The following is a 72,089-nucleotide window of genomic DNA, read 5'->3' as shown; positions in this document are numbered from 1 at the left end:
ATCCTCATCCCAAAAGGGGTCCTCCTCATCAATTTTACTGTCTTTTCCCAAAAAACAGATTTCAGGATTTTTTTTATCTGATGTGCGTTTTGAGGGTTTTGAAGATTTGGGTAATTGAGAAGCCATTTTTTTTGTGAACCTTGGAAGAAAATAATGGACTTTTACAATGTGGGTTGATTTTGAAATTCAATTTTGCTGAAGCATAGTTGAAGAAAATGAGAAGTGAACTGAAGATTTTTGAATTCTGAAAAAGAAGCAACAAATTACAGATTAGATGGAAAAATTTGAAAGGAAAATTAGATCTGCTCTGAGTGAACCAACGGGATGGTGTGGAGCCAATATTTTTGTTTTTGGCTCATTTTGCTAAAACTCTTTTTAGTACTCTATAGCTGATATAGCAAGAGTCTAGACGGAGAAGTAATGGGTTTGGGTAAAAATATTAGAAGTAATGTGTTATTTTTAGTAAATTAATCAGAGGCGATGGACGATGGTGTAGGGCGGTGGACGATGATGATAGTGGCGGAGAAGAAGAAGAGGAAGTAGTGGTTTGATGAAGAAGAAGATTAGCTATTAAAGAAAATACATGACAATATTTAATTGATATCATTTTTACATTAAGATTTAAAGGAAAAGTAAATTTATTTATACACATGACGCCTATGTGGACTGATAAGGAGTCCTAGTCATACCTTCATCCATCAAAGAGAAATTTTAACAAGTATGTTAATGGAAGGGACGAATTTGACCCTTAACTCTAACGGAGGGCAAATTTAACCTATAAGTCATACTTGCAAGGTAAATTTGACCTTGTCCCAACTCCTTTTGTCAAGATTCTTGGCAATTTTTATTGTTTTGTAGCTTTTCTATTAATACTATATGGGGTCGTTCGGTAGGTAGCCAAAATTATCCCGAGATTATAATCCCGGGACTAATTTATCCCATCTGTTGGGATTATATTATACCATATAAAAGATGGTATAAAATAATCCCAGTATAAGTGGTATAAGAAGGGATATCCCATCTCTTGGGATGAAATGCATTTTATACCTTGTTTGGTACAAGGTATAAATTTATCCGGGGATAAATTTATACCTTCTACCAAACATGGTACAAAACATTAGTGCTGGGATATCCCAGCTTATACCATGCACCAAATGACTCCTATAGGTATTGGGTATATGTGTTGTGTTGCACGTATATCTTATTCTAATTATTATCCTATTTGTATCCACAAATAACAACTAACCAAATATATGCTCTAAAGAAATATGTACATGTCAAATACAAATTAAAATTAAAGTGTATAAAAGGTGTAAGTTCTTGTAAATGATAAAACACTAATATATGCTATTGTTGGTGCATTTTCTTACCTCTTCCATCATCTAGACACACTACTAGAAATAAAGAGTTTTTCCACTAATACTCAGTGGGAAATTTGTACTACAAAATATGATTTCTCCACCTCATTTCCACCGAATCAACTCATTGGGAAAATGCATGGTGGGAAATAGGTTTTCATTGAAATACTGAAAAACTTTTTATTTTTTCCATGTAAAAACACTTTTATTTAGGTTTTCCCACCGACATTCAGTGGGAAATAGCCACGGAACATTTTTCAGTGAAAAATCAGTAAGAAAATAGAATTTTTTTTAGTAGTGACAGTATAGACAATCCTCATCGATGGATAATTATACATAAGGACCAGGGGTGTATCCAATGAATAAGATATGGGTTCATTTGTACTCATAATTGTCTTAATTGAACTCATCTTTGGCTTAATTGGATTATGTATTTGTGTTAAAAAGTTCATTAAATATGTTTAAATATAATAGACTCTGAATTTAGTAAATTGATGGAGGTGGTAGAATTACGAATCTGAATTCATAAAGTTCAAATCTTAGATCCACCTCATACGAGGGTTGAAACACACCCTTGGCCTTGATCGAAGCCAACTAAATCAGTTATTTAAGTAACAATAATCAATTATTCATCCAGCCAACTATGTGTTATGATTTTTTTTTTTTTTTTTTTTGGAGAGAGATGCAAATTACAAGGTAAAAATATGAATGAAAACTATCTCATATAAATTTTATTTATCATAAACCTTTATATAGACACATAAATAAAGTAGTAGGTTCTCCTCCTACAGCTAAGCATTTGACTCTTACTAAAATTAAAAAACTGAATATTCTACTAAATCAACTATTAGACTCCTCCTATAATTAAACAACAAATTATTCTAGAAAATTGTGGCAGTAATAGATGCAAAATCCAACACTCCTCCTTGCTTTTGTTGCTGCAGTCTAAAAACGTAGGTTCTCCTCACTTTCTTCTTCTATTAATAGTTCTTGTGAACTATTTTGAGTTTCTTTGAACTTGAACACTTTTGTAACATGCCATGTTTATTTGCAATTTCCACATATTGCGTTAGATCTCTACCGGCAAAAAATTTCTAAGTGTGTTTTCTTTTTGCAGTATTTGCAGGAAGGATAATCGATTTTTCCTTTTTGATGCTTTGCATAAAAAATACCTTTAATAACTTTATCCTATGTGAAAGCTCTTCTTTGCTCTTTTGCTTGAAGATCACTTATTAATTCTGCAAGAGAGATCCTTAGACTCTTCTAGAGCGGAGATTTTGGACTCAAATCTCTCTGGATAGTCACAAGACGTTTTTTCAACTATTTTATTATCGTTAAAATCCTCGCTAACTAACCTGATTCTGTTAACAATTAAAGAGATCATGTCAGAATAGTTATTGATGACCTCACCCTCTTGCATTCTAAGAGATTCAAAATCTCTTTTTAAATTCAAGATATGATTTTGTCTGCTCGTTCACTTCCTTGATACTCCTTTTCGAGTTTTTCCCAAGCTTTTGTTGTCTTACATGCAATGATTTTAGAGAAGATAAAATTTGTAATTGAATTTTGAATTACAATTTTGGCTTGGCCTTTTTTGTTTTCTCTTCTGAATGAGTTTTGATTTGGGCATGAGTAGGATTTTCAGGGAGTAATTATATGGGTTTTTCTTCCATTACAACTTTCCACAGATCATATGCTTCAAGATAAGATTTCATTTTCACTGCCCAAATTTGATAATTTTCACCAGTGAATATTTGTGGAGCAACTAAAGAGAGACACATTGCTTTCCATGGTTGAAACAATAGAGTTAAAAAGTAATATGGATTGAAAATTGGTATTGGTTGAAAATAGTCCTGAATGTTAAAAATAAGAACGAGTTAAAACTGGTTGAAAATATGTATGGGTTAAAACTTAAAAGTGGTCGAAAGTTCTTTAATGAATGCACAGACCCACAAAGATCATTGAAGGTTCTGATACATTGTTATGATTTTTTTTTTTTGGAGAGAGATGCAAACAACAAGGTAGAAAATATAAATGAAAACTGTCTCATATAAATTTTATTAATCATAAACCTTTATATAGGCACATAAATAAAGCAGTAGACTCCTGCTACAACTATAGTATTAGACTCTTAATAAATTGAATGAGTATTCTAATAAATCAACTATTAGACTTCTGTTTGAGTCAAAAATCGTACTTTGCCCAAATAGTTAAATTCGTATTAAAATTTAAATAAAGTTAACCACAGCTGGTAGTAATTTAATAAAGATGATTTAATTCGTACAAGCTAAATAATATGAATAGATGAATAATTGAATTAAATAATAAAAGGTGAAAGAAACTTATGATGTTTTGTGATGAAATGTAACCAAATCTCCTTTAATAGTGAACTTCTGGGAATATGATAGTGTGATAATGAAAGTAAGAACAATGAGAAAAAGTATAAATAAGAATCGTCTATTTTTCAATGAGTCTCCCCCTAAGAAGGGATCTCCTCCTAAGAAAAAGTTTATGGGTGACGCCATTGCCGCTGATGTTGCTTCCAGGCCCTCATCTTCACCAACTTCTGATGTTGGTGATGATGAAACTGACATGGTGATTCTCCCTTCTGTTGATAGCATGATCCCTAAGAATCCTTCTCATGCTACTGATTTGAAGATTGTTCTTCCAAAAGGTGACGATTGTGATGTTTCAAAATTAGAAGGGGAAAGGATGGCCTTAGTTTCTTTAATTACTTCTCATGTCACCGAGAATTCTCTCGATTCTATTCGCGAGAAGTGCCACTGGACCGATCGTGATCTCACCATTATAGTTCCCGGAGGGGATATGTCCGCAAATACTCATCTTCCCGGATACTCTGTGGTGTACATCTATCCTTTAACTATTGGTTTTACTCTGCCTCTTTCGCCGTGATAGATGAATTTTGTCGTCGTTTGGAAATTTAGGTGGCACAAATTACTCCCGTGGTTTGGCGATTGTTTCAACTACTTGAGCATGTTGCTCATCTTGCCGGAGTAAATATTACCCTTGATTATATTCTATACCTGAACTCGATCCATTTTATCCGAGGTACTATAATTTTGTTTGGAGCTCGGGGATCAAGTAAGTTCTTTGAGGATACCGAGGACGGTCATGATCGGCGTTGGTTTGATGAATTTGTATTTATCCCTACTGCTCAATTGGTGAGCGAAGATGCTAGCACCTTCTCGGAGAAGCGGAACGCGAGAGGTGCTATTATTTTTCTTAATTTCCTTCATTCCTATTTTTCTCATTCTTCTCATCTTAACCTTCTTCTTTGTTCAACAGCTTTTAACCCTGTATTGGATAAACCTTCAAATATGAGGGAGTTTACTGAAGCCGTGATTCGAGCGTCGGCGAGTGTTCGGACTTTGGGGGGTGTATGCCGTTTCCAAGGGTATTCGTACCCTTAAAGACATGAAGCCAGACGGATCCTCCACGAAGGGCAGAGGTAAAGATATCGAAAAATTGCATTGCTTTGTAATGGTGAAAGAGTTTATCTTACATCCATTTTATTTCTCTCAGGCCCTTCGAAAAAGGTGAAACATGTGGCGAAGAAACAACTGACCCTTCCGAGTGACAAAGGGTCGACATTAGAAAAGATATGATGTCTTCCCAGTAAGAGATCTAATTCCGAAGTTAAGGGTCCCAAGGCTGTTAACAAGCCTGCCTTGAAGAAAAAGAGGTTGAGAAAACAATTTCTTGCTGAATCATCTGATGTTATTGCCAAGAAAACAGGAGGTATGCAAAGTGACTTCAGGCTAATTGATGAGAGTACTGATTCCGAAGAAGATTCCTTTTTAACGTTACATCGTAAAAGGCGGGTTCAGTTTCCAACTTCTTCTGACATTGTTGTCGTTTCAGATGAGTCTCTAGTGAAGGATATGGAGACATTAGCGACTGTTACTGAGAGCCATCATGAAGGTGATATTGTGATTCCCGAAGCGGGTATCACCGATAACATTACTTCTAGAGTTGTCGATGAAACTGAGATCAGTCATCCCGGTAGTGTTGGTGAAACTGAAGTTGAAATTCCTTCTCACGAAGCTGCTGTCGCCAATGTTGAGAACTTGGCCAATACCGAAACCACTGATGCTAATGTTGTTGACATTCCTACTGGTACTTCTGCTTCTCTTTTTCAAAGACAAGGAACAAGTACCCCTACTATTCCTTATAATACTGCTCAACCTGTTTCCCTCTTCACCGTAGCCGACAAAGGGAACACTGTTTGGAAGGAAGGCAACCTTTTGCATGGGGTTAATCGCCGCAACTATATGGATGAAGTCTTTTGTTCCCCTCACCGTTAATCGTAATCGTTCATTTGAGTTATCGGATGAACATAACCTTTTGGCCAACCCTCACATGATGAGCTGTTTTGCTCATAATTATACTGGTCCCAAGGAGAATATGATCTTGAAAGACATGGCTACTTACCAAATGGGCATGGTTTCCCTCGGGATCATGATTCAGGTACACGTTTTCTTTTCCCTTCTTCTCCTTTCTTCTTACTTCCCTTCGTTGTATATCCTGACATCTATTAATTATGATATAGGCTCAAACATACTTATGTGGAAGTCTTGAGCGTTCCAAAGGCGAGGCCAAACTCATTCAGAAACTTCACAAAGAGAATGTCGCACTCACTCAGGAAGTGAAAATCTTGAAGGCGGAACGAACTTCTTCCGTCGAAAAGTTGGATAGGGTCAAATCCGAAATTGTGAGGCATCGGGTTGATGAAAAAAATGTGTGGAAGCAAAATTGCTAACCTTGAAAAGGAAAAAGCCGGAACTATTCGTATCGCCAAACAGGAAGAGTTGGCCATCGGCGATCTGAAGCAAAAGTTAGTGGAGTCGAATCAATTAAAAGTTGATTTCCAAAAGAAATTTTGGGCTCAAAATGCTAAATTCAATAAGCTTGAATACGACTTCAATGATTTGAAATTGAAGAGTGTCAAGGACTCCGGAGAGCTTGCCCAGGATTTGATTGATCTAAATCAAAGCAGGCATGACATTCAAGCTCTCCAAAAAGACTATACGGATAAAGATCGTGAACTCAAAAGAAGAATGTCATGTTGGAGGAAAGCAGCAAAACGTTCTAGGAGATTTTGAATCGTGCTAAGGAATTACATGAATTCGCAAAGCAACTCTGGAGTCGAAAAAACAAGTACAAACAAAAAATTGAAGATTTGGAGAAGAGTTTTGAGGATGAAAAGCAAAAAATTCTCAGTTGGGCTGTTATCAAAGCTCGATATGAATTTTTGAAGAATTTCAACCCTTCCTCTTTTGACTATGCTCAGGCTCTCGCCATTTCCGAGCAAAACATGAAAGAAGCCAATGAAATCCTCGGATATGATGCAGATGATGAATCCATAGCGGAGGAGGAATCGGCTGAAGAAGAAGTTGACGTTAGCATCTCAGATGAAGTAGATATGTTATCTGGAGATGCAGCTAATCCTGCCCCTGAGGATGCCATAATCAGGGAGGATCCAGATGTTAATTCCAATGTTGGGGATGTTCCCGAGGGTACTTCTGAGAAAACTGTCAAAGATGTCCCCCTTCTTTCTTCTTTGACTGTTTCTTCTCCTCATGCTTAACTGTTTGTACTTTGTGTCTTTCTCTTGTAAGGATTTGTTTTTATGAATAAAATTTCTTTCATTCATGTTTTGCCTTCATTATAAACAATCTCGTGAAAGATTCCTTCAATTAAAACCTTTCCGGATGATCAATCCGATTAAGAATTTTAACATCAGAATTCTTGTAAGCAGACTTGTAATTTGATGTTGTCTTTTCGGAAAGTTTGCTAAGTTTCCCGAGTAACTCAAATGACTTATCGGGATATGACAAAGCCATCTAAATATGTAATTGAGAGGTACTATTCAAAGATGACTTTGAATTTCCATACAAACAAGAAATCTTAATTATTTAGATTTCAACATAAATAAGAAATCTCAACTGATGGATTTCTTCGTCAACAAGAAATCTGAGTTAGCGGACTTCCACACAAACAAGAAATCTTAGTTTGAAATACTAAGACTAGAATATAAGATGTTGTAAACAAACTTACTTGTCAAATTCCACCATTGTTAACCTGAAAATGTCACTAACGGTATCGGAATATTTATCATGTGTACATGACCGGCATTACAAATTTAACTTATATGATATGCACTGCTACTGTGCATATATGATCGGAATCGCGGATACATCATTGGTACAATCGGAATCGGTGCTATGTGTATATGATCGGAATCATGAATATACTATATAAGCTTATAAAACACAAAGATGACGTAATAATCAATCTCATTGTAATATGATTACAAGTTTACAAATCGAGCCCGGAGGCCTTTTCCATACATTTTTGGAGTGACAGTTCCTATTGTCAGTCCCTAGTGATAGTCCCCTATTGTTTTGTTGTGAAGTATGAAGAACTAAGCAATGATGCTCGTAATTCATTCCTGTACATCCTGCTTACTGCCTCGTTAAAAACCTCCCCAGTAAAGCCCAAACAGGATAAAACCTAGGTAAGGAAAAAAGAGCACAGCTCGTCGAATGCAACTAGACGTTAGGAATAGAAGAGCTTTAAATTTCTTATGTTGTAGTTGTTGGAGACAACCTTCCCGTCCAAAGTTTCCAAGTGAAATTATCCTTTTCCCGCATCAGCTTTAACTCTATAGGGTCCTTCCCAGTTTGCTCCTAGTTTTCCCTAATTCGGGATCTTGGTGGCTGGAGTAACCATTCGCATGACCAAATCCCCCAGTTTAATTTGACGCAACCTGGTCTTATTGTTATAATACCTTTCCACCTGCTGTTTCCGTGTCGTTAATTTGATCAGAGCCAATTCTCGGTGTTCTTCCAGCAATTCAAGTCCATCGTTCATTGCTTCCATATTCTTTGTTTCTGTAGCATGTGCATATCTTATGCTTGGCTCCATTACTTCAATTGGCACCAATGCCTCTGCCCCATAGAACAATGAGAAAAGTGTTTCTCTGGTACTAGTCTTGTGTGTAACTCGATAAGACCAAAGAACCTCAGGGAGGACATCAGACCAACTTTCTTTTGTACTTCCAATTCGTCTTTTCAATAATTTGAGTATTGTCTTGTTTGTTGATTCTGCCTGTCCGTTGCCGGACGGATGATATGGCGAAGATGTTATCCTCTTGATCCCGAGATTTTGGAGAAAATTTGCTATCTCCGCTCCAAAAAATTGCTTCCCGTTATCGCAGCTTATTTCCTTAGGGATTTCGAACCGACATATTATGTCTTTCCGGAGGAAGTTAATAACTTGTTCTTGTCCAATTTTTGTGTATGCCCCTGCTTCAACCCATTTAGAAAAATAATCAATTGCAAACAGTAAAAACTTAACTTTACAAGTGGCTTGTGGGAATGGTCCCATGATGTCGAGTCCCCATTTCATGAATGGTCATTGGGTAATGACAGAATCGAGAGGCTCTGCGGGTTAATGTATCACAGATGCATATGTTTGGCACTCTTTGCATCGCCGTATAAAGTTTTATAAATCTTTGCCCATTGTGTTCTAATAATACCCGGCAGGCAATAAAATCGGGGTAATGATCTCCCACTTGAATGGTTTCCATAATATCCACTATGCACTTGCTGCATGGCAGGTTCTGTGTCCGTTGGACCTAAACACTTGGCGATCGGTCCTCCAAATGTCCTTCTATATAGCTCCCCGTATACCAAGCAATATCTAGCTGCTTTTACTCATAGTTTTCGTGCTTCCTTTTTATCTGCGGGCAGAGTCTCATGTTGCAAATAATCAAGTATCTCACTTCTCCAATCGTGTGTCGATCCCATTGGACGCATTTCAACTTCGCAACCAATTGGATGAACAAATGGATCACACTTCTATTTCCTGGCTCCGCGGGATCAACAGCTGATGCCAATTTTGCTAAGCCATCAGCCTCAACATTGCTTTCCCGTGGAATCTGCTCCAGTCCCTTGTCTTTGAATTATGCAAAAAGGTCTGATATCTGCGTTTGATATTTCTGCATTCGCGGTTCCTTTATACTGAAAGTTCCATTCACTTGATTAACCACCAACTGCGAATCACAATGTACTTTGATGCTTTCTGCTCCATATTCCAAAGCAAGTTTCAAACCTGCAATAACAGCGTCATACTCGGCTTCATTGTTAGTAATTTTCGGGCATTTAATGGCTTGACAGACAATTTCCCCGCTAGGGACTTTAAGTATTAAGCCTAGTCTCGACCCACATTCATTAGATGCCCCATCTGTATATAGGGTCCATACCTTGGAGGATGACCTTGAAGTTGCGATGGCTTCTTTTTCTGCCTCCAAAGTTAATTTTGAACTAAAATCTACTACAAAATTGGCAAGAACTTGCGATTTTATAGCATTTTTAGGTTGATAAGTTATATCAAATTCACTAAGTTCAATTGCCCATTTAGCCAATCTGCCTGATAATTCCGGCCTGTGGAGAATGCTCCGCAGAGGGAATGTTGTTATCACGACAATTGGATGACTTTGAAAATAATGTCTTAATTTTCTAGCAGCATGTATTAAAGCTAACGCCAATTTTTCTAGGAGCGGATATCTTGTTTCGGCATCTAGAAGTGTTTTACTAGCATAATAAATCGGAGATAGTTTACCTTCTTCTTCTCGTACCAGAACTGCGCTTACCGACACCTCTGAAATGGCAAGATATAAAAACAGCTTCTTCTCGGGGTTGGGCTTCAACAGCAACGGCGGACTTGAAAGATACCTTTTGAGCTCATGCAACGCTTGTTTACATTCTGGCGTCCACTGAAAATCTTGCTGCATTTTTAGTACCGTGAAGAATTTGTGGCATCTCTCTGACGACCTTGAAATAAATCGGGATAGCGCTGCCACTTGACCAGTCAAACTTTGAACCTCCTTTTTGCTACAGAGATCATCGAGAATGTTTTCTATCGCCTTTATCTGGTCTGGATTTACCTCTATTCCCCGCTTTGACACTATGAATCCCTAGAACTTTCTCGAGGCCACGCTAAATGCACATTTCTCGGGGTTTAACTTCATGTTGAATTGCCTTAATATTGCAAAGTCTTCTTTTAAATGAATCAAATGATCATCAGCCCTTTCTGACTTCACAACCATATCGTCAATTACACCTCCAGTGTTTTTCCCAATTGATTTTTTAACATTGTTGTCACTAATCATTGATATGCTGCACCAGCGTTCTTGAGTCCAGACGGCATCACGTTATAATAATGTAAACCCCACGGCGTTATAAATGTTGTCATTATTTGATCCGCAGGATTCATCTTGATTTGATTGTATCCTGAATACGCATCAAGAAAACTCACACACATTCGCAGCTTCCCGTTCTTCTTTGGTACCACTATCACATTCGAAACCCATTTTGTATGTTCTACCGGCCTAATTGATTTGGCATCCAACAACTTTTGTACCTCTTCCTGTATGAATTTACTTCTATCCTCCGGGAAACTTCTTCGGGTTTGCTTTATGGGTCTGTGATAAGGATCAGTGTACAGCTTATGCATTGCTATCTCCGGCGCTATTCCTGTCATGTCAGCATGGCAAAAGGTTAATATATCTATATTGTCATGTAAAAATGAAATATACTTACTTGGTTGATCTAGTTTGCATCCAAGGAATATACGTTTTTTCGGAGATGCACCGTCAAACGATGTTGGGTTGAGATCCTCAACTATCGCCGTTGGTTTCTCCTCCATTAAAGGTTCTTGTATAGTTTCTTAGTCAAAATCAGTGGTGCTTGATTCCGTTTGTTGTAGTATTTGGTAGACTTTTTTATCCTTTTTACCTTCACTTGCCGGTTTGAATTGTTTTACTTTTGGCACTCCCTTTTTTAGGGCCATGGCGTAATAGTCTCGAGAAATCCTTTGCTCTCCACGAACTTCGCCTATGCCCCACGACGTTGGAAATTTGATCACTTGATGATATGTTGACGGTACTGCTTTCATGGCGTGAATCTAGGGACGTCTAACTATCATGTTGTAAGCCATTTCAGAGGACATGATTGAAAAAACAGTTTGTAACTCCACCCCACCTGTTACTACTGGTAAAATGATTTCACCCAGAGTTCTTTCTGTTGAATTATTGAACCCCGTGAGTATGGATTATTTTACTCGTCAATTGCATCTCCTCTATGACCCTGATGTTTATGATGTTGGTAGCACTTCCCTGATCAACAAAAACACGCTTAATATCAGTATCTAAGATGCGTAAAGTAATTACTAACCCATCATTAGGTGGAAATTGCATATCATCGGCGTCAGCTTTGTCGAAGGTAATACAATCTTCGACGAGAGCCAGCCTATCCCTTTTTTCACTCCTGGTTTTTACTCTTTTGAACTTCACGCCTGAAGTGTAAGTGACTTTGTTGACGTTCATTCCTTCTGTGACGTTGACATCTACACCACCTACAATAAAATTAACTACTCACTTCAGCTCGGGAAGTGGCGGTGGTGCTCCTTTCTCCTTGTTTCGATAATATGTTTGTTTGCCTTTCTCTGAAAGCAACTCCGTCAAATTCCCTTGCTCTAAGAGATCTGTGACGAGCCAATCGCAATGCATGGAAATCCTAGATTTTGTGACCATGCCCTTTGTGAAATTCACAGAAATGTTCTGGATTTCGTTTATTTGGATCTAATTACATTTTTCCAGGCCATTTGACCCTGTTACCCAATTTATCCAATGCCGCAACTACCTCTGATGTCGAAACACAGAAATTATGATATATGAGTTTTGGAGCTCCGGGGTTTTAATTTCCTCGGGAAGTCCCTGCTACTGATGGTGACCTCTGTCGATGTTCATTATTTCTTTGTGTATCTTCATGACCTCCTCGAGAATAATATGGATCATAACGTTCTCTCCTATACCTTGGATTTCCATCATTTCTCATGGAATTGCTTCTACTCGATGTATCCTTAGTTGATGGTGATGACTTCCTCATGATTGGACTGATGATATCTTGCTCTATTCGAATTTTTGAACAATATTGATAATATATATATATATATATATATATATATATATATATATATCGTCCCATTTCTTCGCCAGATACTCAACTAAGTGTTTGGCAAGATCACTTGTTGCCAGCGTTCCCTCGGGATGTAATGCATGTTGGAATGCAATTCCAGCCCATTTGTCTTCGATTTGCGGCAAGGTGTTGCGATGTTTCTGGAAACGAAGAACAAACTCTTGTAGAGTTTGATCTCTCTGTTGTTTGATGTTAAATATATCTTACATTCTTTTCTCTGCTTTCCTTGCTCCAGTGTGTGCCTTCTTGAATTTATCTACCAAATCCGCAAAGGATTCAAGCGAATTTGAGGGTAAGCTCGCATACCAATCTAATGTTCCTCCCGTCAACACTTGACCAAATCGTTTGATCATAACAGACCGAGTCATCTTTGGACTAGGATCACAGGCCTGAATAGCGGATGTATAAGCCGTGATATGATCCTGAGGGTCAGTAGTTCCGTCAGTTTTTTTTATTTTTGGTAATTTGAAACTTTCCGGAACGAGTTGCAAATCTGCAGAATCTTTCAATGGATGATATATGTAGTCACTATCATCCTCGTTTTTCATAGCGGAAGGTGTTCCAGGTATTCGGTTGATTCTCTCCTTGTGTTCTTTAAATTTTTTCATACTCTCCTCGAACCGTTGTAATATAGGTTAGGATATGATTGGATTGATATCATCATCGTCGTGCCCTCTTGCTTCTAGTGTTACGCCGAGCGCACCGGTATTGGTTGGCTCACCGTTTAAGTTTCTTTGCTCGAGGGGCACTGACCGACTTGAACCGACAATCCCGTTTGGTAGGGGTGGTCTTGAGGGATTTTGCCGCAACTCAACCATCATTTGTTTCATCACCTCGCCATCTCCCCTTTCAACAATTCTCACAAATCACCTATCGGGATTGAAGCTTGATTTGGATCCACCATTGATGTTTTTCCTGTTGTTCCGTTAGTTGTGTCAACCAATCCTTCATCACTGACGTTTCTATTCTCGTCACTGGTACGTGGGACGTCAATGGGTGTAGGTGTAGCTCCTGTCATATGTGAATGCAAAAACAGAAGAAAATACCAAAGTAATAACGCTTGTGTGAAAGAAAATCAAACTACAAGGCCAACTGTAGGATTCCCACAGACGGCGACAAACTGTTTGAGTCAAAAATCGTACTTTGCCTAAATAGTTAAATTCCTATTAAAAGTTAAATAAAGTTAACCACAGTTGGTAGTAATTTGATAAAGATGATTTAATTCGTATAAGCTAAATAATATGAATAGATGAATAATTGAATTAAATAATAAAAGGTAAAGGAAACTTATGCTGTTTTGTGATTAAATGTAACCAAATCTCCTTTAATAGTGAACTTCTGGGAATATGATATTGTGATAATGAAAGTAAGAACAATGAGCAAAAATATAAATAAGAATCGTCTATTTTTCAGTTAGTGTCCCCCTTATACAATACAAATGATTTGATATTTATAGGCCACTGGGTGAGTCTTCCCGTTATGGTGTAACGGCTGCCATTAAATGTGCAATTAATGAGAGGTAGTAAATGCCTCGATTCCCGCTGTCCGTTTTGGTAATAATTAGCATTTATTCCTTCCTTCCGTGTATCGCGTTCCTGTAACGTTGGAATCTTCTGACTTGACATCTTCTCGTCACGACATCATATTAACGTCGTTTTATTGGCGCTGCGCTGTTACCGTTTTGACGACATCACCGTTAATCTTCTTTGTGATTTACGAGGCTATTTTTGCAATTTAGATTTCAACCCATACAACTTCCCCTATAATTAAAAAACTAATTATTTTGAAAAACTATAACAGTAACATATGCAATATAATATTAGACTTTCTATACTTGTATCGTATAAATGATATCGTGGTTTAATGGTAAACACGTCAATTTTTGAGTTATGAGTAAACTTTGTCCAAACTTGTCTCCCAAATCCTCCTTGTCACTGTCTTCTCTGACTGAATAATGCGGTAGCATTTTCAGAAAAAACATTTTCTTTTTTCAAAAAATGAACGACTACTATTTCCATTATAGTTTTTAAATTTTATAATTTGTTGTCCAAAACTTACAGCATCTACCGTCAGACCTCTCTATAATGGCATTCGCATATAACATCACATTTCTATAACAACCAACTTTTTTCGGAACTAATTTTTTATGTTATATTTTACTTCTCTATAACAGTATTTCACCTATAACAGCAACAACCAACTTTATAACAGTATACTCCTCGTAAAATTATCCCCCATATAACAACTATCTTCTTTTTTCGGTAATATAATAATTAACCATCTTTATCAAAATAGAATATATATATATATATATATATATATATATATATATATATAATTATAATTAGTAAATATTATAAATGTCACTCCTCTAGAATTAGTGTACATTAGGTGTGACTCTGGCTGTAGAATCTTCTTTCTACTAAAGTCTTCTAATTTCCATTCTAACCCTGCGTATTCTTCAGGATTTATTTTTATAGGTTTAGTTAAATTTATTCCTCTATTTCCCATTAATTCTACGACATCTTCTACTTTAATTTTAAACTTAGTATTACTATTATTCGTCATTTTTCCTAAAAATCCTATGCACATTAATAAATTATTACCATTACACATTTCTTCGTATCCTTTAGTCTGTATTCCTATTTTTATATGTTTTTCAAATTCTGCTAAATTCATTATAAAGTCTGGACTAATATAAAAAATTCCTCCGTTATTTGTCATATCTACCTCTGTTATTCCGATTATTGACTTCTTCATGTATGACCATCTATCATCGTAAATTACTATTAAGACTTTAGTTCCAAAAATTTTTCTAGTTAATCCTTTTAATCCTATTACTATTAATCCCATATGCATTAGCGTCCTTCCAGTATTTTTTATTTGTCTTAAAGCTTCTGGATTTATTAGATTTATAGCAGTAACTTTAGTTCCTATGGCTGACAACTGCTCTTCTCTATAATGTCTATATAATTGTGTTGTTCTTGAAAACTGTCCTATGTTGTATAAAGTCTTTGGATTTAATAGTTTTAATTGATTTTGTTGGAAAATCTGTATGTCTCGGTCTACATCTATTACCTCACTTAACTGTTGGTTGTTTTCCTCTGGTGTTCTTCTACTTAAAATTCTTGATAAGAAATTATTACATATTCTATTATCAGAAGCAGAAGAATTAATCAATGAAATAGGATTAGAAAATCTAGACTTAGAAGCAATAGATAATTTAGCAAATATAGCGGAAGACTGTAACCATGAGTTCGAAAGAAATAAGGGATTGGATAGTAATGCATGTTTCTTTTGTAAATGGTATCCTAGTAGAGACAAAAGAGCTAAATGTAAAAATTGTTATATAGAAGGATGTACAATGTGTATAGAAAAAGAATTTAAAACAAAAATAAATAAAGAGGAAACTCATAAGAAAATTGAAGACCCTACTATTAATCTAAGAATGATAACATTAGAAACAAGAATAAATGAATTAGAAACTAGATTATGTAAACTAGAAAAAGGAAAACAAAAAGAAGTAGATAGTGAAGACGAAGAAATAAGATTATCAAATATACAACCAATAATGAGACCATTAAGAACAATACCAGAAGATTCTCAAGCAGAATTAATGAGTATAGAAGACCATGAAGCATTAGTATGTAATGAAGATAAAAAATTAGGAACAATAAAAATACTTGCAAGAATTAAAATAGATCATTATGAGATAGAAATATTAGCATTAGTAGATTCAGGGTGCACAAAGTGCATAATAAACAAGAGAATAGTTCCACCTAATTTAATAAAAATTCTAGAAAAACCAGTTGCAGCCATGCAAATGGATGGAACACATAACATATATAGACATTATGTTCATAAGGCATACATTAGTTTTATAAATACATGTTCAGAATTCTATAAACCAAGGTATAAAATGGATAAGATATGGGTAAGAGACCTTAATATAAATGTAGATTTTGTCATAGGATTAGACTTTATGTTACATAATAATGGCAGTTGTATGATTACAAGAGATGGAGTAATTTTCTTAAAAAATATTACTCATACACCAGTACAAGTTCTTAAGACTGAAACTAGAATCCGTCATAAGAAGATCCCTACCACAGACCGAATCAACCTGCAAAAGAAAGAAGATAGTTGTTGCAACGACCAACATTGTCCTTTATCATTTAGACATTAAAACGGCCTCTTTAAAACCTAGGAATTTACAGATTAATCCATCGAGGTTATTAAGAAGTTAAGAGAATAACCATATACTAAGAATAACAAATTCATGATGACAAGGAAATTACTTAAACATAATATTCATATAATCACAAAATAAGTTACATAATAGGGAGATTAGTACAGAAAACATAATAAATAAACTTACATGGTTTGAAGAAGGAAAGAGGTTTCCCTATCGGGGAACCCCAAAAACTATTTCACACTAGGGGGTAGGTATTAAAAACTCAATACTATTTTACAATAGGAGTTTATATTACAAAGGTTTTTTACTGGGCAAAGGATTGGAGCATTTGATGAAAGAGAAGGGGAGTATGGAAGTTTTCTAGAGAGAGGTGGTTGGTGCTCTTGTTCGTGATATCTTTGCTTCTCCACAAATGCTGCTATTTATAGGCGTCTGCGGACTTTAACTCCGGATTTCAAAATGTTGAAGAATCTTTTGAGTTCAGCCGGGTGCTCTTTGGGCCCCATCGTCACGTGATCTTTTTCAAAAGAAAACTTTATTTACTTGTCTGTTAGCTGATCTGTCCATTTACTGTGGCTGCTTTATTAAAGCTACTTTTAATAAAGCTTTCTTTTTCTGCAAATGTCTTCTAGCCGTTGCTTTTGTTCAACGAATCTTTCAGTCTTCTGTCTTATCATAACTATTTCCTCCACTACCTTTGTCTGATTATTTCCTTTACATATATATATATATATATATATTATGTGTCTAAATTATGTAGTGCAATAGAATCAAAAGTCATTCCCGAATCGTCGTCGTTTGGGTCTTGTGAATCTTGAAATGCACTATTCTCGAATTTACCATATCTCCTTCTTCTGAACTATGGATTGGTGACATCCTTCGACTTGGAGATAATTCTGGACTAGAGTTCTTGATTATATGCTTGTCTTGTTCTGCTTTTGTTTGGAAAAATCTTTCCAAAGTCTCTTGAACTATACTTTCTATGTTGTCATTTTTCTTTTCTTTTTTGCAAGTATGCTTTTCTTGGTAGAAGTATCTCCTTGCGTCAGTGTCTTTGGTAGTCTTGGTCTTGTCTGGAGAGATGAACATTCCTCATCTTCACTTTTTGGCAAAGTGACAGCCATCAACGGATTTGATGAGTCTTTACCGGCTACCGTTTGAACCGGACTAGCTGTATCTTTATCCGATACAGTGGATCTATTTGCATTCATTGGGGAATGCAAACCCGTCTCATTCATTTTTGTCTGAGATGGAGAACTCTGGGATTGTACTAATTCGAACTTAACTGCTTGTAGTCTTTGTTCTAACAGTCTTGCTTGTTCCAAGAGTTTCATTTTTTCTTGGATGAGTGTCTCTTTCTGCTGGTTAAGTCTTCTGACGGTCTCAGTCATAGTAGAGCAGTGATCGCAAAAAATCACCTTGTCTATGTCTTTTTGTATATTGTACTGAGGGGTTCTATCTGGATTTTGTCTGAGAGCTGGAGAAATATAGTAGTTTGGACCCAACACTCCTCTAGCATAGTCTAATGCCTCAGTGAAATCATTAAAGCCTTTAAAAAGAGGTTTTCTTATATCTTTAATAGAATCCAAAACTTCTATCCAGGTCTGGAAAATACCATTAGTTCTACCATGGATTACAACATAAAATTTAAATTTCTTATCTAGATTTTTGTCTGTAAAATACTGACAAAGTGCATTTAGAGTGGCTACAAAATAAATAGAGTCTTTTTTGTTATGTGATATCCACAAATTGTCTACTAAACATGTCTGTTGTTTGTCTATTACATATTCTGGTAATACCTTAAAAGTTAAATTAGATGGCGGAAAAAATACTAAATTATTGGTTCCAAAATGTATTCTTTCTAAGGCGTTTTTGTCTAATGCAGATGTAGGTCTAAAATGAAGATTACCTAGTACCTTTTGTCTGTAAATGTCTTGGGTTGAGGCTATGCCTTTTCCCTTGTCAATTAAAAATGAAAAATTAGACTTTATGCATCTTTTTTGCTTGTAACAGCGAAATATTATTTGAATGGCAATACTGTTATAGGTATATAACAGTCATTTTCTATAAGAGTGAAAACTTTCTATTTAAAGATCATCAAATGCGTGGGAATTCCATTTACGAAATACATGCATGTGGAAAATCTGGTATGACATTCGTCAAAGGTGGATCAGCCACCCTTTTCCTTTGTCAATATATATCCTATTGATCAAATTGAAATTAATGGATAGTACCTAACTACTACTTTATTGTCTTGACAATGTTAGTATTATATATAAAAGCGTAGCATTGTCGCCATCTCCGTGTGTGAAACAAAAATTTAGCGTGCGCGCGTATATATATATCTTTGCAGCAATTGTTTTATATATATCAACGTGTGGAAAAAGGGTAGTCCAAAACATTGTGCAACTGCCGTGAAGAACTTGCTCATAAAATTTTCCATATGAGCTACGAGCTAATACTATTGCTTCCAACTACTTTGAACCAAAAATTCAAGTCATATAACGTTCGGCTTTTGCAAATTGCATTAGCTAGCTATGCCTTTTTTATTTGACTGGTTGCTTCTTTGATTAGTTAATGCTCAATTGGACAACACAAATCAATGGATCGTAATTAAGATTAACATGTGTGCAAGTAAGAAACCAATAGTTTTCAAGACATTCTATACACCATAAAAAATATAAATTAGAAGATGTTAGTATATTTAATTAGTTGGCACATACAACGGATGAATAAAGTTGTATTGAACTAAAATATCGGATAACGAATTTTTCCGTTAATTCTTTATGTTATAATGCGACTATAATATTTGGACTAAAACGTCCTAGCTAATTTCAACAACTGAATTCCAAATCCCCAGGGGCTCTGTAATGACCCGTTTGGTCGTTATTGCATTTCCGGCCCTTTTGACCCTTTCCCGAGCTTGGTTAGTTCCCTCTTGACCCGAGGGGAACGTTAATACGCTTGCCGAGGTGTTTAGATTTGATTCAGACGACTTTTTGTGAAATTGGGCTTAAAGCGAAAAAAGGTTGACTTAAAGTTGACTTTCAGGTAAACAGACCTTTATCTTAAATTTGTCGATTCCGAAAGGTCCGGATGGTCGTTTAGTACTTGTGTGTATATTTGGTTCGGTTCCCAATGCACTCAGGTGCATTTCGGGACTTGGGTTGGGAAGTTGAATTTGAGGTATCGAGGGTTGACTCAGTCAACAAGACCTCCAATGGGAATTCCGAGGCCACGAGTGCATTCGTAGTGTGTTATTATATATATCTGCATATTTGGTTTGTGTTCGGGAGGTTCCAGGACGATTCCAAAGCAGTAGAGCAAAAAGCATGGCCAAATCGCTGAAGCGGTGGCCGAACTGCTGAAGCGGCGGCCGAACCGCTGAAGCGGTAGCGGGAAAGCGCTGGCCGAACCGCGGAAGCTCTGGCCGAACCGCGGAAGCGGCCGACGGACCAGATTTCTTTTTAAAAGGCCCTAAGTCTTTCATTCATTACACACTCCGAAAATAGAGCTTTTGGGAGCATTTCAAGGTATTTCTTGGGGGAGAATCATTGTGATTTCTTTGATCTTGAGGCTCAGTGGAAGGGCAAGGCAAAAGAGTGATTGGTTGGTGTTTCCTATTCTGCCATCCAGGTAGGTTATGGCTTACCCTTGGTCAGACTTCGTGTAGCGAAGCATATATTTAGATGATATTATCGGAGAAATCATGTAAACCTTCGGGTATGAAGTTGGGTTGGATATTGTCTTAGGTTCGTCCCTATTGTGTGATTGGGGCTAGCCACCCCGTTGTGTTGTGACCTGATTATTCTATTCTGTTAGCTTGAAGCCACATGTTATTAGTAGATATTAGAATCTGTTGTTCCTTCTTGATTGTGATATTGTAGTATCTTACGGGTTGATATTGATACGAGGATAGAGTTCTATATGACTTATGTAGTCTTTCATGATATTGTTGGCGTACCCATGTTGGTACTTATGACCCTAATATATTGTTGGCGTACCCATTGTTGGTATTTGTGATATTGATCTAATTATTGATGTTGATACATGCATTGCACGCACTCTCATGATATACTGTTGATACATTATTGGTACTTGATGAAATACTGTGATGAGCTTGGCTCGATTTTTAAATGAGAGTGACGTAAGAGTCCGATATCCGATGTTAGTCCCAGAATCATGGATTGAGAGAAAGCATGGACTCCGCAGATCCCCCAGGGTGGTGCCGGTGAGAACCCTCGTGGGCAAAGATCCGGGTCTCGTCTGTCTGTTGGGCAAAGATCCAGGATGTGTGGCACTTAGACTTTGCGACTCACCTTGGGTTGTGCTACCAAGACATCGATATTTTCGTCCGGAGTACATGTGTGCACGCACAGCATTTGCATGGCATTGCATTACATTCATACATTATTGCATTGCATCGCATCACGGCTTGCATTGAGATGATTTGGTGTTTTTGCTTCTGATGTTGGATTTGGATTGGACATATTGAAATTTGGCACATTTGGGATTAGATGCTCTACTTAGGCGATGACGTGTACTTGGTTCGGATTATGTTTGACTTATACTTGTTGATTTTTCTGCCTATCTTGCTTTATTGTCTAAATTGTGTTTGCTATACTTAGTCGGCCTATGATACCTACCAGTACTGTGGTTTTGTACTGATCTGCACTTGATGCATTCTTTTATGAATGCAGAGTACCAGGTTGGGTCTTCCTCCGTCTCCCGTGGCTGATAGTCGCCATCAGCTTAGTATCGAGTTTTCCGGGTGAGCACGAGTCGCTCACCGCCTTGAAGACTCCTCTTATTATTATGTCTTATTTTTCTACTCTGAGACATAGACAGATTGATGTATTATTATTATATTTTAGACTTGTATAATTTCATTTAGATGCTCTTGTATGAGTTAGACCAGACCCTGGGGGTATTTTCCTTATTTCCGCAATATTTCTATTATATATTATTGTGAGACTTACCTAATTATTCTCTTCCGCTTGATTTATTTATTTATTTATGTCTTTACTTATCGTTGGGTTGAGGGTTCGCTTACCGAAGTGGAAGAGGTAAGTGCCCGCACGGCTTAGTCGAAATGGATCATGACAAGTTGGTATCAGAGCTCTAGGTTACCCGGTCTATAATACAGGAGCGTGTTTAGTAGAGTCTTGTGGATCGGTACGATGAGCTCCGTACTTATGTAGGAGAGGCTATAAGACATTTAGGAAACATCGAATTCTTTCATTCTCTCGTGACTTTATTCAAATTGGTATCTAGTCGATTCCAATTGGTATGTGGACCTTCTTATCTTGATCATCCTCATAAGATGAAAATCTGTCCCTAAATTCTTACGCGAAGGGTTGATCTATGACGTGTAGTGGTATGGTACGAGGTGTGTAATTCTGATTCGGGAAAGTGATCAAGTTCAGTCTCTAGTTATGGCCTGAGGTTTCGATTGTGTGGAGTGGAGATTAGACTCATTTATTGTGAGAGTTCATGAGAAATGGGAAGATAGTTCAGAGGGTTACCAGGTCTCCATGTTTCAGTATTGGGTTGCTCGGAAGTGACAAAGTGCAATTATGGCTTAACAACAGTGGGTTGCTCGATGATATGATCAGTTTGACTTTAGCTTTGTCAAGGCTTAATGATGGTGTTTGTGATACTGGTGAACCAATTGCGGGTCGACGATTCAGCAATGGTAGAGTATTAGACTTCGGAATGTGAGACCAAGTGTAAGTTCGGTGATGACCATCAAATGTGGGCAAACGTATTGTGATCGCGGGTAATAAAGAAAAGAAGTTGACAATAAGTACATGAAGGAAGCGTTTGTGCAAGTATGTAGCGAAGTAAGACTTTTTAGAATATCTTGGATATGAGTACTTTTTGTGATATTGGGAAAGGAAAAATTAGTATCCGACATGATTGTCAAGATAAGGTTGCAATTAATGCGAGGGCGAATTTTAGGGGGGTTCGGCATGACAGAACGGTACCGATGGAGGTGGTTGTCTTAGGTATGGTTATTATAGAGTGTTGAATCTTGTGGGAATAATTAGGCATGGGTTGGTAACGGTCGTACTTACAGGTTCACGTGATATCTCAGAGATATGGTACTAAATTTCATTCTTGATATAAGCTCGTTAATGTTAAAGGACTGCTTGGTTATTAAGTGAATGATATGGGCACATCGTTTGATCGGTGAATTGACTGGGTTGTAGACTTCTGAGAAGTTAGTAATCAACTGATAGAAATGACTTCAATTAAGGGCGAATGCGATGAGTTAATGACTCGAGGAGTTACTAGTTGTTCCACTTAGATTTGAGGAGAAGTATGGATATTGTTTTGTGGTTTGTCGGACTTAATTGGTTGATTAGTTTAGAGGATCGAGTGGATCTGAGCGGTTGTTGATTGATAGTGATAAAAGTGATCTGAAATGAAATACGAGGATTGGAAGATTACAATGAGGCAACTTGCTATCGGGTTCAGAAGATTAAGGTTCGTAAGACTTGAGGTGAGGTAATATGGGTACTTGAGTCGTGTTTGGACTGCAGGGACATTATATCATGATGTACAGTAAGGGGTATGACCGATGAGGTCGATTGGTGTCTTGAGGTTAGAGGTGTTCAGATTCGATAACTGAGGTAAGCGGTGATTCTTCAAGGATTAGTGACGTTAAGGATTTGAGTACGAGATTAGTGAACATAGATACTTGAAATAGTAGATCAATGTTGGGTTAACTGAGTTGAGTTCGGGATAACATTTTGGAAATTGAGTAATGCAATTCGGGCAAGGACGCTTCAGTGAGATACATGAGGATATTAGTGAGGCTATTGTGTGATACGCTGGATTTAGAAAGTGTTCAATTTCGAGTTGTAAGCATTAAGAAAACTCTTATGTGCAGAGTGCGAGGTATGATCCTATCTCCCGGATTGATTCAGCTAGTTTGCAGAACTTGTGAGTATGCGGTATTCGATTTAGTGGATTCGAGGATTGACTAAGGTATTGATGATCGTGAATTGATTAGAAATTAGGAAATTGACGAGTCGAGAAAAGGTATAGTTGATTGTGAATCAATAAAAAAAGGGTACATCGTGGGGATTTCTTGGGTCAGTATGGATCGTGGTGTCATTTCCTACACATTCCAGTTGAGATGTGATTGTTGTGTGAGCTTAAGAAGGAAATCTACAGGAATAGACTATGTGATATAACAGAGATCCGTGAGGTTCGTGATCAGCGACTAGTGAGAAGCAAATTTCAGTGAACCGACATGTCGAGGTTTATATGATGTGGCTTGGTGGTACACCGTCGGATAAGTTTCGTAACATTCTATAGTGGATGAGCTAGCATGCTTTAAGAGGAAAGATTTGTGGAATCCCTATCATATGAGGACTAGAGTTATATTTTCGAGGTAAGACCCTACTCGTGATGATATTTTAGGTTGCAACTAGTATTGACTGGACAGTTTGGGTAAGCGATTTTGGTTATTAAAGACTTGGGGGTGATTGCATGAGATTTAGAGCTGCAGTGCAAGACTGGATACTTTCGGAGAATTTATGAGCATATCGAGGTGATACTATGAGAGGTTCGATAGTTATATAATTACTATATGAGGCTTCAGGTTTTGCGTCGAAAGGTTCGGGGTTGTATCGGAATTGCGTATCGAGTAAAGGTTGAGAAATATGAAGATTGAAATCGTAAGGTATAGCTCTTCGGTACTAAGTTGATAACTTGGATAGGACTCAACTTGTGCAGTTGAAAGTGATAGACAGGATTTGTTATGCATGGTATCGCTTTGATTGGTTTCGAAATTCAGATCCAGTTCAAACGTCTAATTGGTGATATTTGAGAGTTGTGCATTCATTCAGGGTCAGCATGGTTCGAGTTAAGCTTAATGGTCTATGGTTATAATTACACGAAGATATTTAAAGATTCGATGCGTTTCGGCTCAAATTTGAGGTATGACAAATTTACAGAGCTTTGTCAGGGTTTCCTAGTGGATTTGATGATATTTTCTAAGAACAGTTACTTGGATAGAATAATGGTTTGCAATGAGCTTAGTACATATTTGAAGAGGAACTGTTGTGCGAGGGGTCTCTATAGTGATCAGTTGTTTGCTCGACAAGATATTCGGTGGTATGGTTCCTGTATTGTGATTTGAAGGTTCAAAAAGATTTGGAACTGGCCAAGTTGGCTGCTGGTAAGATCAGTTTTGATATTATTGATTAGAGATCGCAGATGAATCAAGGATGCTTTGTGGCGAGAGTAAGTATGAGTTCAGAATTTTGGTATGTGTGTTCATATGTTTCTAAGAAATCGCGGTGCAAGTAACTGCTTTAGAAGATGTGGGAGAAGGAGTTAGCGGAATCAGAGTATTTTATCGGTTCAGAATGGGCTATGGTTTGTGACCAGGTTTCAAAGGATTGTGTTGGTTTGGGAAAGTGTTTGTGGGGACTATTGATCGCGTTCAAGATTGCGGTGTTATCCTATCAGAGAATTCAGGTAAAAGAAGATTGTTATTCGAGAATAAGTTGTGAAGGAAATTTGAATGCAGAAATATGAGAACTAGAGCTTGAGCTAAGTTAGAGAGTTGTGACTGGTAGAGTAAACGATCAAGTTTTAATGTTACACCCGGCAAGGGTGTCTTGCAATTTGGGAAGGAGGGCAAGTGAGCCCGAGGTGTATTGGCCATTGAGACTACCCATTGTTAGACCCATGTTCTATGAGTTAGTTTTTCACCAGATCTGTCGAATGTTCATTCGGTTTTTCATGGTTCTGTGTTGGAGAAGTATTGTTCTAGTGGTTTCTGTATCATTCGTTGGGATTCTGTTTTATTCGATGAGAATCTTTCCTGTAAGGAGAAGTCCGATGTGCATGGCTAATATCTTCAGTTATTGCCGATCCGAGCATTTTTTTCGTCCTTTCTTCCTTATTGCTCGAGGATAAGCTATTGTTTAATTGGTATTTGATGTAATGACCCGTTTGGCAGTTATTGCATTTAAGGCCCTTTTGACCCTTTCCCGAGCTTGTTAGCTCCCTTTCGACCCGAGGGGACCACTGATACGCTTCCCGAGGTGTTTAGACTTGATTCGGACGACTTTTGTTGAAATTGGGCTTAAAGCGAAAAAGGGTTGACTTAAAGTTGACTTTTAGGTAAACGGACCTTTATCTTAAATTCGTCTATTCCGAGAGGTCCGAATGGTTGTTTAAACTTATGTGTATATTTGGTTCGGTTCCCAATTCACTCGGGTGCATTTCGAAACTTGGGTTGGGAAGTTGAATTTGAGGTATTGGGGGTTGACTCGGTCAACGAGACCTCCAATAGGAATTTTGAGGCCACGAGTGTATTCGCAGCGGGTTATTATATATATCTACATATTTGGTTTGTGTTCAGGAGGTTCCGGGATGGTTCCGAGGGTCGATTTCAAGTTTGGAAGACACCAGAAAAATCTGGTGTCTAGTGACCGCTTTGGCACCAAAGAGGTAGTGCGGAAGCGCGCCCGAAAGCACGGCCAAACCGCTGAAGATGTAGCGCGAAAGCGCTGGCCTACCCGCGGAAGCAGCCGACAGACCAGATTTCATTTTAAAAGGCCCTAAGTCTTTCATTCATTAACCACTCCGAAAATAGAGATTTTGGGAGCATTTCAAGGCATTTCTTAGGTGAGAATCATTGTGACTTCTTTGATCTTGAGGCTCAGTAGAAGGGCAAGGAAAAAGAGTGATTGGTTGGTGTTTGATGTTCGGCCATCCAGGTAGGTTATGGCTCACCATTGGTAAGACTTCATGTACCGAAGCATATATTTAGATGATATTGTCGGAGAAAGCATGTAACCTTCGGGTATGAAGTTGGCTTGGATATTGTCTTAGATTGGACCCTGTTGCGTGATTGGGGCTAGCCACCCCGTTGTGTTGTGACTTGATTGTACTATTGTGTTGGCTTGATGCCACGTGTTGTTAGTAGATATTGGAATCTGTTGTTCCTTCTTGATTGTGATATTGTAGTATCTTACGGGTTGACGTTGATACGAGGATAGATTTCTATATGAGTGTAGTCTTTCATGATATTGTTGGCGTACCCATGTTGGTACTTATGACCCTAATATATTGTTGGCGTACCCATTGTTGGTACTTGTGATATTGATCTAATTATTGATGTTGATACATGCATTGCACGCACTCTCATGATATACTGTTGATACATTATTGGTACTTGATGAAATACTGTGATGAGCTTGGCTCGATTTTTAAATGAGAGTGACGTGAGAGTCCGATATCCGATATTAGTCCCAGAATCGTGGATTGAGCGAGTGCATGGACTCTACAGGCCCCCCAAGGTGGTGCTGGTAAGAACCCCCGTAGGCAAAGATTCAGGCCTCGTCTGTCTGTTGGGCAAAGATCCGGGACAAGTGGCACTTAGACTTCGCGAATCACCTTGGGTTGTGCTATCGATACGTCGATATTTTCATCCGGAGTACATGTGTACACAACACTTGCATGGCATTGCATTGCATTCATACATTATTGCATTGCATCCCGACTTACATTGAGATGATTTGGTGTTTTTACTTCTGATGTTGGATTTGGATTAGACATAGTGAGACTTGGCACATTTGGGATTAGATGCTCTACTTAGGCGATGACGTGTACTTGGTTCTGATTATGTTTGATTTATACTTGTTGATTTTTCTGCCTATCTTGCTTTATTGTCTAAATTATATTGGCTATACTTAGTCGGCCTATGATACCTACCAGTATTGTGATTTTGTATTGATCTGTACTTGCTGCATTCTTTTATGAATGCAGAGTACCAGGTCGGGTCTTCCTCCGTTTCCCGTGGCTGATAGTCGCCATCAACTTAGTATCGAGTTTCCAGGGTGAGCACGGGTCGCTCGCCGCCTTGAAGACTTCTCTTATTATTATGTCTTATTTTTCTACTCTGAGACATAGACAGATTGATGTATTATTATTATATTTCAGACTTGTGTAATTTTATTTAGATGCTCTTGTATGACTTAGACCAGACCCTGGAGGTATTTTCCTTATTTCCGCACTATTTCTATTATATATTATTGTGAGACTTACATAATTAGTCTCTTCGCTTGATTGATTTATTTATTTATGTCTTCACTTATCGTTACGTTGAGGGTTTTCTTACCGAGGTGGAAAAGGTAAGTGCCCGCGCGACTTAGTCGAAATGGGTCGTGACAGGCTCCTAAGTAAAAGGTACTAAAATGTTGTTAAAATGTCGGTCAATAAGTAGGTGTATAAAGAACTCTTTTGCATATTTCACTTATGTAGGCACTATTTTTTCGTTTTGTTGGATATTGGGCCGCGGGTCGCTCCATGTTGGCTGATCCGACCCGATTAGTAGAGATAAAGAATAAAATAGGTTATTATGTGAGAAGTTATATTTTAAATTAAATCAGAAAATCCCACTAAGGAGAAACTATATTCCGTGGATAATATGGAGCAGTTTCTTCTCCATAACCTCTGCCTCTCTTCTTAAAAAGAGCAGAATAATGCATATGTGTAGATATGCAAAAATTTCTCCTTCTCTTAATCTTCCTAAAAATACACATATAGAAAAGACGTTTACTTCGTGGAGTACTAACTTTGTTTCCTATAGAATCGAGGTTGGACTTGTGGCAATTCTTTCGGTGGTAATTACAACGACTTCCGCTGCAATAAAGAGGTACACAATATGTTGTTCTTGCCCCGTTATTAATTACTAACACGTTTGCGCCTTTAACTCTTGTTCTTTATTATTGTTCTCTAAGAGATAGTGTTCATATTGAAGAGTTTCACATCGTATGAAAAAAAGACGTATAAACTTTTTATATGGTTTGAAGCCTTGGATAATCACCTCTTGAGCTAGCTTTAGATTAAGTTATGCCCAAACTTTATTTCTTTAACAATTCGGTTAGTAAAAGTAAAAAAAAAACTCTAAACTATGCAGATTGGGGAGTTCCCAACGGAAAAAGGTTAAAAATACCCCTAACGTATTAAAAATGACTAATAAATACTCTTCTTCGACCTATTAGTCTAAAAATACTTTCAACCTATTTTTTATTTTTTTCAGTATTAGTGGGAATTTGCAATAGATGTAGAGATATTTTATTGTTGGATTCAGTGAAATTGGTGCAAGAAGCATGACAGGTCACAGTGTTGTGAGATGTTCTTCACTTCTTCGTTTATTTTCTACCATAATAGCAACTTAATATCCCTCAAACTAACGCTTTAAATCTGATGGGTCTTTTTTCAATTTAAAGAAGTTACGTGGCTTATAATGATTGGTCATATATATTATTTAATTTGAATTAAACTCAGCCACCTCTAAATCAAAATCCGTTGACCCATTTAATCCACCCCGTTTATAATCTGAGAAATGGCAGTAAGAGACGACATATTCTGTCCATCATAAAAGCATAATTAACCTGACATTGATATAATCTAGTACGTGGGGATCCGTGGAAATACAGATTTCTGTTTAAAATCTACAAAAAACAATGTAATAACTATTCGACAAATTTTAATTTGAATCCATTACTATAAAAGTAAAATGACACATGTGCCCACTCCGACTTCCCACTGCGGCTGTTGCCTATTTTGGCTGTCACTTGCAAACTTTGAGCCGTGTGATTTACTTAGTCAAACAAAGTGCAATAAAATGCAAAGAGACAGAGAGAGATTCCATGTGAAGAAGATGCCATTTAATCAGTTTTATATTTCCGTCGTGTCTCTTGTTTATTGACTTACACACGCATCTCGTCCTCCACATTTTTGGTCCTTATTATAACTACTTATTATAACTATTCCCTCCTTATACTTTTCGCTTTTCAAGAATTAATTTAATTAAATTTTAAAATTATATCGAATTAGATTAACTCAATATTTTAAGATTAAAATTTATAGATTTAAAAATTACATAAAAAGTACTATAAGTTGCAACTTTTATGATCATATCAATTTGATAAAAATTACATTTTGATATGTTGGTGAAAGTTCATGCAGTTTGAATTTCGCAAAACGAAAAATACCACATAAATTGAGACAGAGGGATAGTAATTATAAATTTTCTATTCTATCTCTAATAAAATAAATTCTTCTATGATTATTTAACAAGTCCTGTTCAAGTCACGCCTGTGGTATTTTCATCCAACAAATTCAAAAAGGGAAAACCTACTAGTTAATCTAGATACGTCTATGCAAATTCTTTTAGTTTTACAGGAAATTGATTTATAATTTTAGACCTGCAAACGGAACTGGGTCCTCTATTAATATGAAAGCCAACAGGTCTTAATTTTTAATCTTCGGTTCATTAGATCTACCTGAGTGATCTTCTATATTCTTTTTTGCTACGTCATTAAGTTGTGCTGGAAGTAAACTTTTAGCTAAGACGATTTTGCAGGTGAATTAGTACAATAATAGATAACTTGTGTACGACAGAATAAAGAAAGATGAATTCTTACGCAAATTTCCAAACTCGTTAATTCTCCTATTTTCAAAAGAAAACAAACGTATACCTCTCATCTTCAACGTCATGCCTGTTGTATTTTCGCCCAAATTTTGATACGGCTATGCAAGTTCTATCAGTTATACAGCAACTTGACTTTACTCCGTCTATCCTAATTTGCGTGGCCTTCGATTTTGAGACTCAAATATTGACTTTGACTAACATTTTAAAATATAATTTTTTTTATCATATTGATATTAGAAAAATTATAACTTATACTATAGTTTTTTAATATCTAAATTTTAATTTTAAAATATTGAGATTATCTAATCCAAATTTAATTGCAAAGGTTAGTTAACTTGACTCTTAAAAGCGAAATATGTCACATAAATTAGGACATGAGGAGTTTAAATTTAGTATTAAACGACTTTATTTTTATATTTTTTTGAAGAAAAAAAAAAGCATAATGGTTTTGGCGTTTTGGAGATTCCATTGGGTCAAAACTGTAAATTCATGCATTTTTCCAATTTTCAGGTTTTGACTTAAAAGAAAAAAAAAGGAAAAAAGGTTTGAGATTCTTTTACACTAAAATGAAGATACCCCACCTCATCTGCAGCCGAATCTCTCTCCAACTCTTATTCCCAACTGGGACTTCTCCTAGTTCCTCTTCCCTGCAAAAAGACAAACCGTACCCCTTAACAGTACTTAAATAAACTTTAAACATAATTTTGGGAAAAAAATATTCCATTAATTAAATTATGAGAAAACAAATTTTAAAAAAACTTCCTGTCTAATTTATGTGGCACAGTTTGGATGTTAAAACTCAAATCTTTATGTTTTGATCGTGTATTCGGAGAATACTTACAATTTTTTGAAATAAAATTTAAATATCTCGAAACTGCTAAAAAGTACTCCCTCCAACATTATTTAAGTGTATTACTTTCCCTTTTTGTCGGCCCAAAAAAATTGTCTCTTTCTATATTTAGTAAGTTGACAATTCAAACATCCTACACGTTGATTTTATAATCACAAGATTCAAAAGACATTTTCGCATATTAGACACATCTTTAATTTAGGAACAATGATTCAAAAGTATTTCTTTATTTGTTAAAGTTCGTGCCTAGTCAAACTAAGAAATTTAAATTAAACGGCGGGAGTACTATAAATCACAATATTAATAATTTCAAATATTTAAAAGACATAAAAATAACAATAAAATAAAGCTGATTAAATCTCCAAATCCTTAAGGAGCCGTTTGGACATGTAATTTGGATATCTTAAGTTATATTTTCTCTTATAGACATAAAAACTCACAAGTTGTGAAAACTATCAAAACATTCTCAATTCTTGTACAATCTTAAAAAATGAGCAAGTAATAGTTCATGACAAAATTAATAAGCTACTAGAAGACCTTTCTAAAAAATACCACATCAATTGATCAAGCTTTAGTTCAATGAAAACGACAATTTAACATAAATAGTAATGTAACTACTCTTTAATATAAACCTCAGACATAAATAAAAGTTAGTGGTAGTTAATGAGATTGGTAAATGACTGGTGGGAGTAATTATTAAAAATATCTACCAACTTATTGATCTTTTCTATAAAATATAAACTTATGAGTCAAGTCTTATATTTAAAAAATTTTAAAACATGATTTGAAACCCAAATCATGCCTTTTGGATGATATGGGGTTTCAAACATAATTTGAAACCATGATATGAAATGTATGTCCAAATGGTGATTTCATCTCATTATTTCAAACCGCATGTTCAAAGTCCTACATACCACAAACGCAAAGGAGTATAAACTTAGTCATCCTCATATATAAAGGGGTGGCTATCCTTTTGATCCAAAAAATAAAAAGTAGAAGCCCCATACTCCACCTTTCTTTTCACACTAACAAAGTTATATCACAAACTTCACGACCCACCATGGACGTGGAGTCTGCGATACCACAACCACCATCGAACGGTGGACAATCTACGATAACCCGTCTGAATGACTACGTGGCACAAAGTAGAGTCGGCAAGCGTTTCAAACTCAAAGAACGTAACACAAATTTCACCACTGAGCTTCGTGCTGGTACCACTACCTTCTTAACCATGGCGTATATATTAGCCGTTAACGCTTCTATTTTATCGGACTCGGGCGGTACTTGTTCCGTTTCTGATTGTATTCCGTTATGTTCCGACCCTACTGTCTCACCTATCAACTGCCCCAACAACCCTAATCTCCGTTTAATAACTCCTGATGCTTCATGTAAATTTGAACCTGTTAACCCTGGTTACGCTTCTTGTCTTGAGAAAACCCGTAAAGACTTGATTGTAGCAACGGTTGCTTCTTCTCTTATCGGGTGTGTTATTATGGGTGTTTTAGCAAATTTGCCATTGGCATTAGCTCCTGGAATGGGTACTAATGCTTACTTTGCTTACACGGTTGTCGGTTTTCATGGTTCTGGAAGTGTGTCCTATCAAAGCGCATTAGCTGCGGTTTTCATTGAAGGGATTCTCTTTTTACTCATATCCGCTATTGGTTTACGGGCTAAGCTAGCTAAGCTGATACCCAAACCAGTACGAATATCCTCCGGTGCCGGTATTGGACTTTTTCTTGCTTTCATTGGGCTACAAAATAATCAAGGTATTGGTCTTATTGGTTACAGTCCATCAACACTGATAACACTTGCAGGCTGCCCGAGATCATCTCGGGCAGGTGTAGCTCCGGTAATGGCTGCCGTTAATGGAACCATGACACTCATCCCTGGCGGCACTGTTTCTGGTGATATTTTATGTTTGCATGATCGTATGGAAAGTCCAACACTTTGGCTAGGTATAGTGGGGTTCGTTATAATATCTTATTGTTTGTCTAAAAACATTAAAGGTGCAATGATTTATGGGATCATCTTCGTAACGGCTATTTCTTGGTTTAGAAATACTAAAGTTACTGCCTTTCCTAACACTCAATCAGGGGATTCCGCGTTTGAATATTTCAAGAAAGTTGTGGATGTTCACAAAATAGAGAGCACAGCAGGGGCTTTGAGTTTTAAAAGTATAGGTAAAGGTTATTTTTGGGAAGCTTTGATAACATTTTTATACGTAGATATATTAGATACTACTGGAACTTTGTATTCAATGGCACGTTTTGCCGGTTTCGCTGACGATAACGGTGATTTCGAAGGGCAATATTTTGCCTTCATGTCAGATGCATCAGCTATTGTGATTGGATCACTGTTAGGGACGTCACCAGTAACGGCGTTTATCGAATCGTCAACGGGTATAAAGGAAGGAGGAAGAACAGGTATGACGGCGTTAACGGCAGCAGGGTATTTTTTCCTAGCGTTTTTTTTCACGCCGTTATTGGCGTCTATACCGGCTTGGGCCGTTGGGCCGCCTTTAATACTGGTTGGAGTGATGATGATGAAGTCTGTGGTGGAAGTGGAGTGGGATGACATGAGGCAAGCGATACCGGCTTTTATGACCTTAATTCTAACGCCGTTAACTTATTCAATTGCTTATGGTTTGATCGGTGGAATTGGGTGTTACATTGTTTTGCATTTAGGGGATTGGAGTATGGGGTGGTTGAGGAAATTTGGGGTAATTAAGGGGTCAACAAGTAATATAATTGTTTTAGATAATGACGTTAAGGAGATTAGAAATATTTAATTGAATAAAGCATATATTTGAGTTGATTGATTACAGATGGCTTATATTTGTCTTTAAGCAGTTTCCTTTTTAGAGTGGTTGAGTTGCTATTTTAATTTCGGAAAAGGGCCAAATATAAACAAATTGCTTAAAGTTCAATGTGTAAATTTTAAAGGAATTTCCTATAAATAGAAATTAAAAAAAAAATGTCATTATTCTCGATTTTGGTAACGTTATGGGGGTATTTGATATCTCCTCCTTGACAAGACATGATATTGTGATCGCTATATTTAAGTCTGGTACCATAGTGTTCCGTAAACCTGGCAAACGGGTAGACCCGGCCCGGAACTGGCACTGGTTTGTCCAACTGGTCAGTTGCCGGGTAAAAAATCGTTTATGGCCAACTGTTACCGGTTAATCGGAGCCGGTTAGCCGGTTGGATTTTTACATCCCCTAACCGACCCGAGTTGATTTCAAAAAACCGGTTAGCCGGTTGGGCAACGGCTATATATATATATATATATATATATTGCTTAAATCCGGATTTTACACATAAATTAACACTATAGTTTATTAGTTTGTATATATATATATATATATATATATATATATATATATATATATATATATATATATATATACCTATGGTTATAAGTATTAAGAAACTCAAGATTGTATATTATAAGTGTAGTATATGTAATATAGATTGCATACTTTTTATTTTCAAGTATATATATGTGTGTGTGTGTGTTTTTAAGTTGTATGGATTATAACTTAAGTTTATATACTTACTAACAACTTATGGTTATTATAAAATTCAAGATTGTTTTTTCTAAGTATATACTTTCTATTTTATAACTTACGTATATGTATATTATAAGTATATTCTAAGTATATTGTAGGTATATATGTTTAAGTTATATGTATTATAACTAAATTTTATATTTACTAATAGCTCATGAGTATTATAAAATTCAAGATTGTATATTTATAAATATATATAGTTATAACTTTCTATTTTATAATTTAAGTAGATGTATATTATAAGTATATTCTAAGTATATTATAGGTATATTCCTAACTTAATATAAGTAATATGTACTTGAATACTTGTAAGAATATGAACACAGGTAAATAGAAGAAAGCTCAATGAGCCATATATTTTATTCATTAATGGATAATATTTATTTGCAAGTTGTGATTTTTTTTAACTTGCAAATAATACATGAGTTGCAACTAAGTAGTACAAGAATAAAATCACATTGTAGCAACCATTTCGGTAACAACTGCCATATCATATTCATCCATTGGGATATCTTCTATGTCTTCAATTTGGTCTTCTTCACTTGCTATTAAAACTTCAATCTCTTCCTCTTCGCCTTCCACCGCCGCTCCGATCTAATTCAATCGCGAATGCAAACTAGTACATGCAAGCTAAATCCGGATAAGGAGTGTCTATGGTCTCCAATTTGTTGTCTTCCTTGGCTAAATGCACTTTCCGAGGCCATGGTTGATATTTGAACATTAAGGATATCCCGAGCCATTCTTGCAAGTATCGGATAACTGGCCTTGTATTTCTTCCCCCATGCTAAGACATCCACTTTGTCGCTCATTTCCACCGTTGGCTGCTTCAAATAAAAGTGAAGTTCATCAAAGTTTGCACTATTACTAGAAGGAGTAGTTATTTTACTCCAAATTCCTAAAATAGACATGCCCTGTTTTTTAGTTTGAGAAGTAGAAGTAGTAGGGCGTGGAGCAACGAGTGTAGCATTTTCTTCCAACCATTGTTTTAAAAGGCAGTGTCAGGACTCGCCCCGGGGCTCGCCTCGGGGCGGGGCAGGGCAGTGGCAAAACGCCCTGGGGCTAACGTGCGGGGCTTAGTTCCTATGAGGCTTACGTCCTAAGCGCCCATCCGTTCTCCTTAAACACGCCTAACGCCCAGGGCTCGCCTAACAGTTCTTACACAAATTATATTTTAAATTCCTTAATTAAATAATGATACTTAATAGTTTTTCATCTATAGAAATAGAAGATTGGGTGTAACTCATATAACAAGTCGTAGTAGTGGATATTTACTATTTGAGAAGGTCGTGAGGGTGAATATCACTTATTTTTTTTAAAAAACACACATAGCGGAATTGTACATTTTCACTTGTCATTGGTCATAGGTCCTATGTATCAGAATTATCATATAATTTTATTTTTTGTTCATGAAGAAGTTATGTTTTAATTGTAATATTGATAAATTTTATTGATTATGCTTATAGGGAGATAAAATGAATAGTATGATAGTAATAGTGTTTTAAGAAACTGTGTTTTTTTCCATGTTTGAAAGTTAAAATGTTAGAATTGTTTTGCATTTCATAATAGCTTTTATTTCATTGTATTGTTTATACTTGTAAAATTATGTTATATATAATTATAAGTTATAAGCGGTGTATAATGGGCTTTGATCATTTTTTTTTGTGAGGATCAAGCGCGCGCCCGCGCTCACACACACACACACACATATATATTTCATTTATTTACAGTTTTCTTTTATTTTTTTATGTAATTTTACCTATTTAAAAATATTTATTGTAATTATATTATTTTAAGAAATACTAAAATTTAAATACCCATGGGGCTTACGCCCCGTGCCTCGAGGCTTACGCCTCGTCGAGGCGTATGTAAAACGCCCCGCCTTACGCCCCCGCCTTTTAAAACACTGCTTCCAACTTAAAATAATGTGTAAAAACCTTTTTAAGCTCAAAATCTACCACTTTCTTGACCTCAAATAAAGATGGTTCCTCGATAGTAATATCTAAAAACAATAAATTTTTCTAACTAACTCAACGGTAAAACAAGTTTTAAGACAAGGATTTAGAATAGAACCCAATATAAATAAAGTTGGGATGGGAAAATAATACTTCTTAATTTTTTCCTTCATACTATGAATAGCCGCTTGATAACCCGGTTTTTCCCTATACTCATATAAAACTCTAGTTATTCGGCTAAGTATGCTAAAATTCCGGTAACCGCGAGATAGAATTGTCTAGAAAAAGCAAGAGTAGCATTATAAATTTTTTCTAAAAGTCCTAAACATTCACAACATCTTCCCAATCAGAATTACTACCACTCACTCATCTCCTCATTGTGATTGTTGTGAGTATTTTGTATGGGAACCCTATAATCATATGCTTGTTGCAACATAATGTAAGTGTAGTTCCAACTAGTTTCAACTTTAACTTGAATTTTCTTAGGTGTAAGACCAACACTAACACATTGAATCTTAAAATCTCTAATTTTAGCCCTATTGGCATTACAAAAAAGAAAAGCAACCGCATATCTAACCTTTTGGATAGGATCATCAAATAACTTAAGACCATCTTTAACAATCAAGTTTAAAATGTGACAACTACATCTCAAATGGAAAATATTTTCTCGTGGAGGGTTTAATTCCTTTCTTATAAGGCCAACAGCCGATGTGTTGTTAGAAGCATTATCTAAAGCAATACAAAGTGTTTTTTTGTAAATGTTAAAAAGGTTCATAGTAGTTGTTATTCCCTTCGCTAAAAATTTATCGTCATGACGACCCTTCCCTTCATCATATATATAAGCTATAATTCTTTTTTGCACCACCCAACTATCATCTATCCAATGACATGTAAGAGCAAAAAAAATCTAACTTATTAACACTAAGACCAAGATCGGCGGTAAGGGAAACATTACAATTTAAACAATTAAGTACACGGCGCAAATAAAATCTATACTGTTTATATAAATCAATAATATCTGCTCTACAAGTACTTCTAGGAATACCCTCAAACATCGAATTATAACTACATTGAATATAAGTAATATAATCCGGTCTCGAAGGAAAGGAAAATGATAAAGCATCATAAGCTACCATTTTAGCTATCTCTATACAGTCTTCCTTCTTGTTGTAACTAAAAAAAAATTCGGTATGTGGATCTATTGTTTTTTGAATACCCTCGGAATTCGTTCGCTCCCCAAACATCCTTATGTTTTGCTGCTAAATGACTCGATAGTGAACCCGTTCCCCCATCCTTATTGTTCCTACACCTGAATTGAAATGTTTTATTACATATAATACATGTGACTATTTCTTTCTCCCTATCTTTAGTCATGTAATTTCAAACTTTAGAGGTTGGCTTACGAGCAGGTTTTGGCGGTGCATCTTGTGTTTGTGATTGTTATGCTTGTGTATCTCCTATCGGATGTTCCGGTGATTGTGTTTCATCATCATTAACTTGATGAAAGGTTGGGCCAAATCGGTGTTCCATTACATCGCTATCTAAAATTGAATTATTTTCACTAATGTCATAACCTATATTAGGTGTTTCACCCACAAATGTTTCATCCATATTCCCCCTCCCCCTACCACTACTACTACTACCACCAAAGAAGCCTCGTCTCTTCATAATTAAATAGCAAGAAATTAAATCGCAAGCAAATAAATCACAAGAAAATTAATTGCAAGAAATTAAATTGCGAAAATTAAAGGTAGAGTTGGAACGAAGGTACCAAATTGCCGGAATAAATTTTGATAATACAAACGTTTAATTGAAGGCGGCTAGAATTGCAAATCTACCAAAGCTTTGATGCTACTTCGGATAGTTGCAAAATCGCCAACTCCCCCAACACTTTGTTTGTATAATTGAAAAATATAAAATTAAAACTTGAAAGAAACTTTATAGTGTATAATTGAGAGAAAGTGTAATTTTAAAGTGCCTAGTTGTTGCAAAATAACTACAAATTGAGGAAAAGTGTAGAGAGAATTGATGTGGATGAAAATAAAATGGGGAGGGATTAAAGTGTTAAAAATAAAAGTTAGGGGGGGGGGGGGGAGGAAGGGGGGCACTCCACCAAAATTTGGCCGTTGCCAATGGCCATTTCTGCAAACTGGTCCATTGGGTAATGACCCATAACAGCTAGTTTGGCTGAATTTAAAAAAAAAAAATCGGGGGCCAACCGGATCCACCGGTCTCATTTTGGCCAACCAGTAACTGGCTCATCTCAAACAGGTACCCGTCAATCGGGAAGCATAAATCCGGGTCCGAGGCTGGTTTATCAATCACTCGTTACAACCGGTTCAATCGGCCCGGTTGACAGGTTTAGTTTTACGATATCCTCAACCATTATGGTGACTTCATCTTTAGCTTGCAAGTTGTCTGACGATATTTTTACGGGAAAAGGATACTGTGTGACCATCAAAAAATTTAATTGCCTAAGTTCGAAAAATTGCGTGGATTGTCCTTCATATGGGCTGATCTTTAATTTTTGCCTCGCAAATCGGTGGTCTTTAATTTTTGCCCCTACTTCTCATTTAATGAATTTTTTTGGGCCAAAGTATCCTTATTCACTAGTCTATGAAACCAGAGATTCGGGTAAAAACCCCAGCAGAGGCAAAAACAAACATTTTCGCAAGACAAAATTTTGTAGCAAAGTTATACCTTAAAGCCTAACTTCTGTAGAATCCTACATAACTATACCGGACAAGGGGTAAAGCTATGCCGAAGAAATAACTTATAGAAACTATGTCTTAACTCATAGTTCTGTAGGATAACTTAATTTCTACAGAAGCCTTAAGGCATAACTTTATCCCGAATAGGCATAGTTTGCTATAAAACCTTACCTTATGAGTTTTGTTTTTTACTTTGCTGTGTTTCTACAGAAGTTAGGCATAACTTCTGCCCAAATAGACATAATTTGCTACGAAATTCTGTCTTGCGATTTTTTTTAATACTCTGCTGGGGTTCGAACCCAGAATTTCAGGAGTATTTTCCGCCACTTAAAGTGTCAAAGGGCAAAAATTAAAGACCAGCAATTTGAGGGGTAAAAATTAAAGACCACCCACGAAATAGGGCATTTGTGCGAATGACCCATTTTTTTACCTTAATGTCGCGAAATGGACTTCGGTCCAAAATGCTGACAACCGCTAGCCCAGCGGTCCAATAACTACAAGAGATCAGACTTTTTTGTGGCGACTAAAGTCGATGCAAATGATCAAAAAGTCACCACTAAAGGTAGCGCATGTACTGCTGTTGCTAAAGGTTTTTTGTGACGACTCCAGGGGGTCACCACAAGAACTACACATTTTGTGGCGACTAAGCTTGCCACAAAAAAGAAACAAATATGAGACGAAAAAATTCATATTGAGCCTTCAATAAATAACCCAAACATGTATAATATGTGTATAATTAGTAAGTATACATTGACTGTGCCTTCAAAATATATCCCAAAACATGTATAATTTGTGTAAAATAATTGTATAATATGTATACAATTAGTAAATATACGTTGATTATACATTTATTAAACACAAATTATACAACAATGATACATTTTCCAAATGTATATTGTAGGGATACATATTCTACACAACAATGATACAGTTTCTATACGTATAATACATATTCTATACAACAATGATACAGTTTCTATACATGCTGGAATTAGTTAAAAAAGATTTCAAAAAGAAATTATTTTAAAAAGACTAAATTACGTCTTTTAAGCTTCGTCATCCGGCTGTCAATAGTTTGTGTGAGATGACCACTTGTGTCCTTTGCTTACTACCAGAATATAATTATTTCATCTTCTTACTGGATATCTCATATTCGAGTTCAGAGAATGAAAAAGATCTTACTATGAAGTGTTTTCCTCTTTATAGGCTAACTCTAGATTAACCAGGCCAAGACAAGTACCAAAACTAGGTGAAATTTTTAAAAAAAGGTTTAATATTTCTCAATTTCTAGAAAAGTACTAGAAAAAAGAGGTGTATGATTACTCTGGATATAGTAATTATTGGACTGAGTCCAACCTAGAATATCCAGATCAATTGACCTAAAAGACGGGCAACTCACATGAACTCTCCATATAATTTTGCTTTATCATCTGTAGAGATGTGATTTTAATATTTTAATTACTAGAAAGTCTAAACATAACGATTATATATCTTAAGTTTTTGAATATAAAAGTCCTATATTAAATATTGTATTGGGGAAAATTCGTAGGATGCAACTAGACGAATGCTATATTGACACGTATCGCTAAGGATGAATTGGATCTATGTCAGCATGTAACGTCCCCGGAGGTATTCACATTGCTCTGGAGACTCGATAAAATTCCTCATCCCGGAGGACTCGTAGTTGAAGAGGTTTCATTCAAAGGCCAATGGTCAAACCTTACACAAAGACTTTGAGCCTTCCATGGAGCATTAATAAGTGTCATTATCAACTTTTATTGTCCACCATTACTACAGTATTAATTTGTAATATTAAGAGGGGCATAATTCATGGAACGTGTACCACTTAGTTCAAGTATAAACAGGAACTCTCATTTCATTGTAAGGACATCTGAAATTATATATTAGAAATACTTTGCACTTACATTCTTATTAGTTTCTCATTGCTCTAAGTTCAACTTAGCAAGGTTACAAATGCAGGCTTGCCCGGAGTTCCTAGTTCAAAGCTTCTTCAAGGCCCCCGCTATGCAAACTTATCGTTTTCAATTACATTTTACACTAACTTCTATTGCTAATTATCTTATCATTTTGGTCACATTGATCCACGTGTCCTTGACCTCTTACAAATTCAACTGTGCCAGTTTTCGGGTAAACGAATATAACTGTTAGATCTTAAGTATTGGAGATACAAAATGTCCTATATTTGATGTATAAGAAAATATATTGAGTCTAAGTAGGCGTTTGGACTTGCGATTTCATCTCATGAGATGAAATCCCAAATCATCCAAAAAAGCATGATTTGGGATTTCAATTTTTTTAAATGTAAAAGTTGATCCATAAGTTTATATTTTGTAAAAATAGATCCATAAGTTGGTATATATATTTACCAATCATATTTACCAATCATTTGTATCAAAGATTAAAAGATCTACAAGTGGGTAGTATATTTATAACAATTTTACTCTTATCAACCATGTGGGAGGATTTAAAGAGTAGTTACACTACAACTCATGTTCAATTTTTCATTTTATGGAACTAAAGTTTGATCAATTGATGTAGAAAGGCCTTCTAGTAGCGTATTAATTTTGTTATGAACTATGACTTGCTCATTTGGTAAGATTGTATAAGAATTAGGAAAATTTTGATGGTTTTCAAAACACATGGGATTTTTATGTCTATAAGAAAAAATATAACTTAAGAAATTCAAATTACATGTCCAAACAAAACTTCAACTTCAAATCATCGTGATTTCATCTCATGATTTCAAATCATGTCCAAACGGCTCCTAATTATTGTAGCTTGAACACTCGAATTCTTTGCAAATGAGACGATGAAACAAAACTTATTTCCACTTTATTGCATGCTGAAACATCAAAGAGTTTGGTAGATGTCTGGATAATATTTGTTTGAAGTTTAAAACAGAGTAATTTAAGCTGAGGTTGAAATGAAAAGGTTTTGGAATTTGAAGTTGTGTTGGATTGAAACTTCACTTAGAAAGAGTTGATGATAATTGATAGTGTGTGAGTGAAATCATTACTTTATTTGAAATACACATTCCAATTAATATTTGCATATGTTACTTGAAGTTCAAACACTATCATTCGGTATTTACTGACTCATACTAGTAGTTGTTGCTTCCAAATGCACACAAGTATACCGGTTTATACTATTGTTGCCTTCAAACGCATACACAAGAATACATGCTTATACAAGTAATAAAGTGATAAGGGTAGAGTACTCGAACCCACAAAAACTTGTGATTAACTATTTACTAATTACAACAACAACAACAACAACAACAACAACAACCCAGTGAAATTCCACAGCGTGGGGTCTGGGGAGGGTAGAGTGTACACAGACCTTACACCTACCAAGGTAGGACGGCTGTTTCTGAAAGACCTTCGGCTCAATAGAAAGCATAAAAAGAGATCAAATAAGGCCAAGAAATTCAAAGCGATATAGAAATGAGAATAACGAAAGCGACTAAGCCATGATGAAGCAGTTTGCAAAGGGGCGGTAGCTATCACAGATAAAATAAGATAATCAAAGTACAGAAAATAACAGATAGTAGCAAAAATCAAAGCACAAGAACTTATATCGCGATAGTGCGACTACTAATATGAAAGGATAAACGATACTATCTACTCGCCTTCTACCCTAATCTGAGTCTTCCATACACTCCTATCTAAGATCATGTCCTCGATAAGTTGTAACTGCGTCATGTCCTGTCTAATCACCTCTCCCCAATACTTCTTCGGCCTACCTCTACCTCTTCTGAAACCATCCATGGCCAACCTCTCACACCTCCGCACTGGGGCATCTGTTTCTCTCCTCTTCACATGTCCAAACCATCTCAGTCTCCCTTTTTGCATCTTTTCTCCCACCGAGGCCACTCCTACCTTGTCCTGGATAGCCTCATTCCTAATCCTATCACTCCTGGTGTGCCCACATATCTATCTCAACATTCTCATCTCGGTAACTTTCATCTTTTGAATGCGAGAGATCTTAACTGGCCAACACTCTGCCCCATACAACATAGTCGGTCTAACCACCACTTTGTAGAACTTGCCCTTAAGTTGTGATGGCACCTTCTTATCACATAGCACTCCGGAAATGAGCCTCCATTTTATCCACCCTGCCCTAATACAATGTGTGACATCATCGTCAATCTCCCCACTGCCTTGTATAATAGACCCAAGATACTTGAAACTAATTTTCTTCTGGATGACCTGGGTACCAAGCCTCACTTCCACTCCAGCCTCTTGAGGTGATTCATTGAACTTGCACTTCAAGTACTCTGTCTTGGTCCTACTCAGCTTGAACCCTTTAGACTCTAGAGTCTGTCTCTAACCCTCCAGCTTAGTGTTAATTTCGCTACGAGTCTCGTCGATCAGGACTATGTCATTCGCGAAAAGCATACACCACGGCACCTCACCTTGAATTTGCCGCGTCAATTCATCCATCACCAAGGCGATAAAAACATACTAAGAGCTGATCCTTGATGCAACCCCATCATAACTGGGAAGTGCTCTGAGTCTCCTCCTACTGTCCTTACCCTGGTCTTGGCTCCCTCATACATGTCCTTGATCACCCTAATGTACGCCACATGTACACCTTTAGCCTCCAAGCATCTCCATAGGATCTCCCTTGGAACTTTGTCGTAAGCCTTTTCTAGGTCGATGAATACCATGTGTAAGTCCCCCTTCCTCTCCCTATACTGCTCTACCAGTCTCCTTACAAGATGGATGGCTTCTGTAGTTGAGCGTCCTGGCATGAACCCGAACTGGTTCTCTGAAATAGATACGCCTCTCCTCACCCTCATCTCCACCACCCTTTCGTACACTTTCATAGTATGGCTTAGCAGCTTGATACCTCTATAGTTATTGCAACTCTGGATATCACACTTGTTCTTGTATAGAGGGATCATTACACTCGACCTCCATTCTTCTGGCATCATTTCCGTCTTAAAGATGACATTAAACAACCTAGTCAACCACTCCAAACCTGCCGAGCCTGCAATCTTCCAAAATTCCCTAGGAATCTCGTCTGGTCCGGTCGCTCTTCACTTGCGCATCCTACGAACAACACCCTTAACCTCCTCAACCTTAATGATCCTGCAATATCCAAAATTGTGACGCCTCCCTGTATGTTCTAAATCTCCCAACATAATGTCCTTGTCCCCTTCTTCATTCAAGAGTTTGTGGAAGTATGACTGCCATCTCCGTCTAATGTGAGCCTCCTCTACCAATACTTTGCCATGCTCGTCCTTGATGCACTTCACTTGATCCACATCACGTGCCCTATATTATCAATATAAAGATTAAACTTGAAGTCTTCTTTCTAAACTAATTAAAATAGAAAGAAAACACATAATGAATTTTAACTAAACGAATAGCGGATTTTATGTTATCAATGAGATCAAAACGATCTACGGTTATGGACTATCTAGATTCGTATATAATATTCAATTGGTGAACAAGCAATCAAATAAAGAAGTGCAGGATCGAATAAATAAACTAATATGATAAATCATGAAACCAAATCAATATCCAAACAACAATAGTATTAAAGAACCAAAACCCTAAAATGTGAAGTTTAGCTCCACATAGACATGGAAGAAAAATAACAAAGCATCCAAAGAAACATAAAAACTAATAGTATGGAAAAGAAAAAGTAATCTCAATAAACTCCCACGATGGCTCCTAGATCTTCTGAAGTCAAAAGTTGTCTAAACACCGTGTTTAAGAAGTATTTATAGAGTACAAAAAAGAATGGGCTCATTAAAATATCCTAGTTGAATCAGGAAAATTGATGATTTTAGGAGCGGCACCCTTGGGTGGAAAGGAGGTAGCGAGACAATACATTTTGGGCATAAAACCAAGGGTGGCGCGGCTAGCCTGATAAAACTTTTGTAGGGTGTTTTCTATTGGCCACCAACGCGATGTTGGCTTATGGCTCTATCCGAAACATCTTTAAAATATGACTAAGCGTTGAAAGTGACCCCCGGTGATGAGTGGAATCCTACCCCGGCTCATTTTTGGGGGTTTCAATGCTCGTTTAACTCTGATTTAGCTCCAAATAGTTAAAAACTCACCCAACCATCACAATACACCAATATAAGCACAATCACTAGAATTAATATATACTTCAAAAGACAATAAAGGTACTAAAATGTGAGGTAAATAATGATTAAATATATGTATTTTAGGTCAAACACCAGTAGTATTTAAGGATAATTGATAAGCCATGCTACCTTGTGTTTTGGTGTTTTGATGACTTGACAAACCTACTCGAGGAACCAGTTACGATGATAGGAAGACCAGGTCTCCTAAAGTGTCTTAAAGTCAACTCTACAGCTGCAAAGTTGCTGTCACTGTATCAGTACAACAGAGCAGCATACAGCAGCAGAGTTGCTTTATGGGCTGTCATCTTCACTCTCTCTCTACATATTCAAAGATCATGCTAATGTGAAGATTTGATTGTTGCAAAATCCATAAATTTTTTAGATCTAAAAGTGCAAGTCTCCACACATCAAGGTGTGTTTAAGAAGAAAGCTTCAACAAATCCAAGGACCTGTTCTTCTACAACTGAAGTTGTGTTAAGTCCTACGAGTGTTAAGTTTCTGTTCTTTTGTTCTTAAACATGTAAACCTACTCTTCTCAAAAGGAAGTTGTTTTATATACTCTGAATTCTCAGTAGTTTTACATAGGTAGTTTACCTTCATTCTATTGAGTGGTACCCTTGGCTAGAGTTAGTTAAGGTGTATTAGTGTGTTTGGCTGGAGGTAGTCAAACAGTGTTAAACTCTCAAAGGTTGCTTGTAGGAAGTGAATCTTCACAAGCGTTTGAGTGGTACACTAGGCTAGAGTTAGTCTAGGTGTATTAGTGGCTTGGCTAGAAGTAGTCAAGAGTTCCTTGCAGTAAGGGTACTGTAAGGGTGGAGGGATTATGTGAGTTAATTCCTAGATTTCAAGAGTTGTAATATGAAGTTTCATAGTGTAGTGGAGTTGATCCTACGTGGCAGGTCGTGATTTTTAATCCCTTGAGTAAGGAGTTTTCTACGGTAAAATCCTGTGTTATTTACTTACTGCACTGCATCAGGGAACCGGTAAAAAACTAGATCCCTCATATATGTTTGGTGGGCGCACAACCTCTATCAATTGGTATCAGAGCAGGTTCTTTCTAAAAGGTTAACACCTAGAAAGGATTGTCCACATGACTGATCTACTGATCTACTAAACAAAGAAAAGAAGAGAAAGAATTTGAATGTTGAGGGAAGAAGTAAGTCAAATGAAGATGACGAACTAGAAATAGCATATCTCATACAGATTCCAAAGAATTGTTCGAAGAGCTGCTGAGTCCCTGAAAAAGAAAAGTCACAATGAAAATCTCCAAGACAACTCCAACAAGACAGCTACAAGAAATCTGGTGCTCGATAAAAAGCTCAGAAGAAATGAGGAAACTGGAAACTTAATGAGGCAGGCTCTTACCACATGGAGAGACTCGATGAGGGAATATGAAGATGAAGCGGACTCAAGTGATGCACCCAAGTCTGGAGTTAACAATGAATCCTTAACGAGTGATTCGAATCTTAGTCTTTTGAAGAACTCTTCCGCTGAAAATTAAACCAAAGAAAAGGTGAAAGACCCTCTTGATGATCAAACCAAACCGAAAGGTCACTCCCGTAAAAGGCTAATCTCCTTGGTAAAAGATCTGATAAATGAGCTTCGTAAACTCACTAAAGAAAAGGAGAAGCTATCTGAGAAACTTGACAACTCTAAACAAGAAAGGGATGATATGGTCGTTTGCATCGTAGATTTACAAGAGCAAGTTGAGAAAGTTACTAGAGAAACTTTCTTCTAAATAACCATATCAAAGAACTGATGATACACCTTTTGAGAAAAAAGAGATAGCAATCAAAGCTTAGAATGAACAAGAGAACTATATTGAGCAAACCAAAGTGGATCCTATAGCTGAGATGAAGAGGTATGAGGACACTGCTAAGCAAAAGACAAGAAAGGAGGGATCTGGTCCTCACTAGGAAGGAGAAGACCTTCTTGAATGGAGAAGAGGACACCTATTTCATCATATTTACCACTCCAAAGGACCTAATTCTGTATGCGTTCCTGATCGGAGTCAGTAGTCCAGCCAGAAGACTTGAGTGAGAAGAGGACAGTCAAAAGGCAATATATGAAACTTCGACTATCCTTTGATAAATGAAGAAAATTCTTCTCACTTAAGGGTTCCTAAGGAAAGTGTGAGTGATTAAACGACACCTTCCCTATTTTTGAAAATGGCAACTACTGAAGAAGATATGAAATCAAAGACGCCATGTTGAAATGAACATGATCCCTCCTGCCTCTCAAGAAAGTGTGATGTCTCTGAGCCTAGTTGCTGAGTGCATGAACTTATTCAACAAGGTAAGCATTCTATGCAGTATGAATGACCAGGTTGCTAACACTGATCAAATAGCAGTTCTAGAAGAAGCTCTTTCCTTTCTACAATGGCAATGACAAGAGGAGATAGTGTCCGCCCTAATCTCTAAGAGATCCGGTCTCTAAAACTCAGGTTAGTAGTCTTTTCAGCACCTGTATGAAATTGAATTGTCATTTAAGTGCCAAGTCACTAATTTTTTTATTTTTTTTTTAAATCTTCAAAGGTTTTACACCTCTTCTAAACCATTTCGATCAAATGGCTCGCAACTCGACCCAATCGTCACTCTACCAAATCAAATACCCTTAAAATAATATTACCTTCCCTTTCTTACTTGAAATCAAAATCTCAACTCATTCCATATCTCCTTCTCAAACTTCAAACCTGCTCTCTCTCTCTCTCCCTCTCTTTCGCAGAACCTTCTTCATCCTCTCCAATCATATCTTATAATGTCTAACGAAGAAGTCACCACTCAAGCGCCTGTTGAAACAGACCCTACCTCTTCACCATCCAAAGCCAGAATTTTATCCGAATCGAACCAGCCTACTTCTTCCCAAAAACCCCAAACTCTCTCAGATCAAAGTCCCATCATCACTTCCTGTGAGTCTCCTGTCACAAATTGCAACTCCAAAATATCAGTACCTCAATCAAAGATGTCAGACCCTATTGAAAAGCCTGACTATGTTAGTAGCGAGCATATAATGTCTGTCTCAAAATACTTCCAGAATACTGATGACATGGAAGGACAAGACAATGGAGTAGAAGTTACTAGTCAATCCATTGAGAAAACAAAAAATTCAAGTCAAAGTTACGAAAATCTGGTCTCTCAACTCATGCATAAGGAAGAGACTGTGAGTGACAAGGGGAAGCAATCTGCAAAAATCAACAAAGAAACTGAAGAAGCCAGTAATGTGCAAAAAAGTAACTCTCCTTCCTCTGAATGTCATAAAGAGGTGGAAGAATATCCCATAAAAGTAGATGGCACCATTTCTGGGATAGGTTAGAATCGATCTAGTGAGTTGGATAGAGATGGGGCTCTCATGGCAGATTTTGCAAACACCTGGAGTAAATTAAGGGGTGTAAGGGCTTCCGAAGAAGTAAAGGAGACACTTTATCCTTCAACACAACAAGGTATGAATTCGAAATCAAGACAATTTCTGTGAAGGATAAGGCACCAGGTTCTTCCAGTGCAAACTTAGACTTAGTCATTAGCTCTGAACCTGTATCCTATGATGCTGTACTTTTGGCCGAATTCCCCTGAAAGGGATCACGGTCACAATGCTTATAAAGACGAATCTGATGAAGACGAGGTACCACTTGCTTTTGGGATGAGAAAACGATCTAAGAGTAAATATGCATCCACAGTAAAAACTTCATCTACTCGAACAGCTCCTAGAACCAGACTAAGAAAAAAGGTTGAAAAAATGGCTCTAAATTCAGCTCTTAAGGCAAATAAAGCAAAAGGTACCAAAAGGACTAGAAGTTCTCTGGTAAAAAGTTGTTTGATCGATGAAGTAGAGCCGATAGACTTGGAAACTGCAGCTGCAAATGACGGTGATGAAGATTTAGAGGAAGAAAGGGACGATGCTTCTCTTGAAAGGAAAACCTCTAAAAAGAGAAAGACCAGTGAAAGGGAGTCACTCAGGTTGAGGGTGATAAGTCGATAGAGGAATCCAACCTTTCAAAAAGGAGAAAAAACAAAAACAATAAGGAGTCATGCTCCTCAAAGAAGCAAAGGGGAAAAGGAAATGAGAGAAAATCTGAAGAAACAAAAGGTGTTGCTGGGTAGGGTGTTTGATCGTGAGATCGCTGACAACTTTGGAATGAGAGGACTGCTTGAAATCATTGAGTTTCAGAAATGGGGTCTTTGTCCCACCAATTCCAAGTGTCTATGAAGCACAGGTGGTTGAGTTCTTTGAAAAACTCCACTACTCAGATGACCATGACACTCTCTTTTCATCGGTCAGTAAAACTATACTCGAGTTGACTAAAGAGGTACTTGGAGCAATTATGGAAGTTCCTACAGAAGGAATGAGAGTTATTGAAGGCAAAATGGAAGCTTTAAGCAACTTCAAAATCATGATTGCCAAAGAGGTAGTAAAAGATGCAGGTCCAAGGGTAAGACTCAACAAGAAAGTGCTAAAACCAGAGTACCAACTTTTGTTTGAACTGGTCAGCAAAGTACTGCTTCCCAGGACTGAGGGTCGCACCATTGCCTCCATTGCAGACCTGGTGCTTATAGAGGCATTGGCTAATTTCTAATCCATAAACCTTCATACAATCTTGATTAAGTACATAATTAAAGTGGTGAATGCACCAGACGAAAAACATGGGCTTCCCAATGGATTCTTTCTGACCAAAGTGTTTGCACACTTTAAGTTTAAGACTAACAAAGCTACAAAGGGATCCAAGAAGCATATGTTTTCCATAGCCACCTTAAAAGAATGTGATTATGTACCTAGGAAAGATGGCATTGGAAGTACTTCCATAATCTCAACTCTGCTTAAGGCAATGGAGAGGATCACTGCTGAATTACAAAAAATCAAGGCCAAGAATTCTCTTCTTCAGGTGCAACTAACTGAGAAAGAGAAAGCTACTGGCTCCACTACAAAAAAGGGTAATTTGCGGAGGTTGAAAGTTGCAATTTACGGGGGTTTTAGCCTCCTCAAGCAATTAGTGGAGGCTAAAACCCCTGCGAATTGCAACTTTCAACCTCCGAAGTTACCCTTTTTTTGTAGTGCTCTCAATGTGCTTTAAAGGCTGCAAGAAGTGAGATTGAGAAGCTCAAAGTAGAAAATGAGAGATTGACGCAGAAAGTAGATGAGCTCAAGGACCAGATGCTCCAGGACCAGCGTGTCCATAGTGAATGCGTGGATAAACTTCTGACTGCTTTGACTCAACGCTCCTAAGATCTCCAGCTTCCCTAGTTTCTTTATGTCAACATCTTTCCTCCCTATTTTAAGTTTGATTTTATTTGACAATTGACACCTATGACAATCTATATTTTCATACACTTTCTGACCTGCCTACATGCCTTGCTTGATTATTTGCTTGACTAGTTTTCTTACATCTCATGCTATATTGTTCTTGTGGCTCTGAGTTGATTAGTTTGCTTGACTAGTTCATTTTTTTTCTATGATGCCAAAAGGGGGAAATTATTTGGATTATGTGGTTGCTGCTATAACCTGGTTCTTAGGGGGAACAAGTGGGAATCTGGTCCTCAGGAGAAATGCAACCCATGTGTTTGTTGCTATGGCCCGGTTCTCAGGGGGAACAAGTGGGAACTGGTCCTCAGGGGAAATGCAACCTATGTGTTTGTTGCTATGGCCTGGTTCTCAGGGGGAACAAGTGGGAACTGGTCCTCAAGTGGAATACAACCTATGTGTTTTTCATCATCCAAAATAGGGGAAATTGATAAGCCATGATACCTTGTGTTTTGTTGTTTTGATGACTTGATAAACCTACTCGAGGAACCAGTTACGATGATAAGAAGACCAGGTCTCCCGAAGTGTCGCACAGTCAATTCTACAGCTATAAAGCTGCTGTCACTGTATCAGTACAACAGAGCAGCATACATCAGCAAAGTTGCTTTATGGGCTGTCATCTTCACTCTTTCTCTACATATTCAAACATCATGCTAAAGTGAAGATTTGATTGTTGCAAAATCCAGAAATTGTTCAGATCTAAAAGTGCAAGTCTCTACATATCAAGGTGTGTTCACGAACAAAGCTTCAACAAATCCAAGGGCCTGTTCTTCTACAACTGAAGCTGTGTTAAGTTCTAGGAGTGTTAAGTTTTTGTTCTTTTGTTCTTAAACTTGTAAACCTACTCTTCTCAAAAGGAAGTTGTTGTAGGTACTCTAAATTCTCAGTAGTTTTGCATCGGTAGTTTACCTTCATTCTATTGAGCGGTAACCTTGGCTAGAGTTAGTCATGGTGTTTTAGTGTGTTTGGCTGGATGTAGTAAAAAACTGTTGAACTCTCAAAGGCTGCTTGTAGGAAGTGAATCTTCACAAGCATTTGAGTGACACACTAGGCTAGAGTTAGTCTAGGTGTATTAGTGGTTTGGCTAGAGGTAGTCATAAGTTCCTTGCAGTAGGGGTACTGTAAGGGTTGAGGGATTATGTGAGTTAAATTCCTAAATTGCAAGAGTTGTAATCTGAAGTTGCTCGGTGTAGTGAAGTTGAAATCCTATGTGGTAGGTCATGGTTTTTAATCCCTTGGGCAAGGAATTTTTCACGGTAATATCCTGTGTTATTTACTTACTGCACTGCATCAGGGAACCGGTAAACAATCAAGTCTCTCATATATTGTTAGGTGAATGCACAACCTCTATCAATAATAAAGTTTAGTATTTGCATATTGCGAGTTTAACTTATATTTAGCTGCAGTTATTTTCTGAATGATTGATAGTGAAAAAATTTATCTACAAATAATCAAATAGCGATTCATTCGGAAACGTGCTTTGAACAAATATGTGTTGTGAAAATCTAGTATCCCTTATTTGTTACAGTCACAATCAAAGAAATTTGAAGCATTAAGCAGTAGCTAATAAACAGGCAAGTAGAAATATGATACAATCATAGGTTTTGTGGGGATATATTAGATGGCTTGTCATAACTCTATGAATATGGTTTGGTACTTTGTCAGAAGGTTAGGTGATAAAAGTAAATTTGATGGTCAACTAGGTTGGAAACGACAACCATTGTATTACTGCTCCTAAGAAGCAAATTGGTTATAGAAGTGGGCCCATGAGATCTTTACGTTGTACCAACATCTAGTTCGAAAGTAACGTTAAATTTTGAGCCTATCATATTATCCAACACAACATCAATCAACTCTCCTTCTAGATGGGGCTAATTGGCTAAATATCAAAATATCCTATCGAACTCTTTGCCCTCTTTCTGTTTCACTTGTTGATACGTTTTTTTCTCTTTTTGCTTGCATGTAAACATATAATTAATTCATTGGTTCTGAGTGATAGTAAAGTGTTTGTTGGTCTATTGTTATATTGATGCCTTTTCTGCTCGTACTTCATGGATTGTGGTTGTCTTCAATTTTGTACTTGAATAGACATACTAACCACTGTCGTTAATTTTTTTTGTGAAGACGCAAGCGAATTATATCTCATTTATGGACCAAAAGTTTGCTATTTAATTAAAAGTAAGAGACAAAGTTGAACGCGACATGCAGGTAGGAACTAACTAAATCAAATTTAAGAGTAAAATATATGGAAACAAAATCACCACACACCAAAGTCAGTAATCAGTAGAAAGTGGTCGAAAGAGAAAAGAGTTACACTACAACGCTCAAATCACTCACATTTCTATTAGGCGAATGGAAATATGAAAAAGAAAAATGAACTTTTGATTATACAATTCTAACAAAAAAGAGGAGACAAAATCCCGTTTTTCTTTCAAACTGCTTTTCTTTGTTTTACTTTATTCTAAGAAGCTAGAAGCTTTTCATACTATCCACTTGTTTCTTGAACAAATAATAAAGCAATTCAACTTTCATATTCTTGATATATTATTCATTCAAAGTCCAATTAACATTCAATTTGACACGGAAAAATAGTTAATTTAATTTTGTTCCACAAAAAGAACCTCTAAAGTGGAAAAAACTAATCATGTTTTATTATTCCAATAAATACAAGAGCTTCATGGAAAAATTAAATCATAAGAAAGCAGCGGGTGAAAGTGGGGGTTGTTATTAATTAATAAAAACAAATCCACATCAAAAAGTGAAAGTGCTAGCAGATGGGAGAAAATAATACATTGTAAATGCAAGTCGCTTTCCTTTGCCTAATAATTGGCCCCACTTATGGATGAATTATACAGTCTTGCTGTCGCATTTACTAATCAGAGGGTCCATCAATTCATTACTCCAACTAGTGACTAGTTAATTAATTTGAATAATCTAAAGTTGCCCCGACTAAACTATGACAACCTAATTACTAAAGTTCCTCATTAAGTTTCAACTATCAAGTATACCTTTGTTAAACTGCGGAAGTCGCATCTTATACAGTTCACAAATCCTGGTAGGCCTCAAATTCAAGATTCAAATCCTCTACTCCTCAGTGATCGAGTTGTCTAGTTTGGCAGAGCTTCACATGTCTTGAGCACGTACCGTGTTAAAGAATTGCTGAATGAAATTCATAACTAGTCGTTGTTGTTGGTATCACGTTCCTCCATTTGGGAAAAAAATTAAATGCATTAAACTGGATAACTTTTAGGGATATATTGAAATATTAAATGGAAGGATGCTAGTTTGTAGCCCATGATATAGGTCATGTAACGCATCCAAGTGGGGTAGTGGTAATTCATGATCACATCATTGCCTTCAGTTTTCTCCAACTGTTCATACCTTCTTTACATACAGAGCTATTAATGCAGAAGCGGACGTGACCTAAAATTGTCATGCCTTTAGAGATTACATTTACTCAAAATCCTTTTATCTTTTTTTATCTGAAAAAAGAACTATAATCAACTAGTTTGAACTAGGACGGATGTAGAAGGTAAGACATGAATTCATCTGATTCAGTTTTGGCTCGAGCCATTATATGTGTTAAATACATTATGAAACAAGCATATTGAATCCACCAACCAATTGAATGAGTTGTGGTAAAATTTTGAACATAAACCAAAATATTAAATTTTTTTGATCCGCTTCGAGTTTGAACTTACCCTTCGGTCTTCGAGTCAACTATGCATCTTCATTGTACTCTCTTTTCTTTTTCTTCACTTTTTTTTTTCCTTATGCAAAACCAAAAGGTGTGTATTCGGTATTCCCACGAAGTGGGAAAAGAGAATCATAATAAGAGCTGGAGGCATGCATACACCTGTATTTCACGCATTTCATCCTGCCTATATCATTATGGGTTTCTTGTTCTAAGCCATAATGTAATGTGACAAATGGTTTGTTCTTTATACCAATTAGATACCATACTCTACTTTTCACTTCTTTTTTCTTACTTTTTCATGTGAGTGCTAAAGGGGATGAGTCATGAGTGTTGAGGGTAAGCAAGAATCTTAATTAATCATGAGCTCTAATACAGATTGATTAACAACAACTTTTGCTCCAATTTATCCATAATCTCTATGAAGATTCTGTGTATGCCTCTTTGATATACTAGAATTTAAATGGCCAGCATTCAACTTTGAGGCAGAGAAGCTGGTGGGAGAATCAATTCTTTGTTGGTTTTTGATGTGGCAGAGTTACCTACATACATAAATCATAAAAGCTTTTTGGGCTTATGATTTGTCAATTCTTTCATATGTAAAATAATAAATAGGAAAAAGGCTAATTCTTTTTCGCAAACATTCGAAGGTGATGAATTCCCATTATGAATCAAATCACTTTTGTCTCCCAACACGTAAGTTACACATTTCAAGTTGTTGGCTTGCCAGGTGACCTCTTCGAATGATACTCATATATATACCTTCTCATCAAGATGATTAGACACAACAAAGTTAATAATCAGAACATCAACGAGTGGTCAATAGCTGCTTCTTTGGCTACTCATCATAATAATTAGATAATTTGTGATGAATGGTTGCTGAGATTAATGACGGAACCAGAAGTTTTAGTAAGGGGTTGGATATAAAAAATTTCGAACACGCGACTTAAACAAAAATTTTAACTATCCTTATCACTATGATAAATCTTCCCTCATATCAAAAGTATTCGAAATTTTATGTGATACGGAAAAAAATACTTTTGCCATGTATTTGCAGTACGATTGTCCAACCAAGAGGATCCAATTGAACTCTTTGGTCTGCGTACACTCTACACTCTCCCACTTGTGGGATTACACTGGGTATATTGTTGTTATTGTTGTTGGTTGTGACTAGCTCTAGCAACGGCAAAGACACTCTTAATAAAAATAGATACGATCTTGCAAAAGATTTTCATATTCTATGTGACAATAGATAAGCAACGTTACTTGCAAAATCCTGCATACTCCACTGGTAATACATTGCAGTTTGTACAATATGTCAGAATAGTCGTTAGGGCCTTTGCAGATTAGAGTTTAAATAAGCTTTGTAACTTGTAATACAAGTGTTTCTACTTGAAAATGTATGGTAATTAATCAATATTGACAAGTGTTGGGATATTATTTTCTTTTTCCTCCTTTCTTAACCGTGTATGTGAAAGAGAGAAATACAGAAACTCGCAGCACACCTTGAAAACAAGATAAAACTTTCATTATTTCACGAAGCTTCCCTAATATGTACTAATCTTGGCAAAATTGCATTCCTTAACTTTTTTTGTTTTGTTCTTGTAGTTGTTTAATGTAAGTTTCTAAGTAATTATTGAAGATTGCTTTATATCCTAAAGAAATGGATTTTGTGAAGGGAAACTTACCTAAATGTATCCTTTGGCTATCTAGTTTACCAAACATGGCTGAAGTATACACAGCCTATACACTTTGGCTGTATAGGTAAGGTATAGGTATGTATAAGTACGTATATTATATGAATAGATATATAGAGTCTATGTATATCTTCTATAATTTATATACTACCTATATACTATGTACATATTTTGTAAACTAAATGACCGAATGGTATTTGGACGTAGTTTTCCCTTTCGTGAATCGAGTATAAGGTGATGTTTTGGAGTTTGGCCTCATCAGCCTACAATGTATATGGAATCGTGGTTTGAAGCCCAAGCTTTTCCTTAGAAATAAGGGCAATTGGCGCGAATGCCCTTCAAATGCGCTGGTCTTTAATGTTTGCCCCTGTAATGCGTGGTATTTAATATTTTCCCTTCTGAGCTAAAAGATAATAAGAAAAAGACGTTACTACCCCTACCCATAACATATAAAAACCTGAAAGTCTGTAACGAACCCCAAACATCCAATTAAACCTATCCATCATTCCAACAACAAACCTTTCAATCGTTCCATCGTTCCAACATTTCATCGGAGAAATCTCCATTGATTTTGCTGCTACAACGTCGGAAAAGATAAATACATAATATATAGTGTTTCAATTGAACGTAATTCAACTCAATTTGATGCTTTATTAAGTTTAGATTTGTTAATATTTGAAAATAACAACAAATCATCTTCTATGAACTAAACAACTGATATTCAGTTGAGATTCAACATTGCAAATCATAATTTTACTCAACAACATAGAATTGATCAAATTTATTGCTTTGTTCTGATTTTGATTAGTTTATACGTTCTATTTGATTAGTATACAATGCTCAATGACTTAGACTTGAAATTACAGTAACTTCAGTTGACAAAAAATAATCAGGCAAAGTTCTGAACAAGTCTGCCGGAGGAGGCAGAAGTTTACTTTACAAAAGAACAAAGTATGCTGTTAGAGGCAACTTTCATTTTCATAAGCAAAATAAAAAAGTACACAAGTGTTAAGAATTAGACAAGTCTGCCGGAGGAGGCAGAAGTTCACTTTACAAAAGAACAAAGTATGCTGTTAGAGGCAACTTTCATTTTCATAAGCAAAATAAAAAAGTACACAAGTGTTAAGAATTAGACAAGCCTGCCGGAGGAGGCAGAAGTTCACTTTACAAAAGAACAAAGTATGCTGTTAGAGGCAAACTTTCATTTTCATAAGCAAAACATCAAGTATACAAGTGTTAAGAACTAGAAAAGTATGCCGAAGGAGGCAGAAATTCACTTTACAAAAGAACAAAGTATGTTGTTAGAGACAACTTTCATTTTCATAAGCAAAATAAAAAAGTACACAAGTGTTAAGAATTAGACAAGTCTGCCGGAGGAGGCAGAAGTTTACTTTACAAAAGAACAAAGTATGCTGTTAGAGGCAACTTTCATTTTCATAAGCAAAATAAAAAAGTACACAAGTGTTAAGAATTAGACAAGTCTGCCGGAGGAGGCACAAGTTCACTTTACAAAAGAACAAAGTATGCTGTTAGAGGCAACTTTCATTTTCATAAGCAAAATAAAAAAGTACACAAGTGTTAAGAATTAGACAAGCCTGCCGGAGGAGGCAGAAGTTCACTTTACAAAAGAACAAAGTATGCTGTTAGAGGAAAACTTTCATTTTCATAAGCAAAACATCAAGTATACAAGTGTTAAGAACTAGAAAAGTATGCCGGAGGAGGCAGAAGTTCACTTTACAAAAGCACAAAGTATGCTGTTAGAGGAAACTTTCATTTTCATAAGCAAAATAAAACATTATTAACAAAACAACACCAAAACACATAAGATTGCATAAAAACCAAAATTATTAACAAGACAACACCAAAAAACCAAGACACGCATAAATTAACTTAATTCATGAAGTTATGCCGGAACCGGCATAACTTCAGTTTCAAAAACCAAGAACTCTGCCGGACCTGGCATATGTTGCCTCAGACAAACAGATTCTTCACAAAAACCAGATTATTAAACAAAAACAATAGCAACAACATAAAACAGCTGTTCACAGGCAAAACTTCAAAGATTCAACAAAGAGAAAACCAAAACGCATATCAAAATCAACTAAAACATATTACGACATTCAAAAAACCGAAATATATACATGGGGAACGAAACTAAAGTTCAAAAAATCATACAGACACTGTAACAAAACACTATAATTTTAAATAAAAAAGGATCAATTAAATATAAAAAATGACGAAGACAAAGATATCAATTCAACAAACGATAATTTAACATAAAAACAAATATTGAAACGAGCAAAATATCCAAATTCGTACCTAAATTTTAGAACAAATAAGACAGACACAAAACAGAGCACGAAGAAGCAAAAAAAAAAAGAAAATAAAAGGGAAAATGATGAAATAGAAAGAGTTTTAATGGGGTAAGGGTAATTTCGTCAAAAAAACTTTCATTAAACAGGCGACAAGGGCAAAAATTAAAGAAGGTATAAATGAGGGGCAAAATATAAAGACCAGCCCAAAAGAAGCACTCCGCGTAAAAAAAAGTAGAAATAACGCTGTACAGGCCCATACATTTAGGCCCGAAACATTCTAAGACTGTGGAAACAGGGGGTCATTGAGACTTGAGTCACATGGTGAACATAGAAAAATCTAGCAAGTGGATTAGCTGACCACAATTTCACAAAGAGATAATGGGAGCTCTCTGGAACTCCACTTGCTTGTGTTCTTCATGGCTAGTACCCTCCCAAGTTCAAAAGAATCCATTGTTATTCTCTTCTTTATTATTAACCAAGAAAACTGCAAACAAGTCCTTCAAGATTTCTTGCAAACTTCCTGAAAGTGAAGTTGAACAATGCCATGCTACCTCAACAAGTAATAAGATGGAGGAATATAACTTAGCTATGAAGAGAATGATGAGGAACCCTTATGAATATCATCATGAACTTGGTATTTCACTCATCCAATAGCACATTTACTTTTTACTTGTACCAATCTAATACTCCCTATGTTCCCTGTGATACATTTTGGATTTAAAGAGTCAAACCCGAAATTTTTTTACCGCGATTTATCCTATGACTTTTAAATGTTTTAAATTATTAATTATTGTGGCTTATAGTAGTACTTTTTAGGTAGTTTTTAAATATGCAAATCATTATTTGAAACACTTAAAGATTGTATGTTCGAATTCACGGTCAAATAAAGAAATTTGACTTCTGAAATTCGAACTGTATCACAGAGACAATTGTAGTGATTTCTAGTTACAGCCTTTACCTTTTACAACTTTTATTTTTCCATGGTCACTTCTCTTAACTTTCTTATTTATTTGGATCCTCACTTTCTTACCTTTTACCTTTTAAGATCTGGGCGTTAGCAACTTAATTTTTAGAAAGGGTTGGGTTTTTTGACATTTAAGTGAATCTGTTTGAATTAAGTAGGCGTTTGGCCATATATTCCAGATATTTTTCACTTTATTTGGAACTTATGGAGTTGGAGTTGAAGACGGAGTTGTGTTCGGTTGTACTTTTTGTAAAAAATATTTGGAATAATGTTCATGCTTGAATGTACTTAAACACAAATGCAAAAGTGAAAAGTGAGTTGAAAATCGGGTTATAAGGTGGTTTCTCAAATTTTGAAATATAAATTCAAGTTGAATTTGGAATTTTCATGGCCAAACACCAGTTTCGGAAAAAAAGTAAATAATTTTTATGGCCAAACAGGTTAAGAAATCATGGATCCCTGAAAGGTGGATCTTGGTCTGCTCTTTGACTTTCTATTGTGGGTTATGTATGTCTAATGACTTTATGTAAACCACACCAAGCTTCTATTTGTATTACCCCTTTAGTGAAAAAGAACAAGTTTAAGGTGTTGGATCCTTTTTCTTCTTTTTGTAGATCACTTTATGGGAAACAAAACTTTAAACTCCAGCTCATGGTTGAATTTGGAGAAGTGTTTGCTGTTTACTCTACTTAAAAGCTTGATCAATATGAAATAATGGACTAGCCAAAATAAGCCCCTTGCTTAATAGATCTAAATAAAAAAATGTTCTGGTAGGAGCATCTGAACAGTGTACAATTTGTGATGTTATTTCTGCTTTGTATTGAATTAGCAATTATGCTATATTCCGAATGATTTGGCTCTTCTATAAGTAGTACTTGTCAGGAAGAGATGATAGCTATAGTAAGAAGTGTAGATAGACAGCTTACAAGTATAATTTTTACTGCAGGAATGAACTACACATTGATAACAGAAAATCTCATTGTTGGCTCGCAGCCCCAGAAAATAGAAGATATAGATCATTTGAAGAAAGAGGAGAATGTCGCTTTTATACTAAACTTGCAGCAGGACAAAGATATTGAGTATTGGGGAATAGACCTCCACTCTATCATTAGAAGATGTTCAGAGGTTGGAATTCATCACATGAGAAGGCCTGTAAGTAAATCTTCTCCCTTTTCTTCTTTTGCTTTTCTGGGCTGACCGTTATCCCTTAAACCATTGGTCTATACTAGTATTCTGTTTCGCGAAAATAATTGTAACACGTATTTCCTTCAACAGTCGACAATTTTGATGTGAATTGAGGTAGTTTACTTTTTGTTAATCCTATACTTCACTAACATCAAGTACTATATTTCCGTAGCATTGATGACTGGTTCAGGACTGTTGCAGACTTGCTTTATAGCATAAAGATAATGCTCTGGCTCCTTGTCCTGAAGTTCCGGTTTTAGAATATAACTAGGCTTCAATGTTTTCAATGTGGTGGATATAGTTTGTAGATGTGTGGTAGAATAAGGGTACCATTTGCTTGCTTTTATTTTCTTTTGGTTGCAAATTCTGGAATTCAAATCACTTTTTTTTATCAGGTTTTTAGCCTAAGAAAATAAAAAAAAAATTAGGTTTTGGCATATTATTTTTTTCCAAGACGCCACTCGTTTTCTGTATTTTGATCATCACATATACTTTAATTGCAGGCAAGAGATTTTGATCCAGATTCCTTGAGGGGTGTATTACCTAAAGCTGTTTCATCACTGGAGTGGGCGATTTCACAAGGAAAAGGAAGAGTGTATGTACATTGCACTGCTGGATTAGGAAGGGCCCCTGCTGTTTCAATTGCTTATATGTTCTGGTTCTGTGGAATGGATGTAAGATTTCACCTTTCATATGACCATTGATTTTTTTTTCCAAATTCGGAAACATTATTTATGAATCAATCCTCCATCCTTGGTCTAATAATGAAAGCCCATTTGATTGCTGTATGTCCTGAGATCTTGAAGTGCTTGTTGAGCAGCTAAATACAGCCTATGATATGCTCATTTCAAAGAGACCCTGTGGGCCCAACAAAAGGTCAATACGAGGAGCTACTTATGATTTGGCTAAAAATGATCAGTGGAAGGAGCCCTTTGAGAATCTTCCAGATCATGCCTTCGCGGATGTAGCAGATTGGGAAAGGAAACTGATTCAAGATCGTGTTCGGCTCCTTCGTGACAATTGAGAATGCTGGTTAGGCTATTTCTCTAACTCATCCTCTGTTTTTTTTTTTTTTTTTTTTTTTGGGGGGATAGGTATCCCTTAGTCCATCATTTGACTAGAAAAGACATCATTGTTTTATTTGTGTTGCAATTGTCGCTCAAGACTTCTTCGGTATGAAAGTGTTCTCTATTCACTTTTCCGTTTACAGTTGAAAGTTTGATATAGAAAAATAAAGTTGCTGTTCATTGGCTCCTATAGCCATTATTTTAAGAGATATGTATTGAAAATCCTAGAATGTCTTTGATCACTAGAGATGAACAATAGCCTCGCATTCCGACATTCTTCTTAGTTCTCCTTGAATACAGGAAAATTTGTTTCAGGAAAGCAAACAAACAGTTTGAGAAGAATCAGAGAGGGTAACTAAAGGAAGAATCAGAGAGGGTAACTAAAGGATACGGAAACCCAAAAGAAAGTGAAAAGAAAGCACAAGAAAAAAATTTCTATAAGAAAATCAAAAGAAAAAGATGCCTGCTTTAGGCCTTGTGGCATTCATGTGATAAGTGGATTTCTGTTTTTGTTTGTCGATATTATATTTTCTATGTGCAAACAGTACTCAGTTAACTTCATCTCGAGGTACATCTTAACCACAGTAGGGAGTAATAATAGTAACAGCAATCGTGCTTAGTGATTCACTATAAAGTTGATGCATCTACTCTTTTATGTGTAGACTGATATAATGTGTATAAACTCACCCATCTTATATCATTTGGTACCTACAGCATGGAAGTATTCCAGAGAGTGAGAAGCTGCCCCTTGAAGAGAAGCCCCATGATAGTATACTGCAATTTTGGCATATGAATTGGGTGTTGCTGTAACATATTAGGTCAGTACATTCCTTATAGTTGTATACCCCTATAATAAAGTGAGCCCATCAACCGACAGTTCATTACTGGGGAAAACCTTGTTTATTCATGTTGTGTAGAACAATAGCTTGAGGGGATCTATGTTCTCTTTTCTGTACAACAACTTACAATGAGGTGTTCCATAGAATCATAGGTTGATAGAAAAGAGGCGACTCATTGGTCCACCTAAACCTTTCACATAATTCACATACAAACCACTTAGAACAACTTTATTACTATAATCTGGAGAATCTTGATCTTATAAGTAACTTTAACTTCCTGCAAGGTTGTCTTTACCTTCTATATTTTTCACTTGGCCAGCCTTACCCTTCTGAATTTTTCACACAGCAACTTTAGTGAGTTGGCTCCACATTGCTGGGGTAGCATGACTGAGTTATTGGTTCCAAACTTTGATAAAAAATAATTTCAGTGGGAGTCTTCCATCGTTATGTACTCGAGCACTTCATTGATGACCGCTGTCTTGAATGATAATCAATTTAGAGGGACTATGTCATTGCTCAACCGTAAAGTTGAAGACTTTCCAGCTCGTCTAGCATCTCTTGGAGGGGTGTGGGTCCTTATATTGAAGTCGAACAAGTTCCATGGACTACAAGTGCACCAAACTAACTTTTGCTTTCCCATGTTGCGGATTCTCGATCTTTCTCCTAACAAATTTAGTAGCTCATTGCTTGCAAAAGTTATGAAAGCTGGAGAATGATGAAACTAGATGACAGACATGAAAAAAATCTTCAAATTGTGTAATCAAATAGGGTAGTTCCTTCAAATTGATTTTCATTCAAGACAATAGTCATCAATGAAGTGCTCGGCGTACATAACGGTGGAAGACTCTCACTGAAACTATTCTTTCTCAAGTCTAGCAGCAATAGTTCAACTATGGCTATCCAAGCAATGTAGAACTGGATCGCTGAATTTGTTGTGTGATGAATTCAGAAGGGTAAGACTGCTTAAATTACATAAAAAACGTAGACAACTTTGAAGGAAGTTAAATGTAATTTCAATATACTCTAGATTATAGTAATGAAGTTGTTCTAGGTGGCTTGTAAGTGAATTATGCGAAAGGTTTAGGTAAATCAATGAGCCCTCTCTTTTCTATCAACCTATTGCTCTACTTAACACCTCCTTGTAAGTAATTCTGTCTTTGTCCACAACATGCAGTGTACCCCATAAGAGGAGCATGCCTGATATAGAGGCTAATAATGCTTGAATACTATGTTTAATTCATTTCAGACTTTTATGATTAGGATTGACAATGGGATAAGGAAAAATGGCTTTGCTGGTCCCTGCATCACCAGCCCACAGTGCCTGCTATTAATAAAATGAAAACCTTGGCACTGATCGATGAGTGTCTCCTTTTATTTTGCAAAGTGAAGATTTTCACTTAATGAAGTGTGTAGTTTTGTTTTTTTGAATTTTCTTTTTTATTGGATTATTATTTTCTTCATTGAATTTTCAATCAAAATAAATCTATTAGTGTATTGCATGCTTAATATGTTGAATCAAAGCATGACGTGTCAGATATAACTAAGAACTACCAATAACTATTACGCTTCAATTCCAAATTTGCAGGTCAGTTATATGAATTCTATCCTCCATACTCATTGTGTTCCGTTCTGGCTCGTTTTATTTCACTATTTAATCAAATGTCGTGGAGCACAAATTATGGCTCTCTAGAGCTATGCGATCTTTAAATATCAGTAGTTTCTTTACGTTGTCATACAATTTCCAATCCAACCAGGAAAAACTCATGTTAAATATTGCTCTTACGTGCAACCCCATATATATGTGATCCAAAAGCAATAAAACGATGAGATTGAGTATGATTCCACAAAATTTATTAGAAATTATTATCTAAATTAAACTTATATGGAGTATTAATTAATCATTCAAGCAACTTTTTCAAAAGTTTTGTGATTAATTAAAACTATTGCAAAAATTGTAAATAATTAAAACAAGCAATAAAGAAATATGTAGGCAAACCTAGGGCAAAATTGATGAGAAAAAATTTACAGGGTTATGTGTTAGCTAACAAACCCGTTGTATTATCCACCTAAATTGACCGATTGACTTATTTGGTTTATTAGTTGATAGGGTTCATATTGCTTGTAAGAATTTTCTAGTTCCTATTTGCCTATTCAAGTTAACGTGATGCTTATATTTTTATGGAATTAGAACAAGCATGAACGTATTAACAAATTCGTTTAAAACTAATTAAGCAAGGCAATTAGGTATATGTTTATCCTAGTTGCAAATCCGTCTCTAATGCATAGATTCAAAAGCTTATTATATTCAATGACACTTCCGGTTCAATTTGAGGTTCTTAAATAGTATTCAATTTGTTGGCAACGCTATTAAGTAATTAAGCACATAATTGAATAAATAAATCAATAAACGTCAATTTGAGTTTCAAACACAATGTTCACGCAAAGCCCAAAATTCTAGAACTAAAAAAACTAGCTATGCATAATCTTAACAATCACGCAAGTGTTAAAATCATAATCATTCCATATCCGCAACCTACTGGTTCCACTACCCCAAATTCGCATCGGAAGTAAGACCATTATAGGGGAAAGCACTTCTTAAGTGATTTTTTTCGAACTCAGAAATAGAAACCTCTAATTAAGGATGAGGAGATCCTATTCATCCCATTGCCACAACCCTTGAGGGTAAACACATATAGCATCTGGCCTATTCACGAGTGGTAATACTCTATCCGTCCTGATTTATGTGTCGGTGTTCGTATTTCGAAAGTCAAACGAGTTTTTCTTTGACAATAATTTTTCATATGCCCTTTAAATATTTTGAATTGTAATTATTTGTGACTACTACTTGCGTAGTTTTCAAATATGAACAATTCTATTTTTTTTTTTTGGGTAAAGGTGCAAATATACCCCTCAACTGTGTGATTAGAGCAGATATACCCCTCGTTAAAAGAGTGGTGCATATATACCCCTGCCGATACACAAATGTAGCAAATATACCCTTTTTGTTGACGAAATTTTCATTAAAAATCAATTAGCTTATTTTTAATTAAAAAATGCCACGTAGCTTTTTAAAAAAAAAGTCTACCTATTATTTTAAGTAAACTTATTTTTTTAAAGACACGTAATTTTTTTTCCTAGTGGATTGGGTCTAGTTCGTTTAAAAAAACGGTAGACTTATGTTTTTGTTAAGCCATAGAGATATTTTCTTAAACGAATCAAACCCAACCCACCAGGTAAAAAAATTATCATGTGGCTTTAAAAAAAGTGAAACTTACATAAATAGCTACATTTTATTGACTTCTAACTAGATATAACTATAAAATGTAAAATTACCAAGCGTAACTACTTTTCTTTAAAAATGCTTGTATTTCTGTTTTTTTGAAATATAGAGAATTACAGTGAACAGTAAACACGCTCCAGTGAAATCAGGAGCTATTTATGGAACAAATTTTTTGAAATACAGTGAAATACAAAATCGGGATGAGTAAAAATAGGCTATATTTTTGAAAAGGATTCTTCTTTTTCTTTTTAAATGGTAAGTTAAATTAAATCAACCATATTTCACGCATTCCATAATAGCTCACGAATCTCTCTCAACTTTTATCACAATCAAAACTTTTTGAATTCAAAAACTACTAAAGATATGAAAACTTCCAAATATAGAAAAATATACACTGGAATATAATGAAATATGGTTGATTGTTTAAGAAATATAAAGTTGTAGTATGCGTATATACAATGGAATACAATGAAATATATCAGAAACTATTTCATAAATTAGAAATACAAAATGCAGAAATACATTGAAATACAGCGAAATACAAAAATCGTGAAAACAAAGTGAAGTAAAAATAGGCTCTACACCAAAAAAAAGATAAATACATTTAAATACAACGAAATAATACACTGAAATATACTGAAAAATTAGATATACTGTTTGTTGATACACAGAAATACATTGAAATATACCTAAACATTTTATCAAACACTTGGTGGGCATGAAGCTCCACAACTCTTATCAATGGTGTTTCTACAACAACCTATTCTCTTGCTCCTAGATGATGCTACAATATCGTATTGCTATAATCAATATTATTCTTCATCACTCATAAGATAAATAACACCGTATGATTAGCAAACATGAGAAGGATGTTCCTCTTATTTCGGCCTATCCATGGAGATTTAGCAAACGAATTGTTATGGCTGAGCTTCGGCCATTGGCTGAAGATCCTCCACTGCTTTTCTTGTTGCCACTGGTGTATTTTTGCTTGGAGTATCAATATCCGCCATTAAAATGGAGAGTTAGAGCTTGTTGAAGATACTCTAACAATGGCTGAAAATATATATAAAAAATTGAATGAAAAGTGAAGGTAAAGACGATGAAATTTATGAACAATTGAAGAGAAATACAACAAATAACATAACGAAAATGAGTTACCTGTAGAGATTGGGTAACTGATAAGGAAGAAGAAGAAATCGTGCTAATTATGGTGAAGAATAATGGGAGTAAAATACGGCTGTGAATTGAAGATGTGAGAGAAAAATATTTGAAAAAAAAGAAGAAAGAGATTGTGGGTAAGTGGGAGAGAAGTACCTTATTTTTAGAGAAATACACTGTAGTTACAAAAACAAGTTATAGATGGTAATTTGATAAATAATTAAGCTACCAAAAAAAATTTAAAAAAAGGTAGCTATTACTAATAAATAAGTCTTAGAGGTAGTTATGGGCTGTAAATTTTCCTTAAAAAAATAAGTCTACTCAAAAGAAATGGGTAGACTTATTTTTTAAAGTCACGTGACATTTTTTTAATTTAAAAATAAGCTAAATAATTTTTAAAAAATTATGTCAGCGTAAACGATATATTTGCACTATCTGTGTAACGATAGTGGTATATTTGCACCATTTGTAAACGGTAGGGGTATATCGCACCAATTTTTTAACGAGGGTCATATCTGCTCTAAATCGCATTGTCGAGGGGTATATTTGCACCTTAAAAAAAACGAAAAACTACTATATCTAAATTCACGGTCAAATTTTTAAAAGTTATTATAGCACATAAATTGAGATAGAGAGAGTATATAACTCGTGGCTTTTGTTAGATACATATTTAACAACTCTTGTTAGATACATATTTAACACATGTTCTAGATTAGGACCATTAAAAATGAAACAAAGTAAAAGAAAATCGGAACTTTATTGTTCATAGGGCAAAGGTGTAAATATACCCCTTAATTTTGCGATTTAGAGCAGATATACTTCCGTTAAAAAGTGGTGCATATATATCTCTGCCGTTACAAAAATGGTGCAAATATACCCTTGCCGTTACAGAAATGGTGCAAATATATCCTTTTCGTAGCCAATTTCTTTTTGAAAAATCATTTAGCTTATCTTTTAATTAAGAAAATGTCACGTGGCTTTAAAAAATATAAGTCTACCCATTTTTTTAGTAAACTTATTTTTTTTAAAGTCACGAGGCATTTTCTTTCCAGTGGGTTGTCTCGGTTGTTTTAAAAAAATATCCCTCGGCTTTAAAAAAACTAAGTCTACTCATTTTTTAAATGACCCAGACCCGACCCACAAGAAAAAAAATTACCACGTGACTTTAAAGATAAGTCTAGTAAAAAAATAGGTGGGCTTATTTTTTTAAAGCCACGTGGCATTTTCTTATTTAAAAAACAAGCTAAATGATTTTATTTTTTAAAAATCTGTTAGCGCAAAGGGTAGTTTTGCACCACTTATGTAACTACATGAGTATATATGCACTACTTTTTTAATGAGGGATATATCTGTTCTAAATCATAAAATATTTGCTTTTCCCTTGTTCATATAAAAGTGGACCACTGATTTGTTACTTTTGTTTTTGTCTTATGTAATTGTCCCTTTCTTAGAATCTTTTGTATTTTGTCATCACACGCTGAGCTTATGTCGTGACTAAAAGTGTAGGAAAATTCAATAACCATGCATGATTCATGCTTTAGGCGTTTTACGAGTATATTTGGTTGAACCTGAAATTTTTTATTTCTGAAAAGAGTTTATTTGAAGTTGAATTAGAAAAAAGTATTTGAAAATTGTGCCTGAACATAAATTTCACTAATAATTTTTTATTGAAGATTTGTGCGTTGAAATTATTGTTTTGGTTATTATATTTTTCAAACGACTAATATTTCGCTAGCATTTCAAGTACTGAAGTACTTTAAAACTTGCAAATACTGATAGTCAAACCAATATCCACAAATACGAAAGCGAAAATTTGCAAATTAAAATAGTATTTATTGTTAAATACAGTGGCGGAGTCAGGTGAGTCAAAATATAGAACGTAACGTAAATATATGACGTTCCAATAAAGGACTCTCAATTGATACCCTTTGGACTGTGACGGCGCATTTGGTCATTTAAGACTTTTGACTTGTGGTAAAGGGTGGAACGGTTCCCGAGGTAGTCGGGCGAGTCTTAGCCAAAATTGAGGAAATTAGAGGCTTAAAGTGACTTTTAGGTAAACGAACCTTTTTGGGAATTTCATCGATTCCATGAGGTTCGCAGAGTCGTCTATAACTTGGTGGGGGGTGGTTGGTTCGGTTCCTGAGGCACTCGGGAGCGTTTTGGTCACTTGGTTGGAAACTTGTTTTTGGGGTTTTGGGGGTTGACCGGGTCAAGTTGACCTCCTTGGGAATTCCGAGGGCACGGCGAGTTCGTAGCGTGTTTTTACATTGGCATGCATATTTGGTTTGTATCCAAAGGGTCTCGGATGAGTGTCGGGTTTTGGGTTGGACTTGGTGAAAAACTAAATTTTGCTGGTTTCTGGTGTTCCGCCTCTGCGGACGTGGGTTCAAATCTGCGGGTCCGCCTATGCGGGACTTGGCTCGCAGACGCGAGGAAATGAGGTGGCAAGTGACTCCGTGTAGGCAAGTAGTTCTTCGCGGAGGCGAGTCCGCATCTGCGGACAAGGTGTTCGCGGATGCGAGAATCGCTGAACAGAAACCTTATATTCCCAATTTCGAATCATTTCTCCTCATCACTAAATTGGAGACCTAGAGAGTATTTGAGGGCAACTTTGAAGAGCTTGTAGAGGATTCTTCCATTGCGTAAGCGTTCTATTAATTTATCTTGTTTATGTTATCATTAATGATAGGAAAAATCTTATAGAAAATCATGTTAGGTGGGGAGTTTTGGGGTGATAAACCCTAGGTTGAGTTGAACCATCTTTTCTTCCTTAATTATGTTTTGTTAGGGAATTTAATTGGTTCTAATCATCTAATCTTGAGGTAACTAGTTGCGAAGTTGAATATCCCTTTAATTCAAGATTTTGATTATGGAAATTGGGGGTTTTCAAGTAATGATGAAATTGATGCTAAATTGGGACTAGTTTGTGTTGATAATTAGTGGACTTCCTAAGCTTTGGGTTGACCGTTTCCAACTTGAATTTTCGTTTTTGCCATTGTGGGCCCGGGTTTCCAATTTAAGGGTTACATTCGATTCGAATCGTATTGTAGCAATGTGGGTATCGTTAGTCTCAGATTCTAATGTAGATTACATTGTTGAATAGACTTCGACTGTTCGGAAGCTCTTCGTAAAGGGAAGACTCGTGTTGGATAGTTCGTGGCACCTATTCGGCACTGAGGTAGGTTACGACTTGCCCTATGGTTAGACTTCGATTAGTACTGAAGCATATGTAGAGTTTAGTTATTGACGGGGAAAACATGATAGGCCTTCGGTCATGGTATGGAGGTGAAATCCAAATAGGTTAGTTCCGTCAGCTGTTATGTGGGCTTGTTGTCATGTTTGATATACTTGTGATTTGTCTTTACATTCATCTCTCTCTTGATATCTCACTTATCATCGGAAAAAGGAGGGATAATGAAAATGGCTTGAAATTGTGTTGTGTACTTCATGATAGGTGACTGATGAGACTTGATATGATTTACCATTGATGTTGGCATCATGCATGGCATGCATTCTTATTACGTATTAATGATTTGAGTTGTTGATCGAGACTTATCCAATCATTTATCTATCATCCATTCTTATGCATCAATGGTTACTATGGAAACAAGGGTCCTCTGTGAGGGCCCAACTGGCAAAGGTAATAAAGAAAATTCTGTGTGAGCCCTAGCGGATATTGGAATATGAGTAAACCTAGTGGCGGCGTTTTGTGTGAGCCCTAGTGGATATTTCTGTGTGAGTACATGGACATCGTGGGCCCCCAAGGGTCATGACTATGAGGCTTTGCCCTTAGTATGTGTGTACAGTTCAAGATTGGCCAGTGCATTGCATTACTTGCATCTCATACACATTTACTCATCCATATTGACCGTGTTGACGGCATCTTATACATTTGGTTGATCTTGTACATGGACTAACACTGCACTTAAACCGATTTTATACTTGAGACTACTATTGACTGTACTTGATTGCTTATCCACTTACCTATTAGTTTCTTTCCTTTATATATGGGAACTAATCTTTGACGGCCTATGATGCTTACCATTATTTGTGTTGTACTGATTCTACTCTTGCTGTACTCTTTTTCTGAGTGCAGAGTTTGTCACCGGATCCACATCCCAGCCTCACGAGTGATCCCGAGGCCTACCTACTAGTGATCCCAGGGTGAGCTACTGTCAGATCCTGCAGCCCAAATTTCTTCCTTCTGCTTTCTGTTATTTGAGTCTACAAACAACTTTTATTTGTATTTAATACTAGTTTTCAGTTCCGGATATTGTTGTATGATTAGAGCTCTTGTACGAGTCTAGACCAGGTCTATAGGTATTTGCTATGTATTATTACTCCCGCATATTACTTAGTATTTATATATATATATATATATATATATATCTAGACTTCTTATTTAACTATGTTCGATTCCACATGATTACTTAGAATGATGTGTAGTAAGGGAAGGTTTCGCTCACCAGGGGGATAATGTGGGTGCCCGCTCGACCCACGAGTTGTATTGGGACATGGACGAGGGTGGTTCTGCCACAAGTCGACCGTACTTATCCATCACACAAATTCACACAACTTATCTTAGATATAGTATATATGTATAAAAAGAAATTATTTTACTATTTACATAGTGTAATTTTCAATGAAGGCGTTACACCTTAGAATTTTACGTCGCTCGCATTATGAACATGCCAATGTAAACCTTAAGTGGACATGAAGCCCTTGCAAGGTGAAGAAGGATGTTTGATGATTCTAATTAAGATTCCAAAGGCATTTGAGGTTAAGGAAGTAAGTCGTCGGAGAAAGTTAAGGTTGAGCCATGTTTTGGAAAATTTCGTATCATTTGAGCTATGCATTGCCTAGCGTCACCTTGAGAGAGAGTTATGAGGCCCCTTAGATGGTTAATGAAGTGTTATGTAAGTATTAAGAAGGTTCCACAAGGATTGGAAGTTAAACGAATCGTCGAGAGAAGTTTTCGAAAAACTGTGGGTTATACGACCACTTATACGGACTGTATAAAGTTATACGGCCCGTATAAATGGTCCGTATAACCATGGCAGAGAAGGGTGTTTCCATGGTTGCATTATACGGTCACTTACACAGACCGTATAAGTGTCCGTATAACCATGACGGGCAGCTTTTTCTTTTTTGTATAAATAGATGACCCTAGTTCATTTATTTCATTTCCAACATTTCCCCAAGTCTTAAAAACCCTAGAACTTTCTCTCAAACTTATTCTCCACAAACCCAAGGGATATTAGAGATCAAATAGCAAGAATCAAAGAATCCAAGTGTTGGAAAGT

At 36.2% G+C, this 72,089-nt stretch overlaps 2 protein-coding genes across 5 annotated transcripts; both read left to right on the top strand.

Annotated features, from left to right (window-relative positions):
* The first annotated feature begins 31,891 nt into the window (after nucleotides 1-31,891).
* LOC132611326 (adenine/guanine permease AZG1) lies at nucleotides 31,892-33,755 on the top strand. The gene has a single exon (XM_060325756.1). The coding sequence runs from the start codon at nucleotides 31,995-31,997 to the stop codon at nucleotides 33,720-33,722; it is 1,728 nt and encodes a 575-aa protein (XP_060181739.1). The 5' UTR covers nucleotides 31,892-31,994; the 3' UTR covers nucleotides 33,723-33,755.
* Nucleotides 33,756-58,564: 24,809 nt separating this feature from the next.
* Nucleotides 58,565-63,699, top strand: LOC132611325 (phosphoglucan phosphatase LSF2, chloroplastic). Of its 4 annotated transcripts, none has more exons than XR_009571542.1 (6): nucleotides 58,571-58,924; nucleotides 60,201-60,406; nucleotides 60,943-61,113; nucleotides 61,260-61,471; nucleotides 62,221-62,324; nucleotides 63,606-63,699. XR_009571542.1 is itself a non-coding variant. In XM_060325754.1 (5 exons), exons 1-4 carry the CDS (start codon nucleotides 58,669-58,671, stop codon nucleotides 61,461-61,463), a joined length of 837 nt encoding a protein of 278 aa, XP_060181737.1. In that variant the 5' UTR covers nucleotides 58,571-58,668; the 3' UTR covers nucleotides 61,464-61,471; nucleotides 62,221-63,699. The 4 variants fall into 4 exon arrangements, 2 of the variants coding, with proteins under 2 accessions (XP_060181738.1, XP_060181737.1); XR_009571543.1 differs by having other exon boundaries at nucleotides 63,592-63,699; XM_060325754.1 differs by having other exon boundaries at nucleotides 62,221-63,699.
* Nucleotides 63,700-72,089: the final 8,390 nt, after the last annotated feature.

The sequence above is a fragment of the Lycium barbarum genome, chromosome 9 (assembly GCF_019175385.1).
Source record: "Lycium barbarum isolate Lr01 chromosome 9, ASM1917538v2, whole genome shotgun sequence".
NCBI lineage: Eukaryota > Viridiplantae > Streptophyta > Magnoliopsida > Solanales > Solanaceae > Lycium > Lycium barbarum.
Note: the sequence above shows the minus strand (reverse complement) of the source record. Positions and strands in the feature narration are given on the sequence as shown.

Coding starts and splice junctions, on each gene's coding strand:
- LOC132611326 (XM_060325756.1), top strand. CDS start 31,995: ATGGACGTGGAGTCTGCGATACCACAACCACCATCGAACGGTGGACAA.
- LOC132611325 (XM_060325754.1), top strand. CDS start 58,669: ATGGGAGCTCTCTGGAACTCCACTTGCTTGTGTTCTTCATGGCTAGTA. Junction 60,407..60,942: donor TTCATCACATGAGAAGGCCT/GTAAGTAAATCT, acceptor CTTTAATTGCAG/GCAAGAGATTTTGATCCAGA. Junction 61,114..61,259: donor TCTGGTTCTGTGGAATGGAT/GTAAGATTTCAC, acceptor CTTGTTGAGCAG/CTAAATACAGCCTATGATAT.